Consider the following 72,089-nt stretch of genomic DNA (forward strand, 5'->3'; position numbering starts at 1 on the left):
GGGTCTAGATTTCATGTGCTCACATAGGAAAATGTCGTCGAGGAGATAAAAAATGGGACAAATGTAGACATGTTGCCTGAGTGTTTGCTGCTCTCGGCAACCACATCTGCCTCACCACTTTATGCCCCTGCTGTCCCTACGCCCATATCGCTACTGTTAATGTGAAATCACATGAAGCATTAAGCAATGCCACCTAATGTCAATATAAGTAATGGTCTAGTGTCGTCGATAAATTGAAGAAATGCCACCACCATTTTATGAAGTGCTTCCGTCTTACTTTATTTCCCACGAATTGTGTTTTTGCAGTTAAACTTAAATCTCACACCGCTAACATTGCTTCATCCCAGCGGAACTGCACAAATTTGATTGCACATTTACTAACCATGTGCTACTCTCATGATAGTAATACTAATGCTATTGTTCTGCATGTTAATCTAGTGGCAGTGTTGATGTGATGTGATGCTACTTACTTAAGGGCACTTTCATACTGTCAATCTAGTGCCAATTATAACACAATAGATGATGTTGTTAATCATACGCCACTGCAAATATCTGTCACTGTTTAAATAACCTTATTTGGTATTTGCGCAAGCAGGGATGTCTGTCTCCATATCGTTTCTATCTGCGCAATCAAAATTACGCACCTCAGTTTTAGTACAACTGTACAAAATGAGATGGCTATTCCTAGCTACCGTCCTCTAACCACCAGTGTTCCAGGTATTCCTACATTGGTAGTAACTAGGTAGAATGACCAACGCAATCTAAAAGAAGCTAATTTGTACGTTTTACTTCCTGATTGTCGTGTAGGGACGAATGAAAACAACTCCTTCCTAGTCCGGAATGCACTTTCTACCAGTTCACCCATGGACCGAGGACTAGTTGATACGGCTGCACGGCGGATTTTTGGATAGTGTGCACAGACAAGAGGCATTGTGGTCTGCTTATTTCTGTAAATAGCGGTGCTTAAATTTAGTGGAATGCACTAGAATTTCAGCCTGTCAGTACACTGCATGGTTCAATTCAGCAATCTAGCTGAGAACACAATTATAATTGGTTATTCTGGAATGAGAGAACCTAACCCTGGATGGTGTCAACAAGAAAAAACTAGAGTGAACACCAGGAAATTTAAGCCTGCCGGGAGGCCCTTTGCTCAGAGAAGCCTTGCTTGTTTTTTCCTGATTTGTAAACCTTATCACAACTTTGTCTTTTGCTGTGAACTAGTATATGTTTGTTATGTTCTATGAATCATTGAGATGTATAAAATTACTTAACTTATGCTTTTCAAGTTTTTTATGAAGCCGAGTTTAATGTGAGTGTTCCACATGAACTCTGGAGTAGCGTGTGAACGTTTGGAATTTACATTGTGGCCTCAGTTAACTGCATGAACCACTGTAACAAGATACATAGTTGTTTACATGTCAGACAGCAGATTGTTGATTGTTAGCTGGTCGATAGCCTAGTGTTGAAGCGAGCTGAGCCAATGTGTTGTGTTTTGCATAACTGCTTACAAGTGGGGTAGCACCAACAGTGTTTACAAGTACTTATGTATACGTCAGCACACAGTTCTCGAATGAGTACTCTATTTCATCAAACACACACTGCTCGTATGATAAACCGTGACAACTTATGTCCTACCATGCCATATTCATGAAAAAACTAGTGAGGACACATCTATTTCGGCAACAATTATGATGGTTCTCACATGATTCACCGGCACACAAAAGTAGCAGCAGATCCCATAGATAGATTCAAAGAAAGTACTAGACCCTGTGAACCTTCATTATTAAACACAATCCAAACTACTATTAAACACTAGTTGGGGCAACTATTTCATGCCTCGTTCTAATTTGGGATGGACACAGGACGGGCCTTGCCATAAACATAATTGAGGACGTCTGGCAGCAGCTCAATCCTGTGAACCTTCATGAAGACAACCTTGTGGCCTTGCCACTCATAAACTTGTTTGTGGAGGCATGCCACATCATCTTCCTACATAAGCTTGACAAGAACAGTATGCCTCACAAATGAAGGAGTAGCTTTGAACTCCTTGTGCTTCAGTACGCCCTGGACAACACGCCTGACCATAGTGAGGCTGGAATACAACTCGACATTGGTATAAGTGCAAACGGCTTCCAGGATCCAACAACCTGGGAGCTCTATTTTCCCAGTGCGTATATTCAGGTCATCCGCCTCATAGCGAGTGACATGTACAACCACACAATCCTTGTCTGCATCAGGCCTCTAATTGAAACAGAAACAAATTCTGAATTACTTTCCAATATAAGAAACACAAGTTATTTAAACCACTATGTATAGCATGGCATCGAAGCTAATAAAATTTTGCATTAGTCATCACTACATACTTAGATGAAAAACCACAATCGAAATCGGCAAACAATAAAATCACCTTGGGCAGCTCGCGGGGGGGGGGACACATCCTCAAAGGGGGAAAACTGCTCCTGCTGTGCCACGGGGGCTGTAACCTCAAACGGGGCGTTGACCATCTCAGCAGTGGTTGTGAGCGTATCTGGGGTCGGCTCAGTGGCTGCCTCCATCGTCTTGGAGCTCTTTGTCTCAAGGGGATCAGCCTCCCGTGTTTGCTCCAATATCGGTAGATCTTTGCCTGGTTCTCCTTGGTCCATCATGAAACTGACGAATACTAGGAGACCACTGAAGGGAAAACACAATCGCAATGACGATGAAACAAAAAAGAGAGTGAGGATCGATTACTGCTTTGCAAAAGTTCTTTTTTTCCTCTGAACGAAAATATACCAACATCACGGAACCACTTACCTTCCCTTCGTTGGGAGAGAAGAATAGTGGCAGATGCAAGTGTTGCTTGTCTTGAAGACGGTGAGGGAGAAGGGGATTCAGCAAAGAGTGAAATGATGGTTGCTTCGTCTGTCAAACTTAGACTGCGGGGAGGTGGGGTTTTGTGATACGACGGCTTATTACTGCCGTTCTATGACCGGGGTGATTCTCTGCCTACATACTGCCTTCTAATTTGGTGGATGGCATTTGGGACCGCGCGCTGCATGGCCCGCATGTTAGTGAACAGAAGTATAACGACATTCAGTAGAGGGAGACGTTCCGATGACCTAGGAGGAGCCAGAAGCGGTAGTGTATCCACTGTACTAGTAGTAATTGTTTTTCTGGGTAGCTATAGAGTGTCTCCACTCTATTAGTAGTAATTGCTTTTCTGGGTAGCCGTAGCTGTAGACCTTAACTATTTTCAATCTTCATGTCTATTTATGTAACAGGACGGGGTAAGAAAGTTATAACCAATCGGTGAATTTGTAAGCACCGGGATTTTCTCACTTCTCATGAGATTCGATTGAAGACAATAACGCTAGAACGATATGTAGCCAACCATGCAAACACTAGATTTTTCACATTCTTCCTGCTGAATGCAAGGTTACTATTGTCCATCAGGCTTAAGTTTATCAGCAGCATGGTTTTGACGGATGGGTATGTCGAAGAGCAAAAAAAGGAGTTTCAGGTGGGCAAAAGAGCTTCTGAACGTGTCGGGCTTCTATTTACAACATATTTACAACATATTTTTCAATAGGTGGGCAAAAGAGCTTCTGAAGAGTAAATTTTACGACCCAGGATGTTCATTCTATGGACCTGACTGATACGTCTCCAACGTATCTATAATTTATGAAGTATTCATGCCATGTTTACCATAGTTTTATATGATTTTGGTATGATTTGGTTAGAACTAACCCGGACTAACGTTGTTTTCAGCAGAACTACCGTGGTGTTGCTTTTTAGCAGAAATAAAAGTTCTCGGAATGTGGTGAAAATCAACAGGGATTTTTTGGGAAAATATAAAAAAATACTGGAACAAAAATCTACTAGAGGAGAGTCTCGTGGGCTCCACGAGGGTGGGGGGCACGCCCACCCCCCTGGGGCGCGCCCGTGTGCCTCGTGGACTCCCTGTGGGGCCCCTTGACTAGTCCTCGACGCCAACCTCTTCTATAAATACCCAAACCTCCAGAAAATAACCTAGATCGGAAGTTCCGCCGCCGCAAGCCTCTGTAGCCTCGAGAAATAAAACTAGTCCCTCTCTGGCACCCTGCCGGAGAGGGCCATCATCACCGGAGGCCATGGGGAAGGATCTCGGAGGGGCCATCATCACCATGAAGGCCAAGGACCAGAGGGGGAACCTCTCACCATCCAGGGGGCAAGCCATGGAGGAGGAAGCACAAGGGGGAGAAACTCTCCTCCTCTCTCTCGATGGCGCCGGAGTGCCATCGGGAGGAGAATCATCGCCGCGGTGATCGTCTTCATCAACATCACTATCCTCATGTCTTTTACGCGGTCCACTCTCCCGCACCCCGTTGTAATCCCCACTTGAACATGGTGCTTTATGCCACATATTATGATCCAATGATGTGTTGCCATCCTATGATGATTTGAGTAGATATACTTTGTCTTTGGGTTGATTGATGATCTAGATTGGTATCAGTTGTATGTTTTATTTTGGTGTTGTCCTATTGTGCCCTCCGTGTCGCGCAAGTGTGAGGGATTCCCGCTGTAGGGTGTGTTACATCTCCAACGCATCTATAACTTATGAAGTATTCATGCCATGTTTACAATAGTTTTATATGATTTTGGTATGATTTGATTAGAACTAACCCGGACTGATGTTGTTTTTAGCAGAACTATCGTGGTGTTATTTTTGTGCAGAAATAAAAGTTCTCAGAACGCGCTGAAAATCAACGGAGATTTTTTCTGTAAAATATGAAAAATACTGGAACAAAAATCTACCGGAGAGGAGTCCCGTGGGCCCCATGAGGGTTGGGGCGCGCCCACCCCCCTGGGGCGCATCCCCCTACCTCGTGGACTCCCCGAGGGGCCCCCTGACATGAAATCAACGCCAACTTCTCTTATAAATATAGAAACCTTCAGGAAATAACGTAGATCGGAAGTTCCGCGGCCGCAAGCCTCTGTAGCCACGAGAAATCAATCACTGACCGTCTTCATCAACATCACTGAGGGAGTCCTGGATTAGGGGGTGTCCGGATGGCCGTACTATAGCCTTTGGCCGGACTCCTGGACTATGAAGATACAAGATTGAAGACTTCGTCCCGTGTCCGGATGGGACTTTCCTTGGCGTGGAAGGCAAGCTTCGCGATACGGATATATAGATCTCCTACCATTGTAACCGACTCTATGTAACCCTAACCCTCTTCGGTGCCTATATAAACCGGAAGGTTTTAGTCCGTAGGACGAACAACAATCATACCATAGGCTAGCTTCTAGTGTTTAGCCTCTCTGATCTCGTGGTAGATCTACTCTTGTACTACCCATATCATCAATATCAAGCAAGCAGTAGTAGGGTTTTACCTCCATCGAGAGGGCCCGAACCTGGGTAAAAACATCGTGTCCCTTGTCTCCTGTTACCATCCGCCTAGACGCACAGTTCGGGACCCCCTACCCGAGATCCGCCGGTTTTGACACCGACATTGGTGCTTTCATTGAGAGTTCCTCTGTGTCGTCATCTTTAGGCCTGATGGCTCCTTCGATCATCAACAATGATGCGGTCCAGGGTGAGACTTTTCTCCCCGGACAGATCTTCGTATTCGGCGGCTTTGCACTGCGGGCCAATTTGCTTGGCCATCTGGCGCAGATTGAAAGCTATGCCCCTGGCCATCAGGTCAGATTTGGAAGTTTGAACTATACGGCTGACGTCCACGGAGACTTGATCTTCGACGGGTTCGAGCCACAGCCAAGCGCGTCGCACTGTCACGATGGGCATGATCTAGCTCTGCTGCCGGACAGTGCCCTGGAGGCCGCACAAGTGTCCACTCCGACCCTTAGCTCGGAGCCGAGTGCACCGATCGAGGATGGAATGCTGGACACCGCCTCGGGGGCTGCTATCTCTACGGCATTGAGCCGAACACCAACCCTGTCCTTTGAGAAGCTCGTGACTCCAAGGTGTCGGACTCCTCTCCGGACTCTGAATCTTCCGCGCCCCCGCCAATCGAATCTGATTGGGCGCCGATCATGCAGTTCACCGCCGCGGACATCTTTCGGCACTCGCCCTTTGGCGACATCCTAAATTCACTAAAGTCTCTCTCTTTATCAGGAGAGCCCTGGCCGGACTATGGTCAGGAAGGTTGGGATACGAACGAAGAAATTCGAAGCCTACCCACCACCCACTTCGTAGCCATTGTCGAAAGTTTAAACGACGTGCTCGACTTCGACTCCGAAGACATCGACGGTATGGACGACGATGTAGGAGACAAACATGAACCAGCACCTATAGGGCACTGGACAGCCACCTCATCTCACGATGTATACATGGTGGACACACCTAAAGGAAGCGACGACGAGGAACAACGGGACGTCACGAGGGATCATTCCCTCAAAAAGCAGTCAAAACAGCGACGTAAGTGCCGCTCAAAGTCCCGCCTCGACAAAGACAGCAGCCATACAGACCCAGCCATAGAGCAGGGCGAACTTGTGGACGACGAACATGCTATCGAGCAACCGTCCGAACAGGACAATCTGGATAAACAACCCGTCCCTAGCAAAGATAACAGTCCGGGCGATCTCACGCCGGACAAGTTACTTGAGTAGAAGAACCTCCACAAAAGGCTCGTCGCCACTGCGTGTAGCCTGAAAAAGCAGAAGCGGAAGCTCAAAACAGCGGAAGATGCGCTCAGAATCAGATGGAGCAAAGTACTCAACACCGCAGACAAATACGGTGATAGTCGCCGAACAAAGAGCTACCCGAAGCGAAAACTACTGCCCGAATTCGATGAGGAGGCCGTAGAGCCCCCGCAATCAAAGAACAAGGAGACCACCCGGTCGGATAGACGACCCCATGGCAAACATAGAGCGGCAAACGGCGCCGCACACAAGCCGGCCCGCGATCCGCGCACGGATTCGCATCAAAAAGATGGCCCAGTTAGATCTATCTACGGGCCAAGAAAGCAAGCTCTAGTAAGCAATGCAACACGTGAAGTATCTGAATATTACGACACACCTAAATATAGGGGTGCCGCACACCCCCTATGTTTTACCGATGAGGTTCTGGATTATGAATTTCCAGCGGGATTCAAGCCCGTAAACATAGAGGCATACGACGGAGCAACAGACCCTGGAGTCTGGATCGAGGACTACATCCTCCACATACACATGGCTAGAGGAGATGACCTCCACGCCATAAAATACTTACCCCTCAAGCTCAAAGGGCCAGCCAGGCATTGGCTCAAAAGCCTCCCCGAAAACACCATTGGAAGTTGGGAAGAGCTCGAGGATGCTTTTCGGGCAAATTTTCAAGGGACCTATGTCCGACCTCCGGATGCAGACGATTTAAGTCACATAACTCAACAACCTGGAGAGTCAGCCCGGAAATTCTGGAACAGATTCCTTACTAAAAAGAACCAAATAGTCAACTGTCCAGACGCCAAAGCCTTAGCAGCTTTCAAACACAACGTCCGAGACAAATGGCTCGCTAGACACCTCGGCCAAGAAAAGCCAAGAACAATGGCCGCATTAACAAGCCTCATGACCCGCTTCTGCGCGGGAGAGGATAGCTGGCTGGCAAGATGCAGTACCAGCGACCCAAGTACATCCGAAGTCAGGGATGGAAACGGGAAACCACGACACAGCAAGGAACAGCGCAGGACCAAGGGCAACAACCCGAATAGCATGGCAGTCAACGCCGGATTCAAAAGCTCACGGTAGAATCATCAAAAACTGCCCCCTAAGGATAACAGGGATGAGCTATCTAACTTAAACAAAATCCTGGACAAGGTATGCCAAATCCACAGTACCCCCGGGAAGCCTGCAAATCATACCCACAGAGATTGTTGGGTCTTCAAGCAGTCCGGCAAACTCAACGCCGAACACAAGGGGCTCGACACACCAAGCAAGGACGATGATGAACCCTACAAGCAGAGCACCGGAAAACAAAAGAATTTCCCAGAAGAAGTCAAAACAGTAAACTCACTTTACATGACAAAAGGGAAAAACAGAACGGCGCCCATAGAGATACGCGCCATATGGCCTATCCCAGAGGAGTCCTGCCACTGGTTGTTAAAACCAAACACCTTCGACCATCAGGATTACTCTAGAAGTATCCGGAATGCAGGATGGACTGCCTTGATATTAGATTCGATAATCGACGGACTCCAATTTACACAAGTCCTAATGACGGCGGCAGTGATCTAAACCTGCTATATCAGGACACAATCCGCAAAATGGGGATAGACCCAACCAAAGATCGCTGTAGCAACACTTCCTTTCAAGGGGTAATGCCAGGCCCATATGCCCATTGTACGGGCTCTCTACTGCTAGAAGTTGTGTTCGGCTCACCCGACAACTTCCGCCGCACAAAGTTAACCTTCCACCTCGCCCCATTTATAAGTAGCCAACAAGCACTCCTGGGACGCGAAGCTTTCGCCCGCTTTAACGCAATACCGCATTATGCATCCCTTACACTTAAAATGCCCGTTCCGCGAGGCATCATCTCCTTAAAGGGAAATATCGAGTGTTCCTCAAGCGCGGAAGATTGTGTGACTGCCTTGACAGCCACACACTAAACCGGCTTCACTAATCCAAGCACCTAAACAGGTCGTCCAGACCCCGGACACGGTTAGACGAGTCCGGCGTAAACATACAAGGGCTTATCAGCCGCATAGCCCCGCACAAGGGGCTCCGCGCATATACAGAAAGAGACAATAAAGCTCAATTTTATACATTTTTGAATTGTACTTTTGTTTATTTAATATAACGTACATTTTCGCATGATCTTTTTCAACTAAGTTCCTCTCTTTTACAGATGAACACCGTGCTACACCCGTCCAGGATACGGCACAACAGAGACACAGGCGCAGACATGCAGTAGGGACCCGTTGCAAGGATTCTTTTCAGATTAAGACCCTGCGTAAACCTTTTTTACTGTCCCTTGTTGATACACATCTCCTGGTTTCTTGCTATAACCAAGGAGGAGGCTGGCATTTTGGCATGGGCCACATCAGAATTTTGCGCGTACCTGGACACCAGGGGCTTATTACCAAGGGCGTTGTTCGGCCCGTTTTCATGAAGACCAAATACCTTAGGGAGTGTTCGGCGTCTCGAGTTAGGCCTTATATGCATCAGCTCTGAATCATGTCTTTGGTCAAATGTTGGGTTTGCCTGGCTCCTGTGTTTTGCTGCCTTACGTTCCGCTCTATCGGCTAACGCGGCACCAGGAGAACTACTGCGATTGTGCCCCAGTTCGTCCAGGCGAGCACCTCAGTAGGGAAAGCCGAAAACTGACTGTCATGATATAGCGTGAGACTGGTCAACCACTCGATGACCCGCCGGAATCTTTAGGATTCCTCCGCATAGATGAAGGGTCGTTTCCCGGTCAGGCACATACGCGCCCCGAATTCGGGTGAGCGCGGTGCCCCTAGGGGCTATATAGTAGCCCCACTGTCAAACTCCTATGTCTAAGTGAAAGTGATAAAGCATTATAGTCCGGTTGCCTAGTTTGCTGCGCTACCACCTCCTTTATAGGACCAAGACGTTGGATCAAGTGTGAACACGCGCCTTTTGCAAACACCCCCGCATTATATGCGTGGGGGCTGAAGCCGAAGACTGCCATCTTTCAGGTTATATACACATATACATTAACGGCCGCACAGGAGGTGTTTAAATTCTTGAAGGCACAAGTATAAAAAGCTTTTATATTTCATCGAAACATTGTTTCATAATAATACATGTTATTCGAACATAATATCCTTCGAGCACTGCGTCTCTATTAAACGAGCGCCCTGCAGAACCTCCTGAAAAAAGTGCTCGACAGGTACTCGGCTTCCGTCCGAATCTTGGGATGCAACATCGGTGGCCTTCATCTCCGCCCAGTATGTCTTGACACGGGCAAGAGCCATCCGCGCACCCTCTATGCATGCCGACCTTCTCATTGCATTGATATGCGGCACCGCACCAAGGAAATGTTGCACCAAGCCAAAATAACTCTTTGGCTCAGGCCTCTTCGGCCACAAAAGACTCACGACGTCCTTCATGGCAAGTCCGGATAACCTATTCAGCTCCGCCCATTCGGCCAAGCGATCGGTTAATGGAAGTGGGCGCTCTGGATTATGGAACTGCGACCAAAAAACCTTTGCCATTTTGTGATCATCTTGATCTCGGAAGTGTTCGGACGCGTCCGCGGCACTTGCCGCCAAGTCCAGATAAGCATCCTCTGCACTCCACAGCCGGTCCAATTGAGCATATTTAGGATCCATGAATTTCCTCCACAGCAGAAAGGGCTTTCCAGCCGCGATATCTCCAGCCTGACGCAGCTCCTCCTTCATAGCTCTCATCGTAGAGTGAGCATCCTTGGCTTCGGTAGTGGCCTTCTTCAGGTCCTCTTGCACCACTCGATCTTCTTTTTCAAGAAGCTTGCAGCGGTCGGCAGCATTCTTTAACTTCACGCCCATCTCGGCCATTTCCTTCTTGCTTTGGCAGTGAGCAGCCTGTTCGGCTTTTAGCTCTTCGGCCGCCTTTAAGGCAGCCGCATCACTCTTTCTGGCCTGCTCCTTGGCTCGGGCGAGTTCCGCCCGAAGGTTCTCCATGGCAGCGGCACCATCTGCATCAAGCATACATGTTGTAAGGCACGGTCATCAAGCTCCCTTACCAGGTGTCCACGGAGAAATTGCATACCTTGTGACTCGTCAAGTCGCTTATTGACAAGCGCGATGTCGGCATCCGCCACATCAAGTTGCCGCTTTAGTTCGGCAAACCCATCAATCCGGCCAGCCACTGGACCCTTCGCCACCTACATAGGAAGGGCGACATATTATACCTAGGATTATGATCCTCGGCGCGCTGTCATTTTTTGACAACACAACGAGCCTTAGGGGCTACTATCTACACAGGGCGCATTCTTTATGCGGAACTATCAGAAGGTACATCATTTTGCGTACCTCAAAGCCTGTCAGTAAACTTCTGACGGCTTCATGTAATCCACTCCCAGCGGATGAAATCCTTTCAATCGCCCTACCCATTAACGCACGGTGATCTTCTGAGATAGATGCTCGCCCGAGCAGATCCTTCAGCTCCTCCGACCGGACACCAGGTGGTGCCAGACTCGTCCGATGGTCTCTGTCGAAGGCCGGACGCGGAGGGCTTTGAGGGGACATACGATTGCCTTCCGGCCCCGCCGGACTCGGAGAAACCCTCCGCGACGACACCTCAGGGTCGCCCGCCTCGCACGACGGTACGGCAGGGGGAGGCGTTCCACTCTCTATCATCTCCGGACGAAGATCCCCCAAAGATGAGCTCTGCTGAGAAGGGATGAGATCCAAACTACAAGGTAAAACTTCAGTTATCTTCATTAGAAATAGGGCAGGGATATCCTTTATTTTAATAAAAACTCCCCTTTTTACTTACGGCTCGGTGGAGGGCAGATCCCCTTGGGGGCACAATGCAGCCGAGGCGTCCCTCGGCGCAGGATCCTCTGACGAAGATTTCTTCCCCCGCTTTGAGACCATGGTCTCCAGGTCTTCAGAGGCGGTCCTTTCTTCCCTTGGACGGAGGGATTCTCGATCCCTCCTTTCCTAACAACCTCCTTCACGGAGGCGGTGGCTTCCTCGTTCCCTCCTTCACCTTCTTCCGAAGGCGCAACCTCCAGCATCCTGGTTAACACGGGATCCGGTGTGGTCTCAGGGAGGGGGGCCGGACACCTGATTAGCTTTGCTTTCGCTATCCACTCCTGTTCAAGGGACAGCTCTTTTGAGGGCAAATTCATGATAAATATGGGATAGCGTGTCTTGGTTCAGGGCTACTTACTTGAGTATCCGGGCAATTGCAGCTCAGACCTGCGTCCTCGGTCAAGTCCGGACACATCGCTTGTGATCCGAAGAAAATCTTGTACATCTCCACGGGCGTCGCGCCCATAAAATGTTGGAGAGCTCGTGGTCCCTCCGGGTTAAATTCCCATAGGCGAAGGGGGCGACATTTGCAGGGCAGGATGCAACGAATCAGCATGACCTGCGCCACTACAACCAGAGTAATCTCCCTCTCTTGGAGATCTTGAATGCGGCCCTGCAGCAAGGGCACGTCCTTGGACGGCCCCCAGTCAAGTCCTTTATTGACCCATGACGCCAGCCACGGTGGAGGACCTGAGAAAAAGGCAGGTGGTGCCACCCATTTGGTGCCCCTGGGAGCTGTGATATAAAACCACTCTTGTTGCCACAGGCTAAGCTCCTCTTGAAAAGAGCCCTCGGGCCACGAAGCATCAGCTTTCTTGCTTATAACAGCCCCTCCACACTCTGCTTGCTGCCCCTTGATCATCTTTGGCTCCACTTTGAAGGTCTTGAGCCACAATCCGAAGTGAGGGGTAATGCGGAGGAAGGCTTCGCATACAACAATAACGATGAGATGTGGAGGATGGACTGCGGATCCAAGTTGTGAAATTCCAACCCATAATAAAACATGAGCCCCCTCACGAAGGGGTCCGTTGGGAAGCTTAGCCCCCGAAGAAAGTGAGACGTGAACACCATGCTTTCACCAGGCTTGGGAATGGGAATAACCTGCCCTTGGGTAGGCAGCCTATGCGAAATTTCGCCGGTTAGATACCTGGCATCTCTTAGCCTTAGCACGTCTTCTTCCGTAACGGAGGAAGGCATCCACCGGCCTTGCAGGTCGGGGCCGGCCACTATCCTTGTGTTCAAAATCTTCTATGAAGTATTCGGAGGAGGAACCCGCCTTGCAATGCCGAAGATAATATGCGCGCCGGACTCGTCGTCATTGAAGCCTAGTTCAGGGGCTACTGAGGGAGTCCTGGATTAGGGGGTGTCCGGATGGCCGGACTATAGCCTTTGGCCAGACTACTGGACTATGAAGATACAAGATTGAAGACTTCGTCCCGTGTCCGGATGGGACTTTCCTTGGCGTGGAAGGCAAGCTTGGCGATACGGATATGTAGATCTCCTACCATTGTAACCGACTCTGTGTAACCCTAACCCTCTTCGGTGTCTATATAAACCGTTTTAGTCCGTAGGACGAACAACAATCATACCATTGGCTAGCTTCTAGGGTTTAGCCTCTCTGATCTCGTGGTAGATCTACTCTTGTACTACCCATATCATCAATATCAATCCAGCGGGAGTAGGGTTTTACCGCCATCGAGAGGGCCCGAACCTGGGTAAAAACATCGTGTCCCTTGTCTCCTGTTACCATCCGCCTAGACGCACAGTTCGGGACCCCCTACCCGAGATCCGCCGGTTTTGACACTGACAATCACCATCATCATCACCATCCTCATCTCTTTTACGCGGTCCACTCTCCCGCACCCCGCTGTAATCCCTACTTGAACATGGTGCTTTATGCCACATATTATGATCCAATGATGTGTTGCCGTCCTATCACTACTAGGGAAAACCCTAGTAGTAGCGCGGGTTTTGAGGCTAGCAGCAGCGCGGTGGCCGCGCTACTAATAAGGCGCTACAGCTAACTCATAGTAGTAGCGTGGCCCTAACCCACGCTACTACTGTTGACAATATCAGCAGCGCTTTTTAGGAACGCGCTACTATTAACTAGCTGTAGCGATTTCGCCATCCCTCGCTACTGCTATATCTTTCATCATTTTCCCATTACCCCTTTCCCTTTCGGTTTCCCTTTCAGATACTAGATACTCGGTACTGCTAGTAGATATCAAATTCATAAACCATTACTAGGTAGTACTCCCTTCGTTCCAAATTACTCGTCGTGGTTTTAGTTCAAACCACGACGAGTAATTTGGAATGAAGGGAGTACTAGATAACAATTTCATGCATAGTCAACATGCATCCTCAAGCAGTACAAGGTCATATCAACGGCCATCATCATATGTAGTTCTAGATGATATCGACGATGATCATCATATGTAGTTCTAGATGATATAGCCACACACACATATGTAGTTCTAGATGATATAGCCACACACACACATATGTAGTTCTAGATGATATCGAAGACAATCATCATCCTCAAGCCTGGGAGGTTGGTGTTCCTGATAGTAATTAGGATGGCCTATCCAACACAAAGATTCTTGCCATCGAGGAATTTCTTCCACCCAACCGAGTTTAAGTGTGTGCGACCGTCCGTGTCCACGCGGTAAGTATAGGTTGTGATGGAGCCCCTTGCAGTAAGGCGTAGTCCAGCTGAGCCTTCTTCATCAGGCTCGATACCATAACTCACAGATATGCTCTTTGCCAATTTCTGAATAAGAAAAACATATCAATTAATAAATAGCCTCGCAAATAAGTACATATGGATTATCTACACTATTAATAGTTTCCTTAGGTTCTACACTAATAAGCATGTGATCGAACTCTACACTAAAACATATCATCGACTAGATTCCACACAACATACCATATCATTAGACTGTACACTAAGTAATTCATTGGATAATTTGCATTTGTAAGTATAACATACCATATCATGTCGATCAACCATGGTATTTGTCAAGTGGGTCACGAATGGCACCCCGACAAAGTCAGCACGTGGCGGAATTATGTCCCACAGGTTGGACACCTCCTCCTCACTCAGCCTTGTTCTTTGAGCTACGATGGCTTCATGAAGTGGGTCCTCATGATCTTCATCGAGTGGGTCCTCATTATCTTCATCATCTTCATCATCTTCGTCATCTTCATCATCTTCCACCAGGTTGAGATAAATGACAGCTAGCTTGGGTCTTTCTGCTCGGAAGGAGAAGCTGATCAACTCACCACCAGTAAGACGCATGTGAGCGACGAAATGGGCCCATCCATCTCCTCCAATCTGCGACATATTGCGTCCTTTCTCGACCTCCATAGTGTATGGCCCCCCAGGAGCCTCAAATGTCACAGTGTCTCCTGTCAGCTTGTTGAATTTCAACCTCACATTGCATGGGACGATGGGGGTGGACCAGCGCGCGGCGCAGATGGAGGATTGAGTGGCTGTGTGAGTGGATCGGATAGAGGAGATGGGGGAGATGAATGGCTTAGCAGTAGCGCGGTTTAGGAAAAGACGCTACTACTAAGCTATCTAGCAGCAGCGCCTTTCACAATAAAGCGCTACTGCTACGTGTTAGCATGTAAAAATAGACTTTGTTCAATATATCAAAAATACATTGATCATCAACGACCTTTTTGTGTACAATCTGATTTGTCAATATGAGTCCTCACCGGTTTAGGAACAGGTGAAGACTCATATTGCAGCCACAAATTCTACACATAGAGTTCAATGAAGATCAAGTGCTTGTCAAAGTTTGAGAAGTAACATATTTAAGGTGGTAGAAACTCTCTTTACGGAGCGAGGTGGGACTAAATTTTTGTAGGAAACTTAGCAGTAGCCCTTATCTGAGAAATGCGCTGCTACTATGCTACGTAGCAGTAGCGCGCGTCGCTATAACGCGTTGCTGCTATAACTAGCGTCGCGGCGGCCTCGTGGGAATTATAGCAGCAGCGCGTCTTTGAGAAGGCGCGCTACTGCTATATTTGTTTCAACAACAAGTTTCGGCTTGGCGCGCTACTGCTAGTTAGCAGCAGCGACTTATTTTGAAGCGCGTTGCTAATAAGATTCTGTGTATAGGCTTTTCCCTAGTAGTGTATGATGTTTTGAGTAGATATCTTTTGTCTTTGGGTTGATTGATGATATAGATTGGTACGAGTTGTATGTTTTATTTTGCTGTTGTTCTATTGTGCCCTCCGTGTCGCGCAAGCGTGAGGGATTCCCACTGTAGGGTGTTGTAATACATTCATGATTCACTTATAGTGGGTTGCTTGAGTGATAGAAGCATAAACCCGAGTAAGGGGGTTGTGGCGTATGGGATAAAGGGGACTTGATGCTTTAATGCTATGGTTGGGTTTTACCTTAATGATCTTTAGTAGTTGTGGATGCTTTCTTGAGTTCCAATCATAAGTGCATATGATCCAAGAAGAGAAAGTATGTTAGCTTATGCCTCTCCCTCATATGAAATTGCAATGACGACTACCGGTCTTGTTAACAATTGCCTAGGATAATTACGCACATCGATCCATCATTATTCCACACTCGCTATTTATAATATTTAGTGATATATTCTAACTTTAAGATAACAGCACCTACTTTTATATTTTAGCTCTCCGATATCATGCAAAGTTATCCTCTTCATATCCACAATGTAGTTTTATTTCTCGTATCTAGTTGGAAGCAAACGTTCGGTGTACGTAGAGTCGTATCAGTGTCAGATAGGACTTGAGAGAATATTGGTCTTACCTTTAGCTCCTTGTGGGTTCGACACTCCATACTTATCACTTCCACCTTTGGAAATTGCTACGATGATTCCCTGCACTTGGGGATTATCAAGCTCTTTTCTGGCGCCATTGCCGGGGAGCAATAGCGTGAGCTTGATATTCTCGTGTGTGCTTGTTTGCTTTCTTCACTAAGTAGATTTTGTTTTTCCTTTTTTCTGTTTAGTTGTGGGTTAAACATACAAAAAAATAAGGAATGGAAATACCAAAAAAAAAGTTACTTGCCTCTCATGCCTAAAAAGTTTTTCAAAAAGAGAAGTGATTGGAAAGCTATGCATTGAAGAAGTCAGGGTCGACCTTGAGCACTTGTGTTCATGCTCATGAAAAGAATGTAGAATTTTTCATGGAAGTTTCTCTGTAAATAATTATCCCCTTGTATATATCCATTGTATTATAAAAATAATGTGCCAAGCTTTGGTTTTAGGATGATTAGATTGCTCGTTCACTATGTGCAGAACAAAAACAGAAACTTTGGCTGTAGTGTGTGATTATACATTTTTTACTGGAAGGTGAAATAGGTATGAAACTTTTTTAAAATTACTTCTGTACAAATGTTTCAAATTTTCATATTTAATTCATAATTTTTCGAGTTACAGAAGTTTACTAAACTTCCAGATTACTATAGACTGTCCTGTTTTTGACAGATTGTGTTTTTCACATGTTGTTTGCTTATTTTGATGAATCTATGGCTAGTATCGGGGGGGGGGGGGTATGAACCATAGAGAAGTTGGAATACAGTAGGTTTAACACCAATATAAATAAATAATGAGTTCATTATAGTACCTTAAAGTGGTAGTTTGCTTTATTACACTAACGGATCTCACAAAGTTTTTGTTAAAGTTTTGTGTGGATGAAGTGTTCGAAGATCGAGGACCTATCAATATGAGAAGAATAAAGAGAGGCAAGAGTTCAAGCTTGGGTATGCCCAAGGCACCCCAAGTAAATATTTCAAAGGATATTCAAGCATCTAAGCTTGGGGATGCCCCGGTTGGCATCCCATCTTTCTTCTTCGACAAATATCGGTATACCTTGGTTTTTGTTTTGTTCACCTGATTTGTGTCCTTTGTGTTTTTGTTTTTTTCTTTAAGAACCATGCTAGTATGAGTTAGCCCTTCATTGATTTATAGAACACTTCATGTGCTTCACTTATATCTTTTAAGTATGATCTTATAGAATTGCTCTTTGAGCTTCACTTAAATATTTTGAGTATGGTTTTATAGAATGCTTTGTGTGCTTCACATACATATTTTGTGTCTGGATATTGGTTAGTCTATATTAATTGCAGAATGCTCCACGAACTTCACTTATACCTTTTGGAGTATGAATAATACTATCATCTAAAGTAGGTTTGGAAGAGTGTCAACTTTAGGAATTAGTGATCCCACTATTCCGACTGAGAAGAGTTTTGCTTATGTGGAGAGTAGTAAAATTTCTATGCTTATAGATCATGAAAATAATGCTTTATGGGATGGTTATATTGTTTAATTCATTCATGATGCTACTGAAAATTATTATGAGGGAGGAATATATGCTTGTAGCAGTTGCGATAATATCAAGTTTCCTCTCTATGTGCTTAAAGTTTTGAAGTTATACTTGTTTTGCCTTCCTATGCTAGTTGATACTTTTTCTTATAAATTATGTGTTCAAAAAATCCCTAGGCATAGGAAGTGGGTTAGATTCAATTGTGCTAGTCATATTCTTCATGATACTCTCTTTATGTTTCAATTCTTTTCTTTTATGTAAGCATCATTGAAATCATAATGCCTAGCTAAAAGGTATTAAAGAAAAGCGCTTGTTGAGACAACCCAATATTTACCATTACTGTTTTTGTGTGTTTACATGATTAATCTACTGTGGTAATCATGTTTTATAGCTTTTTGTTTCAATAAAGTGCCAAGTAAGACCTTTGGGAAGACATGGGTGAAGTCTTTGCAATCTTGCTGTAAAAAACAGAAACTTTGCGCTCACGAGAATCGATGCCATGTTTTACTGGAGAGTGATTTTAGGTTGATTATTTTTCAGATGATTAATATACAAATTATTCACGTCCACCAAATTATTTCATAATTTTTGGAGTAGCAGAAGTATGGTTGCTATTCAGATCATTACAGACTGTTCTGTTTCTGACAGATTCTGTTTTCATTGCATAGTTTGCTTGTTTTCTAGTTTCTATGACTTATATTTCTCAATATAAATTGTAGAAATGATAAGTTACAGTAGGCATTGTGTGATAACAATTATGATACTTGTCTTTTACAGTACCAAAGTGAATGGTTTACTCTTTATCATACTAATCTATATCACAAAGTTCCGTTAAGTTTTATGTGATTGAAATTTTCAAGCTTTGCGTGAGATATGATATGAGGAGAATAAGGAGTGGAAAGAACCTAATCTTGGGGATGCCCAAGGCACCCCAAGGTAATATTCAAGGATGCTGATATGTCTCCAACATATCTATAATTTATGAAATATTCATGCCATGTTTACAATAGTTTTATATGATTTTGGTATGATTTGATTAGAACTAACCCGGACTGACGCTGTTTTTAGTCGAACTACCATGGTGTTGCTTTTGTGCAGAAATAAAAGTTCTCAGAACGCGCTGAAAATCAACGGAGATTTTTTCTGAAAAATATGAAAAATACTGGAACAAAAATCTACCAGAGGGGAGTCCCGTGGGTCCCACGAGGGTGGGGGGGTGCCCACCCCCCTAGGGCGCGCCCACCTGCCTCGTGGACTCCCGGAGGGCCCCCCTGACGTGAAACCAACGCCAACTCCTCCTATAAATACAGAAACCTTCGGGAAATAACCTAGATCGAAAGTTCCGCCGCCGCAAGCCTCTGTAGCCACGAGAAATCAATCTAGGCCCTCTCTGGCACCCTGCCAGAGGGAGCCATCATCATCGGAGGCCATGGAGGAGGACCTTGAGGGGCCATCATCGCCATGAAGGCCAAGAACCAGAGGGAGAACCTCTCCCCATCCAGGGAAGAGGCCATGGAGGAGGAATCACAAGGGGGAGGAACTCTCCTCCTCTCTCTCGGTGGTGCCGGAGTGCGATTGGGAGGGGAATCATCGCCGTGGTGATCGTCTTCATCAACATCACCATCATCATCACCATCCTTATCTCTTTTACGCGGTCCACTCTGTTGTAATCCCTACTTGAACATGGTGTTTTATGCCACATATTATGATCCAATGATGTGTTGCCATCCAATGATGTTTTGAGTAGATATCTTTTGTCTTTGGGTTGATTGATGATCTAGATTGGTACGAGTTGTATGTTTTATTTTGGTGTTGTCCTATTGTGCCCTCCATGTCACGCAAGCATGAGGGATTCGCGTTGTAGGGTGTTGCAATACGTTCATGATTCGTTTATAGTGGGTTGAGTGACAGAAGCATAAACCCGAGTAAGTGGGTTGTGCCGTATGGGATAAAGGGGACTTGATGCTTCAATGCTATGGTTGGGTTTTACCTTAATGATCTTTAGTAGTTGCGGATGCTTGCTTGAGTTCCAATTATAAGTGCATATGATCCAAGAAGAGAAAGTATGTTAGCTTATGCCTCTCCCTCATATGAAATTGCAATGACGACTACCGATCTTGTTAACAATTGCATAGGATAATTCCGTACACCGATCCATCATTATTCCACACTCACTATTTATAATATTTAGTAATATATTCTAACTTTATGATAATAGCACCTACTTTTATATTTTAGCTCTCCGATATCATGCAAAGTTATCCTCTTCATACCCACAACGTAGTTTTATTCCTCGTATCTAGTTGGAAGCAAACGTTCAGTGTACGTAGAGTCGTATCAGTGGCAGATAGGACTTGAGAGAATATAGATCTTACCTTTATCTCCTTGTGGGTTCGACACTCCATACTTATCACTTCCACCTTTGGAAATTGCTATGATGATTCCTTGCACTTGGGGTTTATCAGGGTGTTGCAATACGTTCATGATTCTCTTATAGTGGGTTGCTTGAGTGACAAAAGCATAAACCCGAGTAAGGGGGTTGTGGCATATGGGATAATGGGGACTTGATATGTTAAAGCTATCGTTGGGTTTTACCTTAATGATCTTTAGTAGTTGCGGATGCTTGCTAGAGTTCCAATCATAAGTGAATATGATCCAAGAAGAGGAAGTATGTTAGCTTATGCCTCTCCCTCATATGAAATTGCAATGACGACCACCGGTCTGGTTAACAATTGCCAAGGATAATTCCGCACACCAACCCATCATTATTCCACACTCGCTATTTATAATATATAGTAATATATTCTAAATTTATGATAACAGCACCTACTTTTATATATTAGCTCTTCGATACCATACAAAGTTATCCTCTTCATACCCACAACGTAGTTTCATTTCTCGTTTCTAGTTGGAAGCAAATGTTCGGTGTACGTAGAGTCGTACCAGTGTTAGATAGGACTTGAGAGAATATTGATCTTGCCTTTAGCTCCTTGTGGGTTCGACACTCCATGCTTATCACTTCAACCTTTGGACATTTCTATGATGATTCCCTGCACTTGGGGATTATCAAGCTCTTTTCTAGCACCGTTGTCGGGGAGCAATAGCGTGGGGTTGATATTCTCGTGTGTGCTTGTTTGCTTTCTTCACTAAGTAATTTTTGTTTTGCCTTTTTGATTTGCTTAGTTGTGGGTGAAACATGAAGGAAATATGCCCTAGAGGCAATAATAAAGTTGTTATTTATATTTCCTTATATCATAATAAATGTTTATTATTCATGCTAGAATTGTATTAAACGGAAACTTGGTACATGTGTGAATACATAGACAAACATAATGTCACTAGTATGCCTCTACTTGACTAGCTCGTTGAATCAAAGATGGTTGTGTTTCCTAACCGTAGACATGAGTTGTCATTTGATTAACGGGATCACATCATTAGAGAATGATGTGATTGACTTGACCCATTCCGTTAGCTTAGCACTTGATCGTTTAGTTTGTTGCTATTGCTTTCTTCATGACTTATACATGTTCCTACGACTATGAGATTATGCAACTCCTGAATACCGGAGGAACACTTTGTGTGATACCAAACGTCACAACGTAACTGGGTGATTATAAAGGTGCTCTACAGGTGTCTCCGATGGTACTTGTTGAGTTGGCATAGATCGAGATTAGGATTTGTCACTCCGATTGTCGGAGAGGTATCTCTGGGCCCTCTCGGTAATGCACATTACTATAAGCCTTGCAAGCAATGTGACTAATGAGTTAGTTGCGGGAAGATGCATTACGGAACGAGTAAAGAGACTTGCCGGTAACGAGATTGAACTAGGTATTGAGATACCGACGATCGAATCTCGGGCAAGTAACATACCGATGACAAAGGAACAACATATGTTGTTATGCGGTTTGACCGGTAAAAATCTTCGTAGAATATGTAGGAACCAATATGAGCATCCAGGTTACGCTATTGGTTACTGACCGGAGACGTGTCACGGTCATGTCTACATAGTTCTCGAACCCGTAGGGTCCGCACGCTTAACGTTCGGTGACGATTTATATTATGAGTTATGTGATTTGATGACTGAAGTTTGTTCAGAGTCCCGGATGAGATCAGGGACATGACGAGGAGTCTCGAAATGATCGAGATGAAAAGATCAATATATTGGAAGGCTATATTCGGACATCGGAAAGGTTCCGAGTGATTTGGGTATTTTTCGGAGTACCGGAGAGTTACGGGAATTCACCGGGAGAAGTATTGGGCCTTATTGGGCCATACAAAAATAGAGGAGGCAGGCCAAAGGGAAGGAGGCGCCCCCCCCCCCCCATGGGTCCGAATTGGACTAGGGGAAAGGGGGCGGCGCCCCCCTGCCCTTTCCTACTCCCTCTCTCTTTCCCTCTTTCTTCTCTCCTACTCCCAAAAGGAAAAGGGGAATCCTACTAGCACTTGGGAGTCCTAGTAAGGCCGGCCTCCTCCTCCTCCCGCCTTTATATACGTGGGCAGGGGACACTCCAAAGGCACAATAGATACACAAGTTGATTATTGATCTTTAGCCATGTGCGGTGCCCCCCTCCACCATAATCCACCTTGGTCATATCGTAGTGGTGCTTAGGTGAAGCCCTGTGTCGGTAGCTTCATCAACACCGTCATCACGCCGTCGTGCTGACGGAACTCTCCCTCGAAGCTCTACTGGATCGTGAGTTCGTGGGACGTCACCGAGCTGAACGTGTGCAGATCACGGAGGTGTCGTACGTTCGGTACTAGGATCGGTCGATCATGAAGACGTACGATTACATCAACCGCATTGTCATAACGCTTCCACTTATGGTCTACGAGGGTACATGGATGACACTCTCCCCTCTCATTACTATGCATCACCATGATCTTGCATGTGCGTAGGAATTTTTTTTAAATTACTACGTTCCTAGTGGCATCCGAGCCAGGTTTATGCGTAGATGTTATATGCACGCGTAGAACACAAGTGAGTTGTGGGTGATACTAGTGATACTGCTTACCAGCATGTCATACTTTGATTCGGCGGTATTGTTGGATGAAGCGGCCCAGACCGACATTACACGTACTCTTACGCAAGACTGGTTCTACCGACGTGCTTCGCACACATGTGGCTGGCGGGTGTCAGTTTCTCCAACTTTAGTTGAATCGAGTGTCGCTACGCCCGGTCCTTGTTGAAGGTTAAAATAGCACATACTTGACGAAAAATCATTGTGGTTTTGATGCGTAGGTAAGAACGGTTCTTGCTAAGCCCATAGCAGCCACGTAAAACTTGCAACAACAAAGTAGAGGACGTCTAACTTGTTTTTGCAGGGCATGTTGTGATGTGATATGGTCAAGACATGATGAGATATAAGTTGTTGTATGAGATGATCATGTTTTATTGAAGTTATCGGCAACTGACAGAAGCCTTATGATTGTCTCTTTATTGCATAAGATGCAAGCGCTAAATAATTGCTTTACTTTATCGCTATGCGATAGCAATAGTTGCAAGAGCAATAGTTGGCGAGACGACCATGTGACGATACATTGATATAGATCAAGATGATGGAGATCATGGTGTCATGCCGGTGACAATGGAGATCATGACGATGCTTTGGAGATGGAGATCAAAGGCACAAGATGATGATGGCCATATCATGTCACATATTTTGATTGCATGTGATGTTTATCTTTTATACATCTTATTTTACTTAGTTCGGCGGTAGCTTTATAAGATGATCTCTCACTAAATTTCAAGGTACAAGTGTTCTCCCTGAGTATATGCACCGTTGCCAAAGTTCGTCGTGCCGAGACACCACGTGATGATCGGGTGTGATAAGCTCTACGTTCACATACAACGGGTGCAAGCCAGTTTTGCACGCACAGAAATACTCGGGTTAAACTTGACGAGCCTAGCATATGCAGATATGGCCTCGGAACACTGAGACCGAAAGGTCGAGCATGAATCATATAGTAGATATTATCAACATAGTGATGTTCACCATTGAAAACTACTCCATTCCACGTGATGATCGGACATGGTTTAGTTGATTTGGATCATGTGATCACTTAGATGATTAGAGGGATGTCTATCTAAGTGGGAGTTCTTAAGTAATATGATTAATTGAACTTTAATTTATCATGAACTTAGTCCTGATAGTATTTTTCAAATAATGTTGTAGATCAATAGCTCGTGTTTCCCTATGTTTTATATGTGTTCCTAGAGAAAAACTAAGTTGAAAGATGATAGTAGAAATGATGAGGACTGGGTCCGTGATCTGAGGTTTGTCCTCATTGCTGCACAGAAGAATTATGTCCTTGATGCACCGCTAGGTGACAGACCTATTGCAGGAGCATATGCAGACGTTATGAACATTTGGCTAGCTCAATATGATGACTACTTGATAGTTTAGTGCACCATGCTTAACGGCATAGAATCGGGAGTTCAAAGACGTTTTGAACGTCATGGACCATATGAGATGTTCCAGGAGTTGAAGTTAATAATTCAAGCAAATACCCGAGTTGAGAGATATGAAATCTCCAACAAGTTCTATAGCTAAAAGATGGAGGAGAATAGCTCAAGCAGTGAGCATGTGCTCAGATTGTCTAGGTACTACAATCGCTTGAATCAAGTGGAAGTTAATCTTCCAGATAAGATAGTGATTGACAGAGTTCTCAAGTCACCATCACCAAGTTAGTAAGACATCGTGATGAACTATAGTATGCAAGGGATGACGAAAATGATTCCCGAGCTTTTCATGATGATGAAATCAATGAAGGTAGACATCAAGAAATAGCATCAAGTGTTGATGATTAACAAGACCACTAGTTTCAAGAAAAGGGCAAAGGGAAAGAAAGGGAACTTCATGTAGAATGGCAAGCAAGTTGTCACTTCCGTGAAGAAGCCCAAAGCTAGACTAAAGCCTGAAACTGAGTGCTTCTACTACAAAGGAAATGGTCACTGGAAGCGAAAATGCCCTGAATATTTGGTGGATAAGAAGGATGGCAAAGTGAACAAGGGTATATTTGATATACAGGTTATTGATGTGTACCTTACTTGTGTTTATAGTAGCCCCTGGGTATTTGATATTGTTCGGTTGCTAAAAAATTAGTCACTCGAAACAGGAGTTACAGAATAAACAGAGACTAGTTGAGGATGAAGTGATGATGTGTGTTAGATGTGGTTCCAAGATTGATATGATCATCATTGCAGACTATCTATACTTTTGGGATTAGTGTTAAACCTAAATAAATGTTATTTGGCGTTTGCATTGAGCATGAATATGATTTGATTGTGTTTATTGCAATACGGTTATTCATTTAAAGTCAGAGAATAATTGTTGTTCTATTTACATCAATAAAACCTTCGATGGTCATACACCCAATGAAAATAGTTTGTTGGATCTCGATCGTAGTGATACACATATTCATGATATTGATGCCAAAAGATGCAAAGTTGATAATGATAGTGCAACTTATTTGTGGCACTATCGTTTAGGTCATATTGGTGCAAAGCGCATGAAGAAACTCCATTCCGATGGACTTTTTGGAATCACTTGATTATGAATCATTTGATGCTTGCGAACCGTGCCTTATGGGCAAGATGACTAAAACTCCGTTCTCTGGAACAATGGAACGAGCTAGTGACTTATTGGAAATAATACATACCGATGTATGTGGTCCAATGAGTGTTGATGCTCGTGGCGGGTATCGTTATTTCCTGACCTTCACAGATGATTTAAGCAGATGTGGGTATATCTACTTAATGAAACACAAGTCTGAAACATTTGAAAAGTTCAAAGAATTTCAGAGTGAAGTGGAGAATCATCGTAACAAGAAAATAAAAGTTTCTATGATTTGATCGTGGAGGATAATATTTGAGTTACAAGTTTGGCCTTCATTTAAAACAATGTGGAATAGTTTCACAGCTCACGCCACCTAGAACACCATAGCTTAATGGTGTGTCCGAACGTCGTAACCGCACTTTATTGGATATGGTGTGATCTATGATGTCTCTTACCAATTTACCACTATCGTTTTGGGGTTATGCATTAGAGATAGCTGCATTCACTTTAAATAGGGCACCATCAAAATCTGTTGAGACGACGCCTTATGAACTGTGGTTTGGCAGGAAACCAAAGTTGTCGTTTCTTAAAGTTTGGGGCTACGATGCTTATGTGAAAAAGCTTCAATGTAATAAGCTCAAACCCAAATCGGAGAAGTGCGTCTTCATAGGATACCCAAAATAAACTGTTGGGTACACCTTCTATCACATATCCAAAGGCAAGATATTCATTGCTAAGAATGGATCCTTTCTAGAGAAGGAGTTTCTCTCGAAATAAGTGAGTGGGAGGAAAGTAGAACTTGATGAGGTAATTGTACCTTCTCCCGAATTGGAAAGTAGTTCATCACAAGAATCAGTTCCAGTGATTCCTACACCAATTAGTGAGGAAGCTAATGATGATGATCATGAAACTTCAGATCAAGTTATTACCGAACCTTGTAGGTCTTCCAGAGTACAATCCACACCAGAGTGGTACGGTAATCCTATTCTGGAAGTCATGTTACTAGACCATGATGAACCTACAAACTATGAGGAAGCGATGATGAGCCCAGATTCCGCAAAATGGCTTGAAGCCATGAAATCTGAGATGGGATCCATGTATGAGAACAAAGTGTGGACTTTGGTTGACTTGCCCGATGATCGGCTAGCCATAGAATATAAATGGATCTTCAAGAGGAAGACGGATGCTGATAGTAGTGTTATTATCTACAAAGCTCGAATTGTCGCAAAAAGTTTTCGACAAGTTCAAGGTGTTGAACACGATGAGATTTTCTCACTCGTATCGATGCTTAAGTCTGTCTGAATCATGTTAGCAATTGCCACATTTTATGAAATCTGGCAAGTGGATGGCAAAACTGCATTCCTTAATGGATTTATTAAGAAGAGTTGTATATGATGTAACCAGAAGATTTTGTTGATCCAAAGGGTGCTAACAAAGTGTGCAAGCTCCAGCGATCCATTTATGGACTGGTGCAAGCCTATCGGAGTTGGAATATACACTTTGATAAGTTGATCAAAGAATATAGTTTTATACAGACTTGTGGTGAAGCCCGTATTTACAAGAAAGTGAGTGGGAGGACTACAACCTTTCTGATAAGTATATGTGAATGACATATTGTTGATCAGAAATGATGTAGAATTTTTTGGAAAGCATAAAGGAGTTTTTGAAAGGAGTTTTCAAAGAAACACCACGGTGAAGTTGCTTATATATTAGGCATCAAGATCTATAGAGATAGATCGAGACGCTTAATTGGACTTTCACAAAGCACGTACCTTGATAAAGTTTTAAAAAAGTTCAAAATGGATCAAGCAAAGAAAGGGTTCTTGCCTGTGTTACAAGGTGTGAAGTTGAGTCAGACTCAATGCCCGACCACTGCAGAAGATAGAGAGAAAATGAAAAATGTTCCCTATGCTTCAGCCATAGGCTCTATCATGTATGCAATGTTGTGTACCACACCTGATGTGTGCCTTGATATTATTTTAGCAGGGAAGTACAATTTTGATCTAGGAGTAGATCACTGGACAGCTGTCGAGAATATCCTTAGTGAGGACTAAGGAAATGTTTCTCGATTATGGAGGTGATAAAAGAGTTCGTCATAAAGAGTTACATTGGTGCAAGCTTTTACACCGATCCAGATGACTCTAAGTCTCAATCTAGATACATATTGAAAGTGGGAGCAATTAGCTAGAGTAGCTCCGCGCAGAGCATTGTAGACATAGAATATTTGCAAAATACACACAGCTCTGAATGTGACAGACCCGTTGACTAAACTTCTCTCATGAGCAAAACATGATCATACCTTAGTACTCTTTGGGTGTTAATCGCATAGCGATGTGAACTAGTTATTGACTCTAGTAAACCCTTCGGGTGTTGGTCACATGACGATCTGAACTATGGGTGTTAATCACATACAGATGTGAATATTGGTGTTAAATCACATGGTGATGTGAACTAGATTATTGACTCTAGTGCAAGTGGGAGACTGAAGGAAATATGCCCTAGAGGCAATAATAAAGTTGTTATTTATATTTCCTTATATCATGATAAATGTTTATTATTCATGCTAGAATTGTATTAAACGGAAACTTAGTACATGTGTGAATACATAGACAAACATAATGTCATTAGTATGCCTCTACTTGACTAGCTCGTTGAATCAAAGATGGTTGTGTTTCCTAACCATAGACATGAGTTTTCATTTGATTAACGGGATCACATCATTAGAGAATGATGTGATTGACTTGACCCATTCTGTTAGCTTAGCACTTGATCGTTTAGTTTGTTGCTATTGCTTTCTTCATGACTTATACATGTTCCTATGGCTATGGATTATGAAACTCCCGAATATCGGAGGAACACTTAGTGTGCTACCAAATGTCACAACCTAACTGGGTGATTATAAAGGTGCTCTACAGTAGTCTCCGATGGTACTTGTTGAGTTGGCATAGATCGAGATTAGGATTTGTCACTCCGATTGTCGGAGGGGTATCTCTGGGCCCTCTCGGTAATGCACATTACTATAAGCCTTGCAAGCAATGTGACTAATGAGCTAGTTGCAGGATGATGCATTACGAAATGAGTAAAGAGACTTGCCGGTAACGAGATTGAACTAGGTATTGAGATACCGACGATCGAATCTCGGGGAAGTAACATACCGATGACAAAGGGAACAATGTATGTTGTTATGCAGTTTGACCGATAAAGATCTTCGTAGAATATGTAGGAGCCAATATGAGCATCCAGGTTCTGGTATTGGTTATTGACCGGAGACGTGTCTCGATCATGTCTACATAGTTCTCGAACGCGTAGGGTCCGCACGCTTAACGTTCGGTGACGATTTATATTATGAGATATGTGTCTGATGACCGAAGTTTGTTTGGAGTCCTGGATGAGATCGGGGACATGACGAGGATTCTCGAAATGATCGAGCCATAAAGATCGAAATATTGGAAAGCTATATTCGGACATCGGAAAGGTTCCGAGTGATTCAGGTATTTTTCGGAGTACCAAAGAGTTAAGGGAATTCACCGGGAGAAGTATTGGGCCTTATTGGGCCATACGGGAATAGAGGAGGCAGGCCAAAGGGGAGGAGGGCCCCCCCATGGGTCCGAATTGGACTAGGGGAAAGGGGGCACCCCCCCCCCTTGCCCTTTCCTACTCCCTCTCTCTTTCCCTCTTTCTTCTCTCCTACTCCGGAAAGGAAAAGAGGAATCCTACTAGCACTTTGGAGTCCTAGTAGGACTCCCCACACATGGCGCGCCCCCTCTAGGGCCGGCCTCCTCCTCCTTCCTCCTTTATGTACGTGGGCAGGGGACACCCAAAGGCACAACCGATACGCAAGGTGATCATTGATCTTTAGCCGTGTGCGGTTCCCCCCTCCACCATAATCCACCTCGGTCATATCATAGAGGTGCATAGGTGAAGCCCTGCATCGGTAGCTTCATCAACACCGTCATCACGCCGTCATGCTGACAGAACTCTCCCTCGAAGCTCTACAGGACCATGAGTTCGTGGGACGTCACTGAGCTGAACGTGTGCAGATCGCGGAGGTGCCGTATGTTCGGTACTAGGATCGGTCGATCGTGAAGACGTACGACTAAATCAACCGCGTTGTCATAATGCTTCTGCTTACGGTCTACGAGGGTACGTGGACGACACTCTCCCCTCTCGTTGCTATGCATTACCATGATCTTGCGTGTGCGTAGGAATTTTTTTTGAAATTACTACGTTCCCCAACAAAACATACAAAAAATTCAAAAAAATGCGAATACGAAAAGATGCACTTGCCTCATATGCCTAAAAAGTTTTTCAAGAAGAGAAGTGATTGGAAAGTTATTTATTGGAGAAGTGAGGGTCGACCTTGAGCACTTGTGTTCATGCTCATGGAAACAATGTAGAATTTTTCATGGAAGTTTCTCTGTAAATAATTATCCCCTTTTATATATCCTTTCTATTATAAAAATAATGTGCCAAGCTTTGGTTTTAGGATGATTAGATTGCTTGTTTACTATGTGCAGTACAAAAACAGAAACTTTGGCTGTAGCGCATGAATTTACATTTTTTTGCTAGAAAATGAAATGGGTATGAAACTTTTTGCACATTACTTCTGTAAAAAAAATCATATTTTATTTAGAATTTTTGGAGTTACATAAGTCTACTAAATTTCGAGATTACTACAGACTGTCCTGTTTTTGACAGTTATGTTTTCTATGTGTTGTTTGCTTATTTTGATGAATCCATGGGTAGTATCGGGGGGTATGAACCATGGTGAAGTTGGAATACAGTATATAAAGTTCTAATATTAAATTGTAATGAGTTTGCAACAGTACCTAAAGGTAGTAATTTGCTTTATTATACTAAGGGATCTCAAAAAGTTTTTTGTTAAGTTTTGTGTGGATGAAGTGTTCGAAGAACGCGGAGTTACCAATGTGAGAAGAATAAAGAGAGGCAAGACTTCAATCTTGGGGATGGCAAGGCACCCCAAGTAAATACTTCAAGGATACTCAAGCATCTAAGCTTGGGTATGCCCTGGTTGGCATCCCATCTTTCTTCTTCAACAATTATCTGTATACCTCGGTTTTTGTTTTGTTCACATGATTTGTGTCCCTTGTGTTTTTCTTTTTCTTCACAAACCATGCAAGTATGAGATAGCCCTTCATTGATTTATAGAATGCTTCATGTGCTTCACTTATATCTTTTGAGTAAGGTTTTATAGAATGCTTCATGTGCTTCGCTTATATATTTTGAGCCTGGATATTGGTTAGTCTATATTAATTGTAGAATGCTCCATGATCTTCACTTATATCTTTTGTAGTATGAATAATACTATCATCTAAAGTGGGTTTGTAAGAGTGTCAACTTTAGGAATTCGTGATCCCACTATTTTGGAGTGTGTTGAATCTTCGTGTGATATTTATGAAAGTGGATTTGGAAGAGTGTCAACTTTAGTTAGTAATGATTCCACTATTTTTGAAGAGGTTTCAATTGATTATGAGAACAAAGTTGCTATCTATGATGATTAATGTGATGACATGTATGCTATAAAGAATAATGTTAACCATGAAACTTGTCATCATGATTTTAATTTTCATCTGGATTATGATTCACATGACGGTTATTTTGTTGAGTTTGCTCCCACTATTCCGAATGAGAAGATTTTTTTCTTATGTGGAGAGTAGTAAAATTTCTATGCTTGTAGATCATGAAAAGAATGCTTTATGTGATGGTTGTATTGTTAAACTCAATCATGATGCTACTGAAAATTATTATGAGGGAGGAACATATGCTTGTACGAGTTGCAATAATATCAAGTTTCCTCTCTATGTGCTTAAAGTTTCGAAGTTATACTTGTTTTGCCTTCCTATGCTAGTTGATTCTTGTTCCCTTAAATTGTGTTCTCACAAAATACCTAGGCATAGGAAGTGGGTTAGATTTAAATGTGCTAGTCATATTCTTCATGATGGTCTCATTATGTTTCAATTCTTATCTTTTATGTGAGCATCATTGAAATCATCATGCCTAGCTAAAAGGCATTAAAGAAAAGCACTTGTTGGGAGACAACCCAATATTTACCCTTACTGTTTTTGTGTGTTTACATGATTAAGATACTGTAGTAATCATGTTTTGTAGCTTTTGTTTCAATAAAGTGCCAAGTAAGACCTTTGGGAAGACTTGGGTGAAAGTTAATGTGATCTTGCTGTAAAAAACAGAAACTTTGCGCTCACGAGATTAGCTGTAATTTTTTACAGAAGAGTGACTTTGAGTTGATTCTTCTTGCATAAGATTAATAGACAAATTCCTCACATGCACCACTTTATTTTATAATATTTGGAGTAGCATAAGTATGGTCTCTATTCAGATCATTACAGACTGTTCTGTTTCTGGTAGATTCTGTTTTCATTGCATAGTTTGCTTGTTTTTTCTAGTTTCTATGGCTTATATTTCTCAATATAAATTATAGAAATGATATGGTAAAGTAGGCATTGTGTGAGCAATTTTGAACCTTGTCTTTTACAGTACCAAAGTGAATGGTTTACTCTTTATCATACTAACCCATCTCACGAAGTTCCGTTAAGTTCTGTGTGATTGAAGTTTTCAAGCTTTGGGTGAGATATCAATATGAGGAGAATAAGGAGTGTAAAGACCCTAAGCTTGGGGATGCCCAAGGCACCCCAAGGTAATATTCAAGGAAGACTCAAGCTCCTAAGCTTGGGGATGCCCCGGAAGGCATTCCCTCTTTTGTCTTCAAAATTCTCGGTATACCTTACTCGGAGCTATATTTTTATTCGTCACATGATATGTGTTTTGCTTGGAGCGTATTTTCAATATTAATTGCTGTTTGAATAAAATCATTGGATCTGAAATCTTGAATAAAAAGAATCCTCCCATGGCTAGTTAATTAGATGACTACTCAGTGTTCTTCACTTATATCTTTCTGGAGTAGTTTGTCATTTACTCACGTGCTTCATGTATATCCTATGAGTAAATGGTTGAATGAATTGAATATCATAAATCTAAATTTATATATGTTTCATATGCCTATAAAATGGGGAGTAATGACTTCACACATAATAAGTATAGGTAGTGAACTTATTGAAAGTCAGCAAACGCAGCATTGGTCACTTGAACAATTCATGAAAGAATATTAAAGGAAGAGAGATTTCACATATAAATATACTATCTTGGACATCTTTTGTAATTCTGAGACCACGAGGGTGGGGACGCGCCCCTGGGGCACGCCCCTGTGCCTCGTGGACTCCTCGTGGGGCCCCTTGACTTGTCCTCGATGCCAACCTCTTTTATAAATACCCAAACCTCCACAAAATAACCTAGATCAGAAGTCCCGCTACCGCAAGCCTCTGTAGCCTCGAGAAATCAATCTAGGCCCTCTCTGGCACCCTGCCGGAGGGGGCCATCATCATCGGAGGCCATCGGGAAGGATCTTGGAGGGGCCATCATCGCCATGAAGGCCAAGGACCAGAGGGGGAACCTCTCCCCATCCAGGGGGGAGGGCATGGAGGAGGAAGCATAAGCGGGAGAACCTCTCCTCCTCTCTCTCGATGGCGCCGGAGTGCGATTGGGAGGGGAATCATCGTCGTGGTGATCGTCTTCATCAACATCACCATCATCATCACCATCCTCATCTCTTTTACGCGGTCCACTCTCCCGCACCCCATTGTAATCCCTACTTGAACATGGTGATTTATGCCACATATTATGATCCAATGATGTGTTGCCATCCTATGATGTTTTGAGTAGATATACTTTGTCTTTGGGTTGATTGATGATCTAGATTGGTATGAGTTGTATGTTTTATTTTGGTATTGTCCTATTGTGCCCTCCGTGTCGCGCAAGCGTGAGGGATTCCCGTTGTAGGGTGTTGCAATACGTTCATGATTCGCTTATAGTGTGTTGCTTGAGTGACAGAAGCATAAACCCGAGTAAGGGGGTTGTGGCGTATGGGATAAAGGGGACTTGATATGTTAAAGCTATGGTTGGGTTTTACCTTAATGATCTTTAGTAGTTGAGGATGCTTGATAGAGTTCCTATCATAAGTGCATATGATCCAAGAAGAGAAAGTATGTTAGCTTATGCATCTCCCTCATATGAAATTGCAATGACGACCACCGATCTTGTTAACAATTTCCTAGGATAATTCCGCACACCGACCCATCATTATTTCACACTCGCTATTTATAATATTTAGTAATATATTCTAATTTACTATAACAGCACCTACTTTTATATTTTAGCTCTTCGATATCATACAATATTATCCTCTTCATACCCACAACGTAGTTTTATTTCTCGTTTCTAGTTGGAAGCTAATGTTCGGTGTATGTAGAGTCGTATCAGTTCCAGATAGGACATGAGAGAATATTGATCTTTCCTTTAGCTCCTTGTGGGTTTGACACTCCATGCTTATCACTTCCACGTTTGGAAATTGCTACGATGATTCCCTGCACTAGGGGATTATCACTGACCGATCCATTTGACTATGACTTCCGAAAATAGTGCTGGAGTTAGATGTTGTTTCCCTTTTCAACCTGGGTTTTGTCTAAACCTGATGAACAATTAACCCTCGTGCTTTTGTATAGTTTGTAAGCTGGATTTAGATGTTCTTGCCCTTTTCAACTTGGCTGCGACTGTCATATTTTCTTTGAAACAAGGAAAATGGCTTGCCATTCATTTAATTTAGAGTGAAATATTGTAACAAATCCCGACCAAGGGAAATAACATCACTCTCACCGGCTGCTTGAGCTCACTGTGCATTACAGAAGCCAAGTGATTAGCCCCCACCAGCACCCACAAACTTATTTCGAATTAGCACATCAAATGGGCTGTAAATTTTCATAGGAAAGGCTGCATGACCAAGACAGATTTGGATTCTGACATTTGGACCCACGAGGAAATAGCCTATCCAAGGTGGTGTCAACTTACTAGCCAGTAAACAAATGATTCTGCCTACCAGCCGTTGGATTGACATCCAACATCTGTCGTGTAACTTCTATCTCTTGTCTTCTTCCTCTAGCCGCCCAAACCAAACCACCCCGTCGGCTCCGCCTGCTCCCGCCTCCCATGGCTGGCTGCGCCTCCGCCTGCCTACCATACCCTCCAACGTTGGCTAGTCCCTCCCTCTATTCCCCCACATGTCCTGTTATTCTCCTGCGACGTCAGCCCCAACACGCACCTTCACCTGAACCAGTCAACCCTCGTAGTCCCCTCCGCTTGCGACTGGACCGGCGCATCTTCCACGGCTCCTGTTCGTTCCATCCGAGGCCTAGCCATCGTCCTCCACCTTGGTTGGCTCGCCGTGTGCGGTGCGCCGCCCTCTTGCATTGTCAACATCATCAACAACTGAGAGGAACAAGGAGATGACTGTATGTGGAGAGGATGACAGTAGGGACCCACCAACGTCATGGAAGTAAGCAAGCAAGTTCCTCCTAATGGTTGGACATCTGGGGCTCACGCCATTGTCAACGTAGTCAATAAACGAGAGAATTACACTACGAGCGGCTGACACCAGGGACCCAACAGGTCGTGCAGTTTTTTTTTTTTTGAGGAACAAGCAGTTGTTATTTATACTAGTTTTAGCGACGGATCAGGGTAGCAACGGGGCTATGCGGGGTTGTGGCCCATCTAGACAGGGTTTTATTTATGTTTACCACATCATGAGCCCAGATGTGTTTTTTTTTCTTGCTGAAAATGGCTAGCCCAGTTCTATTTTTTTAAAAGAAATACCCAAAGGAGGCCTACTTGCTTTTATCAGCCATGCTGGGCTGCAAATCTTTCAAGACAAGGAGACTTTCATTCGGTTTGCCCAGAAATGGGTTGTACATTTTTAAAACACATCAAACCGGGAATTAGTTTCAATTTTTTTTCATTACAAGATTTTAAATTCCATTGATTTTTATGCGTGGACAATTATTTGGATTTTATATTTATATAAATTATTTTTTCAAAATAGTTTGAATGTGAATTGATATTTCGGGATTAAAAACTGTTGACCGCACCGAAATATACAAAATTTTGTATAATTTTTAACCGTGACCACAATATGGGGTGTAATGCTAACAAAAGAAGATGGGCTCCAAAAAATTCTTCAAAATTAGCAAATCGGCTGTAAATTATTAGAAATAATGGCAGATGGGTTGTATGTTGTTTTCCACAGATTTGAGGCTCACTTGTGCGCCTACTATAGGTTGACCCGTATGCTTTCTTAAAAAAAGGTTGACGCACACGCAACGCCGTGTCAACTTAGTCAATACACGAGAGCAGTGACTGTTGGATGTCCATCCAACGGCTATCGTGCTTCTTCAATCTCTGCTCTTCCTGCTCCAGCCGCTCAAACAAGTGCCGGCGGGACTGCCTGCTCCCTCCTCCCATGACCGGCTATGCTGTCGCGTAGGCCTCACCGCCCCATCGTACTCCCATCGCTGGCCTAGCCATCCCTCTACTCACCACACCTGCTATTATTCTCCGGCGACGGCAGACGAACCAGTAAACCCTCGTACTCCCCTCCGCTTGGGAAATAACTGCCGAGTCTTCCCGGGCTCCGTGTCGTTCCCTTCCTAGGCTTCGCCGTCGTCCACCGCCCTGGTGCTCTCGGCACAGCCTGGTCAACGTGGTCAATGAATGACATCCATTGGAAATGGACTGTACATGGAGAGGCTGACAGCTGGGTCCACAGCCGCATGCAAGGAAATGCCTCCTTATTACGTGCAAAATAATGATTCCTCCACCTGACAGCTAGGGCCCACCGGAAGGGCCTCTGTATTTCGTGAAAAAAAATGTTCCCCCCACTGACAGGTCGAACCCACCAGCTATATCTTCGCACGCAAGGAAGTGCCTCCTTATTACACACAAAAAATAAATACTCACCCTGCTAGCTGGGACCCACCATAGTGGGAGGCTGACTTGTGGTCCTACTAAGTTGACGGGGACGGAGGGCTTTGTCAAGTTAGTCAATATGAATGATTCTAGCTCTAGTGACCGTACGATGTCCATCCAACGGTCGTAGTGCTTCTTCAACCTCTGGTCTTCTTGCTCCAGCCGCCCAAACCAGCGTCGGTCGTGCCACGTGCTCCTGCCTCCCGTGGCCGGCTATGATGCCGCGGAGGCCTCACCGCCCCCTACTACTCCCACTGCTGGCCAGGCCATCCCTCTACTCACCCACACCCCCTGTTATTCTGCGGCGACGACAGCCTCACACCGCAGCCGGACCAGTGAACCCTCGTACTCCTCTCCGCGTGGGCATCCACTGCCGCGTCTTCCCCGGCTCCGTGTCGTCCCCTTCCTAGGCCTCGCCATCATCCACCGCCCTGGTGCTCTCGGCGCGGCATGGTCAACATGGTCAAGGAACGATTTCCATCGGAAGAGTACTGTACGTGGAGAGGCTGACAGCTGGGTCCACGGCAACCGTAAGGAAGTGCCTCCTTATTACTTGCAAAATAATTATTCCTCCACCAGACAGCAGGGACCCACCGGATGGGCCACCGTATTTCGCTAAAAAATGTTTCCCGCTGACTGCTGGGACCCACCAACTACATCTTCACACGCAAGGAAGTGCGTCCGGGCAAAAAAAAGATTCGCCCCCCTGACTGGTGGGACCCACCAGCTACATCTTTGCACGCAAGAAAGTGTCTGACAGTCAGGACCCACGTGGTCGAAGCGTACATAGCGTTGTCATTCTGGTCGCGAACGTGTACGTAGTCGATGTAGAGGCACGCACGTGTCGTAGTAGAGGCGCGCACGTGTCGTAGTAGAGGCATGCACGTAGCATGTATGTGTACGTACAACGGCCAGGGTGCAAGAAAGAAAATACGGCCACATACGTACATACGGGCGGGGTCTCGAACGCCTACTCGCACATATGTACGGCCATGACTCGTGTACATGGCTGGGTCGGAACGGAGAAACTGCATCGTCATCGTGTTCATGGGGAGCCAACCGGCTGGGTCAGAATGGAATGCGTCGTCGTGTTCATCGGGAGGGCTTGGACGGAATAGCCGATGGAAATGAGGCCTGGCGTACCCCAAAACGGAGGAAACAGCCTTGTTTTCGATCGGCCACGGTCAAAACGGGATCCTGTTCATCAGGAGGGGTCTGACGTACCACAAAACGGAGGAAACAGACTTCTGTTGGACCTCCTATGGTCGAAACAGGGTCCTGTTGATCGGAAGGGGTGTGGCGTACCGCAAAACAAAGGAAACGGACTTGTGTTGGAGTACTACGGTCGAAAATGGGGTCCTGTTCATCGGGAGGGGTGTGGCATAACGCAAAATGGGACTCCACGGGATACTGTTCATCTCCACTGTCGACCTCCTCTAGCCTCCACGGGCTACTGTCCATCCACCGTCGACCTCCTCCAGCCTCCACCTGCGACTGTTCATCCACGGGCTCCTGTTCATCTAGCCTCCACCGCGCGCTCCTCCACCGACTACTGTTCAACCAGCCCTCTCCATGGGGTCCTGTTCAACCACCCTTTGAGGGAGTCCTGGATTAGGGGGTATCCGGACAGCCGGACTATATACTTTGGCCGGACTGTTGGACCGTGAAGATACAAGACTCAAGACTTCGTCACGTGTCCGGATGGGACTCTCCTTTGCATGGAAGACAAGCTTGGCGATCTGGATATTATATTTCCTTCTTTGTAACCAACTCCATGTAAACCCTAGCCCTCTCCGATGTCTATATAAACCGGAGAGTTTAGTCCTTAGAGACACAATCATAATTACATCATAGGCTAGCTTCTAGGGTTTAGCCTCTATGATCTCGTGGTAGATCAACTCTTGTAATACCCATATCATCAATATCAATCAAGTAGGAAGTAGGGTTTTACCTCCATCGAGAGGGCCCGAACCTGGGTAAAACACCATGTCCCTTGCCTCCTGTTACCGTCAGCCTTAGACGGACAGATCGGGACCCCCTACCCGAGATCCGCCGGTTTTGACACCGACATTGGTGCTTTCACTGAGAGTTCCTCTATATCGTTGCTGCAAGGCTTCATTCGCTTGGCCATCAGGAGCAGATCGCAGCTACGCCCCTGGCCACCAGGTCAGGTTCGGAAACCTGAACTACATGGCTGATATCCACGGAGACTTGATCTTCAATGGGTTGGGGCCTGCGCCAGGAGCGCCGGACAGTCACGATGAGCACGGCTTAGACCTGTTGTCGGATAATGCTTGGGATATCGCCCCTGCAGGAGCCCCGGACCTAAATCTGGAGCAGATTGCATCGCCCGAGGACGGGTGGATGGACCCTGCCCCGGAGGCCACACACTCATTGGCGGTAGAGCCGAACACAGGCTTGACCCCCAAGGAGGCCTGTGACACCGGACCCCGGGACTCATATCCGGGTGTAGGTTCCAGTCCGCGCACTCCCGAGCCCGCCGAATCTGGTTGGGCTCCGGTAATGGAGTTCACCGTTGTGGATATTTTCCAAAACTCGCCCTTTGGCAACGTACTGAACTCGTTAAAGTCTCTCTCTTTGTTAGGAGACTCTTGGCCGAACTATGTCCGGCTCGAGTGGGAAGCAGGCGACGAAGGAACTCGTTGGCCACCCACCAACCACATCATTGCCACGATCGATGATTTAACCAACGTGCTTGACTTCGAATCCGAAGACATCGACGGTATGGACGATGATGTAGGAGAAGAACAGGAACCACCGCCCACGGGGCGGTGGACAGCCACCTCCTCATATGATATATATATATATAACCAATGGCGATGAGGCAATGGAGGATAACCCCTCAGGGAAGAAAGCAAAGCATGGACGTCGTCGGCACCGCTCCGAGCCCCGCCACAGCAATACTGGCACAGGAAACGAAAACAATCCGGATGGTGCCGAAGATGAATACAACCCCGATCAGCCTGCCTTCGAGCAGGCCGAACAGGAAGACGTGCAGGTCAGCCCAAACGAACAGGCGACGGACGGATACTCGGAGGAGGACAACTACATGCCCCCCTCCGAAGACGAGATTAGCCTCGGCGATAACGAGTTCGGCGTGCCAGAGGACCCCGTGGAGTAGGAGCGCTTCAAGCGCCGGCTTATTGCCACCGCAAGGAGCCTAAAAAAAAGCAGCAGCAGCTCCAAGCTGATCAAGACCTGCTCACTGACAGATGGACTGAAGTCCTGGCAGCTGAGGAATACAGACTCGAGCGCCACATGGCTGACCGGCCACCTCGCGGCTGGGATAAAACGACATATCAGCCCGAATACTAGCCCGCACCCCCACGCCAACACACTACGGCCCGGGGCAATGGGCAGGACCTGCAAGATATACTGGAAAACAAGGCAGGACAGCCAAGATCGATCTACGGATCGCGGGGGTGCTCCCCAACATGTAACGATGACCGTTACGCCGGATACACCATCAGCAAGTCCAGTCGGGCCGAATACAGCCAACCGGACTCAGTCGAACTGTGTAGCCACATAGCCCGGCATAGAGGCACCGCACACCCCCTCTGCTTCACTGACGAAGTGATGGATCATGAATTCCCAGAAGGATTTAAACCCGTAAGCATCGAATCATACGATAGCACAACAGACCCCGCAGTATGGATCGAAGATTTCATTCTCCACATTCACATGGCCCACGGTGACGATCTACACGCCATCAAGTACCTTCCCCTCAAGCTCAAAGGACCAGCAAGGCACTGGATAAACAGCCTACCGGCAAATTCCATTGGCAGTTGGGAAAACCTGGAGGACGCGTTCCTCGACAACTTCCAGGGCACGTACGTGCGACCACCGGATGCCGATGACTTGAGCCACATTACCCAACAGCCCGGAGAGTCATCCAGGAAATTCTAGACTCAGTTCTTAACTAAAAAGAACCAAATAGTCGACTGTCCGGACGCCGAAGCCCTGGCGGCCTTCAAGCATAATATCCGCGATGAGTGGCTCGCCCGACACCTCGGCCAAGAAAAACCAAAGTCCATGGCGGCCCTCACGACACTTATGACCCGATTTTGCGCGGGCGAGGACAGCTGGCTGGCTTGCAGTAGCACCACGCCAATAAATTCAGGCACCTCAGATGTCCACGACAATAATGGCAAGCCACGGCGCAATAGACACAAGCGATGGAGCAATGGTGACAACACCGAAGACACGGCAATCAATGCCGGATTCAGTGGCTTGAAATCCGGTCAGCGGAAAAAGCCGTTCAAAAGAAAAAATCAGGGACTGTCCAGTCTGGACCGCATACTTGAACGCTCGTGCCAAATTCATGGCACCCCGGATAAGCCAGCAAACCACACTAACAGAGACTGGTGGGTGTTCAAACAGGCAGGTAAAATAAACACCGAAAACAAGGACAAGGGGCTGCACAGCAACGATGATGACGAGCCCCAGCGTCCGAACACAGGAGGATAGAAGAAATTTCCTCCCCAAGTGAAAACGGTCAACATGATCTACGCCGCCCATATTCCCAAATGGGAATGGAAGCGAGCACTAAGGGACGTCTATGCGATGGAGCCAGTCGCCCCAAAATTCAACCCATGGTCAGCCTGTCCGATCACCTTCGATCGTAGGGATCACCCTACTAGCATCCGTCACGGCGGTTCAGCCGCATTGGTCCTAGACCCAATCATCGACGGATTCCACCTCATGCGAGTCCTTATGGATGGCGGCAGCAGCCTGAACCTGCTTTATCAGGACATAGTGCGCAAAATGGGCATCGACCCTTCAAGGATCAAGCCCACCAAAACCACCTTAAAAGGTGTAATTCCAGGAGTAGAGGCCCGTTGCACGGGCTCCATAACACTGGAAGTGGTCTTCGGATCTCCGGATAACTTCCGAAGCGAGGAGTTAATCTTCGATATCGTCCCTTTCCGCAGTGGTTATCACGCACTGCTTGGACGAACCGCATTCGCTCGATTCAATGCGGTACCACACTATGCATACCTCAAGCTCAAGATGCCAGGACCGCGTGGGGTCATAACAGTCAACGGAAACATGGACCACTCTCTCCGTACAGAAGAGCATACTGCAGCCCTCGTAGTAGAAGTACAATGCGGCCTCCTCCAGCAAACCACCAATCCGGCGACAACAACCCCGAACACCGTCGAGCGAGTCCGGAGTACCCCGCAACAAGATCGCCAGGCACGCCAAGAGCGCGACTAGCAGTCCGGCCTCTGCTCTAGCACCATCAAGGCAGCATTCGTGCCGCGCGTACACAATTACGCACTAAAAATACCGTGGGCATAGGCGGAGGCACAATAAGGGACTCAGTCAAATAGTGCGGCTAAGCCGCAACATACTTTAATAACCCCCCCCTTTTTTTACCTTTCAGGATACTGCTTTTGGGCAGCCTCTTCAGAAGAGCCAGATTGTCGGACTCGCACAGGAGAAAAAAACAAGGAGGCAAAAGGCTTTGCGCACAAAGGGAATACCCAGGTGGAATCTGTTCACGATCGTTATACCTGTTTTATATACCTACATGCAGCCCACCATTGGATGGGACACGTCAAATAGTCCTATTTACTTCCGCTTAACGCATTCATTGTAAACATACGCTTAGACGTATTATTTATCAATGGGAGATAATATATAGTGTCAGCTTATTATTCCTATTTGCGCATTTTTTCTATAAATGTTTCCGTACACCTTGGTACGTTTAGTTTTCCAGGGGCTCCTTATGGCGCCCCATAACACGGCAAGACAAGTCCGGACACTTTCAGCAGTGCGACACCCCGAACTTATAGCACTATATGCATCAGCTCTGAATCATGTCTTGGGTCAATAGTTGGGTTTGCCCGGCTCCCTTGTTTTGGTACCTTACGTTCTGTTATATCGGCTAAGGTAGCGCAGGGAGAACTACTGCGATTGTGTCCCGGTTCTTCCGGACGAGCACCTCAGTAGAGAAAGCCAAAAACTGACAGGCATGATGCGGCGAGAGCTGGTCGCTGTTTGAGAGGTCTTAAAATCCTTAAAGATTTTTTCTGCTTTAGGCGAGGAATCGGCTTCGTCCGATTTAGGCGTATATAGCGCCCCCATTCGTCTTTCCGAATTCTAGGGGCTTCGCCGAAATTTAAAATTGTAGACTTCTATGGCTAAGTGAATCTTATAAAGCCGCATAGTCCGATTGCCTTGTTCGCTGCGCCAAACACCTCCTTCAGGGACCAAAAATTTGGATAAAGAGTGTCTGGGTTTTTCCAGGAACACCCCGGTACTAGTTATGTGGGGGCGAAAGCCGACGACTGGCCTACTTTTAGAATTTTATAAACAGCCGTACATAAGGTAATATTTTAAATCAAAAAATGCTATATAGCGCAAGTAACTTCGTCTTTATATTACAACAACGACAGAAGTACATTTACTCAAGGATCGTGTCCTTGGTACATTCATCGGCCACGAAACGAGCGCCTTTCATAACGCCATCATAATATTTTTTGGGACAGCGATGCGCCTTGCCCTCTGGCGGCCCGTCCTTCACCAGCTTCTCCGCATCCAGCTTGCCCCAATGCACCTTCGCATGGGCAAAGGCCCGGTGGGCACCCTCAATGCAAATGGATCGCTTGATCACCTCAAGCCGCGGACAGGCGCTTACCATCCGCTTTATCAGGCCGAAGTAGCTGGAAGGCAAGGTTCTCACTAGTCCACATCCGGACAATGAAATCTTTCATAGCCACTTCGGCCTCCCTGTGGAGTTCAACAATTGCTTCAATTGGTCACTCAGAGGCATCGGGTGTTTGGCTCCAGCATATTGGGACCAGAACAACTTCTTCGTCGAGCTCCCTTCCTCGGCATGGTAGGACTCCGCGGCATCTGATACGCTGCGTGGCAGATCTGCGAATGCCCCTGGAGAGCTCCGAATTCGGGTAAGTAAGAGAAACGCCTCCTCCACATGCTTGCTTTGCATAAAGAATGTCTTACCCGCCGCTATCTTCCTGGACGCCTGGATTTCCTGCTTGGCCTTTTCGGCCTCGGCCTTGGCGTCTTTCACACTCACAAGGGCCTTCGCAAGCTCAGACTCCTTCGTCTTAAGGTCACGCTTCGAGGACTCGAACTTCTTGCCGAGCTCCTGGAGCTCTTGCTGTACCTCGCCCACCCTAGCATTCTGCTTTTCGTGCTCAATGTGCTCCATGGTCGCCTTGTCTTCGGCCTCGGACAGCGCTTTCTTCAGGGACGCCACTTCGGTTGTGGCCCCTATTACAAAGTCACGATGCTTTGTCGTCAGAATCACCAATTCTGTCTATTCTTTATGGTATGCGAACGGGGTATCACTCACCTTTGTTCTCTTCGAGCTACCTCTTTGTGAGGCCGAGCTCTCCCTGTGCCTGCTCCAGGTCCCGTTTAAGTCTGGCGATCTCGGCCGTGCGGGCAGTAGCGGCAAGCAGCACCGCCTGCTTATTCACATGCACACCTATTATTAGACTCCTGCGGATTATATTCAACCCTCCGTTTGGCTTTTCATTCCGAACACCAAACAGAGTATTATTAGGGGCTACTATGTCACGCCCAATATGCGACCCTATCCAAGAGGAACTTGAAGGTACCACCAAGGATAGACCCGCATATTGAAACGCTTTTGCAAGGTGGATATCATTACATCAACATTACATAAATAGATGGGGATACATACATAAGGCATACAATGCCACACGAATACAACATCATCTTACATAAGAGCACCATCCTACTACGGATGAAACACAAACAGAAACTCAAACGACATCCACCCTGCTAGCCCAGGCTGCCGACCTGGAACCTATCCCCTGGTCGAAGAAGAAGCAGAAGAAGAACTCCAAAACAAGCAAACATCACTCTTGCGTCATGATCATCGCATAACCTGTACCTGCAACTGTTGTTGTAGTAATCTGTGAGCCACGAGGACTCAGCAATCCCATTACCATGGGTATCAAGACTAGCAAAGCTTAATGGGAAAGGAAGGGGTAAAGTGGTGAGGTTGCAGCAGCGACTAAGCATATATGGTGGCTAACATACGCAAATAAGAGCGAGAAGAGAGCAAATGGAACGGTCGTGAAGCTAGCAATGATCAAGAGGTGATCCTGAACTCCTACTTACGTCAAACATAACCCAAAACCGTGTTCACTTCCCGGACTCCACCGAAAAGAGACCATCACGGCTACACACACGGTTGATGCGTTTTAATTCGGATCTGGTGTCAAGTTATCTACAACCGGACATTAACAAATTCCCATCTGCCACATAACCGCGGGCACGGCTTTCGAAAGTTCAAACCCTGCAGGGGTGTCCCAACTTAGCCCATGATAAGCTCTCGCGATCAACGAAGGATATTCCTTCTCCCAGGAAGACCCGATCAGTCTCGGAATCCCGGTTTACAAGACATTTCGACAATGGTAAAACAAGACCAGCAAGACCGCCCGCTGTGCCGATAAATCCCGATAGGAGCTGCACATATCTCGTTCTCAAGGCACACCGGATGAGCAAGACGTCGGGTTGGCATAGACCCTGGTTGCCCAGGGGGCGCCGGACATCGCTCGGTTTGGACCAGCACTTGGAGAAGCACTGGCCCGGGGGGGCTAAAATAAAGATGACCCTCGAGAGAGCGACTCCCAAGGGAAAAGTAGGTGGTGGCGAGGCAAATGGTAAAACCAAGGTTGGTGAGGGAGTCCTGGACTAGGGGGTGTCCGGATAGCCGAACTATCACCGTCAGCCCGACTCCAAGACTATGAAGATACAAGATTGAAGACTTCGTCCCGTGTCCGGATGGGACTTTCCTTGGCGTGGAAGGCAAGCTTGGCGATACAGATATGTGGATCTCCTACCATTGTAACCGACTCTGTGTAACCCTAGCCCTCTCCGGTGTCTATATAAACCGGAGGGTTTTAGTCCATAGGACACATAACAATCATACCATAGGCTAGCTTCTAGGGTTTAGCCTCCTTGATCTCGTGGTAGATCTACTCTTGTACTACCCATATCATCAATATCAATCAAGCAGGAGTAGTGTTTTACCTCCATCGAGAGAGCCCGAACCTGGGTAAAAGCATCATGTCCCTTGTCTCCTGTTACCATCCGCCTAGACGCACAGTTCGGGACCCCCTACCTGAGATCCGCCGGTTTTGACACCGACATTGGTGCTTTCATTGAGAGTTCCTCTGTGTCATCACCTATAGGCCCGATGGCTCCTTCGATCATCAACAACAACGTGGTCCAGGGTGAGATTTTTCTCCCCGGACAGATCTTCGTATTCGGCGGCTTTGCACTGCGGGCCAATTCACTTGGCCATCTGGAGCAGATCGAAAGCTATGCCCCTGGCTATCAGGTCAGATTTGGAAGTTTGAACTATACGGCCGACATCCGCGGAGACTTGATCTTCGACGGATTTGAGCCACAGCCAGGCGTGCCGCACTGTCTCGATGGGCACGATTTAGCTCTGCTGCCGGACAGTGCCCTGGAGGCCGCACAAGAGTCCGCTCTGACCCTTGGTTCGGAGCAGACGACGCCAATCGAGGATGGGTGGTTGGACACCACCTCGAGGGTTGCTACCTCTATGGCGATGGAGCCGAATACCGACCCTGTCCCTCATGAAGCTCGTGACTCCAAGGTACCCGACTCCTATCCGGACTCCAAACCTTCCACGCCCCTGCCAATCGAATCCAATTGGGCGCCGATCATGGAGTTCACCGCTACGGACATCTTTCAGCACTCGCCTTTTGGCGACATCCTGAATTCGCTAAAGTGTCTCTCTTTGACAGGAGAGCCTTGGCCGGATTATGGCCAGGACGGTTGGGATGCGGACGACGAAGAAATTCAAAGCCCACCCACCATCCACTTCATAGCCACTGTCGATGACTTAACCGACATGCTAGACTTCGACTCCGAAGACATCGACGGTATGGACGACGATGTCGGAGACGACCAAGAACCAGCGCCTACTGGGCACTGGAAAGCCACCTCGTCATACGACATATACATGGTGGACATCCCAAAGGATGGGAATGGCGATGGAACAGCGGAGGACGACCCCTCCAAAAAGCAGCCTAAGCGCCGGCGTCAGTGGCGCCGCTCCAAATCCCGCCACAGCAAGAATGGAGATTCCGGCACCGGAGATAATAACACCCCGGATAGTGTCGAAGACAACCCCCTCTAGCAAGATTCAGCACAGGAGGATGGAGAAGCCAGCCCTCACGAGAGAGCGGCAAACGAAGAGGTAGAGGACGATAATTACATGCCTCCCTCCGGAGACGAGGCAAGCCTCGAGGACGACGAATTTGTCGTGCCTGAGGATCCCGTCGAGCAAGAGCGTTTCAAACGCAGACTTATGGCCACGGCAAGCAGCCTCAAGAAAAAGCAGCAACAGCTTAGAGCTGATCAAGATTTGCTAACCGACAGATGGACTGAAGTCCTCGCAGCCGAAGAGTACGAACTCGAACGCCCCTCCAAAAGCTTCCCCAAACGCAAGCTGCTGCCCCGATTAGAGGAGGAAGCATATAAACCTACATCACCAGCGCACAATACGGCCGACCGGCCTCCTCGTGGCCGCGACAGAGAGGCCTCTAGGCCCTCCACTAAAGTCGCACCCCGGCATCGCTCGAAAAGTACAAATCCACGGGAGAATGCGCCGGACTTGCGAGAAATATTGGAGGATAAGGCAAGACAATCAAGATCGATCTACGGATCGCGTGGGCGCCCCACAATATGCGACGACAACCGTCGCGCCAGATACAGCAATTCCGGCCGGGCCGCACATAGTAGACAAAGCTCGCTTGAGCTACGTCGTGATATAGCCCAATACAGAGGCGCCGCACACCCACTATGCTTCACAGATGAAGTAATGGATCATCAAATCCCAGAAGGGTTCAAACCCATGAACATTGAATCCTACGATGGCACAACAGACCCCGCGGTCTGGATCGAAGACTATCTCCTTCATATCCACATGGCCTGCGGTGATGATCTTCACGCCATCAAATACTTCCCACTCAAGCTTAAACGACCAGCTCGGCATTGGCTCAACAGCTTGCCAGCAGAATCAATTGGGTGTTGGGAGGACCTGGAAACCGCATTCCTTGATAACTTCCAGGGCACATATGTGCGACCACCAGACGCCGATGACCTAAGACACATAAATCAGCAGCCAGACGAATCGGCCAGACAATTCTGGACTCGGTTCTTAACCAAGAAAAATCAAATCGTCGATTGTCTGGATGCAGAGGCCCTTGCAGCCTTTAAACACAACATCCGCGACGAATGGCTGGCCCGGCACCTAGGACAGGAAAAGCCGAAATCAATGGCAGCCCTCACATCACTCATGACCCGCTTCTGTGCGGGAGAAGACAGCTGGCTAGCCCGCAGTAACAACCTAACCAAAAACTCTGGTAGTTCGGATACCAAAGACAGCAGTGGCAGGTCGCATCGCAATAAGCACAAACGCCGCATTAACGGCGATAATACTGAAGATACGGCAGTCAGCACCGGATTCAGAGGCTCTAAACCCGGTCAGCGTAAAAAGCCATTCAAAAGAACTACTCCAGGCCCGTCCAATTTGGACCGGATACTCGATCGCTCGTGCCAGATACACGGCACCCTCGAAAAGCTAGCTAATCACACCAACAGAGATTGTTGGGTGTTCAAACAGGCAGGCAAGTTAATCACCAAAGGCAATGACAAGGGGCTACATAGCGACGATGAGGAGGAGACACGGCCGCCGAACAATAGAGGACAGAAGGGATTCCCCCCACAGGTGCGGACGGTGAACATGATATACGCAACCCACATACCCAAAAGGGAGCGGAAGCGTGCGCTCAGGGACGTATACGCGATGGAGCCAGTCGCCCCAAAGTTCAATCTGTGGTCCTCTTGCCCAATCACTTTTGATCGAAGGGACCACCCCACCAGTATCCGCCACGGCGGATTCGACGCATTGGTTTTAGACCTAATCGTTGACGGATTTCACCTCACTAGAGTCCTAATGGACGGCGGCAGCAGCCTGAACCTGCTTTATCAGGATATAGTGCACAAGATGGGCATAGACCCCTCAAGGATTAAACCCACAAAAACGACCTTCAAAGGCATCATACCAGGTGTAGAGGCCAATTGTACCGGCTCAGTCACACTTGAAGTGGTCTTCGGATCCCCGGATAACTTCCGAAGCAAGGAGTTAATCTTCGACATAGTCCCGTTCCGCAGCGGCTATCATGCACTGCTTGGACGAACCGCATTTGCAAAGTTAAATGCGGTACCGCACTACGCATACCTCAAGCTCAAGATGCCAGGCCCTCGAGGAGTTATCACGGTCAACGGAAACACTGAACGATCTCTTTGTACGGAGGAGCATACAGCAGCTCTCGTGGCGGAAGTACAGAGCAGCCTCTTAAGGAAATTCTTGAGTCCGGCCGTTAAGCGACTGGACACCGTCAAGCGCGCTCGGAGTAACCTACAACAAGACCACCTGGCACGTTCCGAGCATGCTTAGCAATGCGGCCCCAACCCCAGCCCTCGCGACATCGCGAGAACAGTGCCACGCGTACATCATTACGCCCTGGAGATACCATGGCATAGGGGGAGGGGCACGACCACGGCAGGCCCAGAGTGCGGATCAACCACACCAGGGGCTCCCAAATTGGTCATTAATTTTTTTTTCCTCTCTTATTCTCAGGACTCCATTTTTAGAAGCCCTGTCCGGCAGTGGATCTGCTGAACTAACGATGCAACAGCCAGGGAAGCAGAACAGCTACGACGAGTATCCATGTGGTCTCCATTACGAGCATTATGCCTGTTTTACATACCATTGTGCAGCTTACCCCTGGAGGGGGACATGTTAAACAGTCCCACCCCTTGCTTATCGCACTATTTGTATCGTCCTGCACTCGTTGCAATATTTTTGAATAAACAATGCATCTTTTTATCATGGCATTCCCTTTTTATACATATGTTCACTTATGACATGTCGCATCCGTACGCTTTGGTATGGCTAAATACACCAGGGGCTTAAGTTCCCCAAATTATGGTGTGATAAGTCCGAACACTTTCACAAGTGCGGCACCCCGAACTTATAGCATTATATGCATCGGCTCCGAATCATGTCTTGGGTCAATAGTTGGGTTTGCCCGGCTCCCATGTTTTGGTACCTTACGTTCTATTATATCGGCTAAGGTAGCACTGGGAGAACCACTGTGATTGTGCCCTAGTTGAGCTGGGTGAGCACCTCAGTGGAGAAAGCTAAAACTGACCGTCATGATGGGGCGAGAGCCGGTCGCTGTTCGAGAGGTTTTTTTGAGTCCCTAAAGACTTATGCCGCCTAGAGCGAGGAACCGGCTTTGTCCGGCCCAGGCGTGGATAGCGCCCCAAATTCGGCCTTCCGAACACTAGGGGCTTCGCTGAAATTTAAAATTATAGAATTCTATGGCTAAGTGAGAGTGTTAAAGCATTATAAGTCCGGTTGCCTAGTTTGTTGTGTTGAGCGCCTCCCTAGAAGGACCCAAAAATGGGAACAAGAGCGCTCAAGTTTATCCCGAACACCCAGCACTCGTGGCATGGGGGCCGAAGCCAACGACTTGCCATCTCTCAGATTTGATAAACGGCCGCACAGAAGGTAATATTTTAAATTAACAAAAGTTGCTTAGCGCATATGAACAAAGTTTTCAGCGCACAGGATAACAAAACGCGAGCCTAATCAAAGATTACATCTTTGGAGCACTCACCCGCAATAATGCGGGCACCCTTCAGGACACCCTTGTAATACATCTCGGGTGTGCGATACTCCTTGCCCGGCAGTGGCGCGTCCGTCACAAGCTTCTCGGCGTCCATCCTGCCCCAGTGCACCTTAGCGCGGGCAAGGGCCCGACGGGCACCTTCAATACAGGCGGAGTGCTTGATGACGTCAACCCATGGACAGGCGTCCACCAGCCACCGCACCAGACCGAAGTAGCTCCCAGGCATGGCTTCCTTGGGCCATAGCCGAACTATAAGGCCCTTCATGGCCTGTTCGGCCGCCTTGTGGAGCTCGACCAGCTGCTTCAGCTGGTCGCTCAGGGGCACCGGATGTCCGGCCTCATCATACTGAGACCAGAACACCCTCTCCGTCGAGCTCCCCTCCTTGGCTCTGTAGAATGTGGCAACATCAGACACGCTGCAGGGCAAATCTGCGAACGCTCCTAGAGAGCTCTGAATTCGGGTAAGTAACAGGTAATTCACTTTTACATGCTTGCTTTGCATGAAGAATGCCTTACCCGCCGCTATATTCTTCACCGCCTCGATTTCCTGGAGGGCCTTTTGGGCTTCGGCCTTAGCGGCTTTGGCACTCTCAAGAGCGGACGCAAGCTCGGACTCTCGAGTCTTCGAGTCACGCTCCAAATCCTCGTGTTTTTCTACGAGAGCCTGGAGCTCTTGCTGAACCTCCGCCACCCGCGCCTCCTGCTTCTCTCGCTCTGTGCGTTCCGTAGCTGCATTGCGCTCGGCCGTGGACACCGCCTCCTTCAGGGTTGCCACCTCGTTTGTGGCCCCTGCAATACCCACATTATTCCTGTCATTTTTGCAACCAAATCCTTTTTTATAAGGTACAACTTTAATAAGGTGTTACTTACCTTCCTTGTCCTCGAGCTGCTTCTTGGCACGGCCGAGCTCGCTCTCGGACCGCTCGAGGCTCTTCTTTAAGGCATTAACCTCCGCAGTAAGTGCGGCAGAGGTCAGCAGCGCAGCCTGCATTCCCATATTGACATATTTGTGTTAGACTCCTGCGTATATCTTTTTAGATCCTCAGCTCGGCTTTTCTTTCCGAACACTGAACTAAGCATCAGGGGCTACTGTCTATGTGGTACTACTTTACATATCTTAAAAAATCCTTACCTCAAAGCCTGTTAGAAGGCTGCTGCAGGCTTCGGTCAGCCCGCTCTTGGCGGACTGAACTTTCTGAATCACCGCACTCATGACGGTGCGGTGTTCCTCGTCGATGGAAGCGCCGTTGAGCGCTTCCAGCAAATTATCCGGTGCCTCCTGTTGGACGGAGGTCACTGGCGTCGCCGTCTCGCCCTTCTTACGAAGGGGCCGCTCACCGAACTCCGGAACCACCAAAGGTTCCGGCACGGAGTCCGGCCCAAGGTCCGGGAGGTTGCCCTGCGGCACCTCCGGGGTCTCCTCCTCCTGGCCGGTCCCCTTCTGGGACCCCATCTCGGCGTCGTCAGCGTCATGAGGGGAGGAGGCAGTCGGAAGTGAAGCGCTATTCACATCCGACGAACCTAGGGACCCGCTCGACAAAGCGGGGAGATCGTCCTTGGGCGGGCTGTATGGTCGTGTTCGGCATTAGTGGACACTATGCGGCGAAAGGAAAAACATAAGTTATTTTGGGATCCGGACGCTTACGATCTTGCCAGGGGCTTGGCCCTCGAAGGCCACTCCTCCTCGCTGTCGCCGGTGTTGGTGGAACAGTCCGGAGGAAGGGTCCTTCCCTTCTTGGACCCTTCGTCCTCCCCCGCTGGGGAAGCCTTCCTTTTCTTCTCTCCCCCCGCTGGGGGAGAGGCCTCTTTCTTCTCCTCCTCATCCTCGTGGGAGGAGTCCGCCTCGGAGTCATCGGATGATGAGTCCGATAACACCTGGCGCCGGGAACTCCTCCGAGTTCCCGTGGCCTTCTTCTTGGCCTTCTTCTCCGGCACCACGTAAGGCGCCAGGACCAGCAGCCCTGTTAAACGGGCATCCGCTGGGTCTTCTGGAAGGGGCGCCGGATAGTTAACCTGTCCGAACGTCTTCTGCCAGGCCTGTCAAAGGTATTGGGAGTTTAGATCCCATATAGAGTCAAACTATGGAAGAGCAAGTGTCCCGTAAAGGATAGTATAGCTTACCTCTCCAGCCGGACACTGCGAGCTGAACCCGCGATCTTCGGTAGCGGATGCGGGCGCCTTGGCGCCCTTGAACAGCACCCTCCAGGCCTCTTCGTACGTAGTGTCGAAGAGCCTACTCAAAGTCTGGTGCTGTGCCGGATCGAACTCCCATAGGTTGAAATCCCACTGTTGGCACGGGAGAATCCGGCGGATGAGCATGACCTGGACCACGTTGACAAGCTTGAGCTTCTAGTTCACCAGGGTTTGGAGACAGGATTGGAGTCCGGTCAGCTCCTCCGAATCGCCCCACAACAAGCCCTTCTCTTTCCAGGAGGTGAGCCGCGTGGGGATGCCAGATCTGAATTCGGGGGCCGCTGCCCATTCAGGGTCACGCGGCTCGATGATGTAGAACCACCCCGATTGCCACCCTTTGATGGTTTCCATGAAGGCGCCCTCGAGCTAGGTAACGTTGGGCATCTTGCCCACCATGGCACCTCCGCACTCCGCTTGGCTGCCTCCCACTACCTTCGGCTTAACATTGAAGGTCTTTAGCCATAAGCCGAAGTGGGGTTGGATGCAGAGGAAGGCCTCGCACACGATGATGAACGCCGAGATATTGAGGAGAAAATTCGGGGCCAGATCATGGAAATCCAGGCCGTAGTAGAACATGAGCCCCCGGACAAAGGGGTGAAGTGGGAAGCCCAGTCCGCGGAGGAAATGGGGAAGGAATACCACCCTCTCATGGGGCCCGGGGGTGGGCACGAGCTGCCCCTCGTCGGGGAGCCGGTGCGCGATATCGCTGGACAAATATCCGGCCTTGTATAATGGAGCAACAATTTAGAATAGCTCCAAGTAGAACAGTTATTTGGAATAGCTCCAAATAGAACGTGGTAGCTGCATCTAGGAGATGACATAGAGATTTGTAAAGCACACACGGATCTGAAAGGTTCAGACCCGTTGACTATAACCTCTCTCACAAGCAACATGATCAAACCCAAGACTCTTTGGATGTTGGTCACATGGTGATGTGACCTGTCAGTGTTAATCACATGGTGATGTGAACTAGATTATTGACTCTAGTGCAAGTGGGAGACTGTTGGAAATATGCCCTAGAGGCAATAATAAATTGATTATTATTATATTTCCTTGTTCATGATAATTGTTTATTATCCATGCTATAATTGTATTGATAGGAAACTCAGATACATGTGTGGATACATAGACAACACCATGTCCCTAGTAAGCCTCTAGTTGACTAGCTCGTTGATCAATAGATGGTTACGGTTTCCTGACCATGGACATTGGATGTCGCTGATAACGGGATCACATCATTAGGAGAATGATGTGATCGACAAGACCCAATCCTAAGCCTAGCACAAGATCATGTAGTTCGTATGCTAAAGCTTTTCTAATGTCAAGTATCATTTCCTTAGACCATGAGATTGTGCAACTCCCGGATACCGTAGGAGTGCTTTGGGTGTACCAAACGTCACAACGTAACTGGGTGGCTATAAAGGTACACTACGGGTATCTCTGAAAGTGTCTGTTGGGTTGGCACGAATCGAGATTGGGATTTTGTCACTCCGTGTAAACGGAGAGGTATCTCTGGGCCCACTCGGTAGGACATCATCATAATGTGCACAATGTGACCAAGGGGTTGATCACGGGATGATGTGTTACGGAACGAGTAAAGAGACTTGCCGGTAACGAGATTGAACAAGGTATCGGTATACCGACGATCGAATCTCGGGCAAGTACCATACCGCTAGACAAAGGGAATTGTATACGGGATCGATTGAGTCCTTGACATCGTGGTTCATCCGATGAGATCATCGTGGAACATGTGGGAGCCAACATGGGTATCCAGATCCCGCTGTTGGTTATTGACCGGAGAACATCTCAGTCATGTCTGCATGTCTCCCGAACCCGTAGGGTCTACACACTTAAGATTCGATGACGCTAGGGTTATAAAGGAAGCTTGTATGTGGTTACTGAATGTTGTTCGGAGTCGCGGATGAGATCCCGGACGTCACGAGGAGTTCCGGAATGGTCCGGAGGTAAAGATTTATATATAGGAAGTCCTGTTTCGGCCATCGGGACAAGTTTCGGGGTCATCGGTATTGTACCGGGACCACCGGAAGGGTCCCGGGGGCCCACCGGGTGGGGCCACCTGCCCCGGGGGGGCACATGGGCGGTAGGGGGTGCGCCTTGGCCTACATGGGCCAAGGGCACCAGCCCCTAGAGGCCCATGCGCCAAGATAAAGAAAAAAAGGGAGAGTCCTAAAGGGGGAAGGCACCTCCGAGGTGCCTTGGGGAGGATGGACTCCTCCCCCCTCCTTAGCCGCACCCTTCCTTGGAGGAGGGGGCAAGGCTGCGCCTCCCCCCTCTCCCCTTCCCCTATATATAGTGGAGGGAGGGAGGGCATCCATACCTGAGCCCTTGGCGCCTCCCTCCCTCCCGTGACACCTCCTCCTCTCCCGTAGGTGCTTGGCGAAGCCCTGCAAGATTGCCACGCTCCTCCATCACCACCACGCCGTTGTGCTGCTGCTGGATGGAGTCTTCCTCAACCTCTCCCTCTCTCCTTGCTGGATCAAGGCGTGGGAGACATCGTCGAGCTGTACGTGTGTTGAACGCGGAGGTGCCGTCCGTTCGGCACTAGGATCATCTGTGATCTGAATCACGACGAGTACGACTCCATCAACCCCGTTCACTTGAACGCTTCCGCTTAGCGATCTACAAGGGTATGTAGATGCACTCCCCTTTCTACTCGTTGGTGGTCTCTCCATAGATAGATCTTGGTGTTACGTAGGAAAATTTTGAATTTCTGCTACGTTCCCCAACAGTGGCATCATGAGCTAGGTCTATTGCGTAGATTCTTTGCATGAGTAGAACACAAAGTAGTTGTGGGCGTCGATATTGTTCAATATGCTTGCCGTTACTAGTCTTATCTTGATTCGGCGGCATCGTGGGATGAAGCGGCCCGGACCAACCTTACACGTACGCTTACGTGAGACCGGTTCCACCGACAAACATGCACTAGTTGCATAAGGTGGCTGGCGGGTGTCTGTCTCTCCCACTTTAGTCGGATCGGATTCGATGAAAAGGGTCCTTATGAAGGGTAAATAGCAATTGGCATATCACGTTGTGGTTCATGCGTAGGTAAGAAACGTTCTTGCTAGAAACCCATAGCAGCCACGTAAAACATGCAAACAACAATTAGAGGACGTCTAACTTGTTTTTGCAGGGTATGCTATGTGATGTGATATGGCCAAAGGATGTGATGAATGATATATGTGATGTATGAGATTGATCATGTTCTTGTAATAGGAATCACGACTTGCATGTCGATGAGTATGACAACCGGCGGGAGCCATAGGAGTTGTCTTTATTTATTTGTGACCTGCGTGTCAACTTAAACGTCATGTAATTACTTTACTTTATTGCTAACCGTTAGCCATAGTAGTAGAAGTAATAGTTGGCGAGGCAACTTCATGAAGACACGATGATGGAGATCATGATGATGGAGATCATGGTGTCATGCCGGTGACGATGATGATCATGGAGCCCCGAAGATGGAGATCAAAAGGAGCAAAGTGATGATGGCCATATCATGTCACTATTTGATTGCATGTGATGTTTATCATGTTTATACATCTTATTTGCTTAGAACGACGGTAGTAAATAAGATGATCCCTTACAACAATTTCAAGAAGTGTTCTCCCCTAACTGTGCACCGTTGCGACAGTTCGTGTTTCGAAGCACCACGTGATGATCGGGTGTTAGATTCTAACGTTCACATACAACGGGTGTAAGACAGATTTACACACGCGAAACACTTAGGGTTAACTTGACGAGCCTAGCATGTACAGACATGGCCTCGGAACACGGAGACCGAAAGGTCGAACATGAGTCGTATAGAAGGTACGATCAACATGAAGATGTTCACCGATGATGACTAGTCCGTCTCACGTGATGATCGGACACGGCCTAGTTTGACTCGGATCATGTAATCACTTAGATGACTAGAGGGATGTCTATCTGAGTGGGAGTTCATAAGATGAACTTAATTATCCTGAACATAGTCAAAAGCCTTTTGCAAATTATGTCGTAGCTCACGCTATAGTTCTACTGTTTAGATATGTTCCTAGAGAAAAATTAGTTGAAAGTTGATAGTAGCAATTATGCGGACTAGGTCCGTAAACTGAGGATTGTCCTCATTGCTTCATAGAAGCCTTATGTCCTTAATGCACCGCTCAGTGTGCTGAACCTCGAACGTTGTCTGTGGTTGTTGCGAACATCTGACATACACGTTTTGATAACTACATGATAGTTCAGTTAAACGGTTTAGAGTTGAGGCACCAAAGACATTTTTGAAACGTCGCGAAACATATGAGATGTTTTGAGGGCTGAAATTGGGATTTCAGGCTCGTGCCCATGTCAAGAGGTATAAGACCTCCGATGACTTTCTTAACCTGGAAACTAAGGAGAAAAGCTCAATTGTTGAGCTTGTGCTCAGATTGTCTGAGTACAACAATCATTTGAATCGAGTGGGAGTTGATCTTCCAGATAAGACAGTGATGGTTCTCCAAAGTCATTGCCACCAAGCTGTTAGAGCTTCGTGATGAACTATAACATATCAGGGATAGATATGATGATCCTTGAGGTATTCGCGATGTTTGACACCGCGAAAGTAGAAATCAAGAAGGAGCATCAATTGTTGATGGTTGGTGAAACCACTAGTTTCAAGAAGGGCAAGGGCAAGAAGGGATACTTCATGAAACGGCAAATCAGCTGCTGCTCTAGTGAAGAAACCCAAGGTAAAACCCAAACCCGAGACTAAGTGCTTCTGTAATAAGGGGAACAACCACTAGAGCAGAATTACCCTAGATACTTGGTAGATAAGAAGGCTGGCAAGGTCGTTGGAAGTATATTGGATATACATTGTGTTAATGTGTACTTTGCTAGTACTCCTAGTAGCACCAGGGTATTAGATACCGGTTCAGTTGCTAAGTGTTAGTAACTCGAAATAAAAGCTACGGAATGAAACGGAGACTAGCTAAAGGTGAGCTGACGATATGTGTTGGAAGTTTTTCCAAGCTTGACGTGATCTAACATCGCACGCTCCCTCTACCATCAAGATTAGTATTAAACCGGAATAAGTGCTCTTGCACCTAAAGGAATTGTTTATTGAATCTTGATCGTAGTGATACACATGTTCATGCCAAAAGATAGTAATGATAGTACCACCTACTTGTGGCACTGCCACGTAAGTCATATCGGTATAAAACGCATGAAGAAGCTCCATATTGATGGATCTTTGGGCTCACTCGTTTTGAAAAGTTTGAGACATGCGAACCATGTCTATTGGTGTATATGCATGAAGAAACTCCATGCAAATGGACCGTTTTGACTCACTTGATTTTGAATCACTTGGGACATGCAAATCATACCACATGGGCAAGATGACTAAAAAGCCTCGTTTTCAGTAAGATGGAACAAGATAGCAACTTGTTGGAAGTAACACATTTTGATGTGTGCAGTCCAATGAGTGCTGAGGCATGCAGTGAATATCATTATGTTCTTGCTTCACAGATGATTCGAGTAGATGTTGAGTATATTTACTTGATGAATCACGAGTCTGAATTATTGAAAGGTTCAAGTAATTTCAGTGTGAAGTTGAAAGATCGTCGTGACAAGAGGATAAAATATCTATGATATGATCATAGAGATGAATATCTGAATCACGAGTTTGGCACATAATTAAGACATTGTGGAAATTGTTTCACAACTGATACAGCCTGGAACACCATAGTGTGATGGTGTGTCCAAACGTCATAGTTGCACCCTATTGGATATGGTGCGTACCATGATGTCTCTTATCGAACTGCCACGATAGTTTATGGGTTAGGCATTAAAGACAACCACATTCACTTTAAATAGGGCACCATAAAAGTTTGGGGCTGCGACGCTTATGTGAAAAAGTTTCAGGCTGATAAGCTCGAACCCAAAGCGGATAAATGCATCTTCATAGGACACCCAAAACAGTTGGCTATACCTCCTGTCTCAGATTCGAAAGAAATAAGGGATTGTTTCTAGAATCGGGTCCTTTCTCGAGGAAAAGTTTCTCTCGAAAGAGTTGAGTGGGAGGATGGTGGAGACTTGATGGGGTTATTGAACCGTCTCTTCAACTAGTGTGTGGCAGGGCACAGGAAGTTGTTCCTGTGGCACCTACACCAATTGAAGTGGAAGCTTATGATATTGATCATGAAACTTCGGATCAAGTCACTACCAAACCTCGTGGGATGACAAGGATACGTACTACTTCAGAGTGGTACAGTAGTCCTGTCTTGAAGTCATGTTGCTAGACAACAATGAACCTACGAGCTATGGAGAAGCGATGGTGGGCCCGGATTCTGATAAATGGCTCAAGGCCATAAAACCCGAGAGAGGATCCATGTATGAAAACAAAGTGTAGACTTTGGAAGAACTACTTGATGGTCGTAAGGCTGTTAGGTACATATGGATTTTGAAAGGAAGACACACAATGATGGTAAGTGTCACCATTGAGAAAGCTCGACTTGTCGTTAAGATGTTTTTCGACAAGTTCAAGGAGTTGACTACAATGAGACTTTCTCACTCGTAGCGATGCTAAGAGTCTGTTGGAATTATATTAGCAATTACTGCATTATTTATGAAATCTTGCAGATAGGATGTCAAAACATTGTTTCCTCGACGATTCTTGAGGAAAGGTTGTATGTGATACAACCGGAAGGTTTTGTCTATCCTGAAATATGCTAATAAGTATGCAAAGCTCCAGCAATCCTTCTGAGGACTGGAGTGAGCATCTCGGAGTTGGAATGTATGCTTTGATGATGATCAAAGATTTTGGGTGTATACAAAGTTTATGAGTAACTTGTATTTCCAAAGAAGTGAGTGGGAGCACTATAGAATTTCTGATGAGTATATGTTGTTGACATATTAATGATCAGAAATGACGTAGAATTTCTGGAAAGCATATAGGGTTATTTGGAAAGTGTTTTCAATACAAAACCTGGATTAAGCTACTTGAACATTGAGCATCAAGATCTATAAGGATAGATCAAAACGCTTAATAGTACTTTCAAATGAGCACATGCCTTGACGTGATCTTGAAGGTGTTCAAGATGGATCAGTCAAAGAAGGAGTTCTTGCCTGAGTTGTAAGGTATGAAGTTAAGACTTTAAGCTCGACCATGGCAGAATAGAGAGAAAGGAATGAAGGTCGTCCCCTATGCTTAAGACATAGGCTCTACAGTATGCTATGCTGTGTACCGCACCTGAAGTGTGCTTTACCATGAGTCAGTCAAGGGGTACAAGAGTGATCCAAGAATGGATCACAGGACAGCGGTCAAAGTTATCCTTAGTAACTAGTGGACTAAGGAATTTTCTCAATTATGGAGGTGGTAAAAGAGTTCGTCGTAAAGGGTTACGACGATGCAAGCTTAACACCTATTCGGATAGCTCTGAGTAGAGATACCGGATACGTATAATGGAGCAACAATTTAGAATAGCTCCAAGTAGAACAGTTATTTGGAATAGCTCCAAATAGAACGTGGTAGCTGCATCTAGGAGATGACATAGAGATTTGTAAAGCACACACGGATCTGAAAGGTTCAGACCCGTTGACTATAACCTCTCTCACAAGCAACATGATCAAACCCAAGACTCTTTGGATGTTGGTCACATGGTGATGTGACCTGTCAGTGTTAATCACATGGTGATGTGAACTAGATTATTGACTCTAGTGCAAGTGGGAGACTGTTGGAAATATGCCCTAGAGGCAATAATAAATTGATTATTATTATATTTCCTTGTTCATGATAATTGTTTATTATCCATGCTAGAATTGTATTGATAGGAAACTCAGATACATGTGTGGATACATAGACAACACCATGTCCCTAGTAAGCCTCTAGTTGACTAGCTCGTTGATCAATAGATGGTTACGGTTTCCTGACCATGGACATTGGATGTCGTTGATAACGGGATCACATCATTAGGAGAATGATGTGATGGACAAGACCCAATCCTAAGCCTAGCACAAGATCATGTAGTTCGTATGCTAAAGCTTTTCTAATGTCAAGTATCATTTCCTTAGACCATGAGATTGTGCAACTCCCGGATACCGTAGGAGTGCTTTGGGTGTGCCAAACGTCACAACGTAACTGGGTGGCTATAAAGGTACACTACGGGTATCTCTGAAAGTGTCTGTTGGGTTGGCACGAATCGAGATTGGGATTTTGTCACTCCGTGTAAACGGAGAGGTATCTCTGGGCCCACTCGGTAGGACATCATCATAATGTGCACAATGTGACCAAGGGGTTGATCACGGGATGATGTGTTACGGAACGAGTAAAGAGACTTGCCGGTAACGAGATTGAACAAGGTATCGGTATACCGACGATCGAATCTCGGGCAAGTACCATACCGCTAGACAAAGGGAATTGTATACGGGATTGATTGAGTCCTTGACATCGTGGTTCATCCGAAGAGATCATCGTGGAACATGTGGGAGCCAACATGGGTATCCAGATCCCGCTGTTGGTTATTGACCGGAGAACATCTCGGTCATGACTACATGTCTCCCGAACCCGTAGGGTCTACACACTTAAGGTTCGATGATGCTAGGGTTATAAAGGAAGCTTGTATGTGGTTACCGAATGTTGTTCGGAGTCCCGGATGAGATCCCGGACGTCACGAGGAGTTCCGGAATGGTCCGGAGGTAAAGATTTATATATAGGAAGTCCTGTTTCGGCCATCGGGACAAGTTTCGGGGTCATCGGTATTGTACCGGGACCACCGGAAGGGTCCCGGGGGCCCACTGGGTGGGGCCACCTGCCCCGGGGGGCCACATGGGCTGTAGGGGGTGCGCCTTGGCCTACATGGGCCAAGGGCACCAGCCCCTAGAGGCCCATGCGCCAAGATAAAGAAAAAAAGGGAGAGTCCTAAAGGGGGAAGGCACCTCCGAGGTGCCTTGGGGAGGATGGACTCCTCCCCCCTCCTTAGCCGCACCCTTCCGCCTCCCCCCTCTCCCCTGCCCCTATATATAGTGGAGGGGAGGGAGGGCATCCATACCTGAGCCCTTGGCGCCTCCCTCCCTCCCGTGACACCTCCTCCTCTCCCGTAGGTGCTTGGCGAAGCCCTGCAAGATTGCCACGCTCCTCCATCACCACCACGCCGTTGTGCTGCTGCTGGATGGAGTCTTCCTCAACCTCTCCCTCTCTCCTTGCTAGATCAAGGCGTGGGAGACATCGTCGAGCTGTACGTGTGTTGAACGCGGAGGTGCCGTCCGTTCGGCACTAGGATCATCTGTGATCTGAATCACGACGAGTACGACTCCATCAACCCCGTTCACTTGAACGCGTCCGCTTAGCGATCTACAAGGGTATGTAGATGCACTCCCCTTTCTACTTGTTGCTGGTCTCTCCATAGATAGATCTTGGTGTTACATAGGAAAATTTTGAATTTCTGCTACGTTCCCCAACAGATCTGTGCTTTGACAAGACGTGCCAAGGAAACTGCTTCGCTAAACGCGCTGAGGTGGAACAATAAAAACGATTCGAATAAAGGCATGGCCGTGGCGTGACGTCATACCACGAAGTGCGTCAGCAGATTGAACCTGTGTAAATATTATTCTCTCTACGGTGGTATGTGGAATTTATTTTGCAGAGCCGGACACTATCTTGGTGTTCAAAATCTTCTATGAATTATTCGGAGGAGGAACCCGCCTTGCAATGCCGAAGACAATATGCGCGCCGGACTCGTCGTCATTGAAGCCTGGTTCAGGGGCTATTGAGGGAGTCCTGGACTAGGGGGTGTCCGGATAGCCGAACTATCACCGTTGGCCGGACTCCAAGACTATGAAGATACAAGATTCAAGACTTCGTCCCGTGTCCAGATGGGACTTTCCTTGGCATGGAAGGCAAGCTTGGCGATACGGATATGTGGATCTCCTACCATTGTAACCGACTTTGTGTAACCCTAGCCCTCTCCGGTGTCTATATAAACCGGAGGGTTTTAGTCCATAGGACAGATAACAATCATACCATAGGCTAGCTTCTAGGGTTTAGCCTCCTTTATCTCGTGGTAGATCTACTCTTGTACTACCCATATCATCAATATCAATCAAGCAGGAGTAGGGTTTTACCTCCATCGAGAGGGCCCGAACCTGGTTAAAAACATCGTGTCCCTTGTCTCCTGTTACCATCCGCCTAGACGCACAGTTCGGGACCCCTTACCCGAGATCCGCCGGTTTTGACACCGACAGTTGGGCCTTGCTGGAGGAGTTTTATTCAAAGCGAACTGTCAAGGGGGTCCCATAAATCACCCAACCGCGTTAGGGACGCAAAATCTGGGAACATAACACCGGTATGACGAAAACTAGGGCGGCAAGAGTGGAACAAAACACCAGGCATAAGGCCGAGCCTTCCACCCTTTACCAAATATATAGATGCATTAATAATATAAGAGATATTGTGATATCCCAACAACATCCTGGCCACCATGGAGCAATCTTCAACTTCACCTGCAACTAACAACGCTATAAGAGGGGCTGAGCAAAAGCGATAACATAGCCAAACAACGGTTTGCTAGGAAGGGTGAAAAGGTTAGAGGTTCATGGCAATTGGGAGGCTTGAAGAGCAAAAGATAGGTAGCGCAGCAAAGCGATAGAATGAAGGAACTAGCATAGCAATGATAGTAGTGAGATCCAGGGTAGCGGTCATCTTCCCTGAAATCCCGCTAGGAAGAAGAACGAGTCCATGAAGGAGATGAAGCCACAAAGACGAACCAAGCGTAGATGAACGAATCCTCACGATCGCAACGAAACGGGAACTATCAAGAAGAAGCACACAACATGGTAAACACACCACACATGACAAGGCATGATGCTCAACCAAGTATGATGCATGACAAGCTACATGAAGCTACTCATGGCAAGAGATGATGCATACAAGAGCAACACATCAAAACAAGTTTAAATGAGGCCGGGAACAACATATAACAATTCCGGTAAGTCCTCATATGCAACTTTTAAAATTGTTTCAGATCTGAATAAACCTTATGTTAAAATTGTTAAACAGCAAGTTAAGATGCACCAAGAGAATCTACACGAAATTCTAGTCAAGTTACATATAAAGTTCATTTAGTTCGGAGCTACGGCCTAGAAGATATGAGCAAAACAAGTTAAACATGGCATTGATGCTAAATGCATCCAAACATCAAGAAAACACCTCAAAATAAGGATGCAACATGATAATATGAAACTACATGCAATTCTAAGCAAGTTTCATATAGAGCACACTCAAAACGGAGCAACGGTTCAACACATACACTCTATACAAGTTACAACAACAATCTGCCCAAAACAGCAACTAGGCATCAAGCAAGCATCAAAACATCATGCTACAGCACCTCAACATAATAACAAAAGGCATGGTCATGATGTACAGGTAATTCATGACAAAACATGAACACTGAGCTATCTCCAGAAATCACTAGAACATGCTCAAAATGACATGGCAAGATTGCAAATAATAACAGTTTCAGGCATTAGCAGAAATAACATCAGGTTGCAATGTTTAGAGCTATCAAATAACATGTTACAGGAGCTTAACGCAGTAAACAAAGGCATGGCATGAATCTACTAATTGCATATAACAAAAGTCCCTTACTGACTATCAGCCAAAAGGGCACAGAAAATATGATGGCACCCATGTAAACATGGCAAATAATATGACAGATTCAAACATGGCAGGAACAACAATAAGTAGACATGTTGGTGAGCTTGTACCACTCACCATAGAGCAATACATGGCATCACAAGGAAACCAACATAAATAATACATGTTTATGAAGCTAAGCATGGCAATACCAAGTTCATAAGTTGCATGAATCACTAGCAAAGCACATGGCAAAACTGAACTTAATGTTAATCAGGCTGACAGCAACATTATTTAGCAAATTTAGAGCAAGATTACAACAAGCTACAGCAGGCTATAAATTCAACCAGGGGCATGAATGGATAGAGCATGACATGTATAACAAATCATCCTTAGTGAACATCTCCAGATTATGCATAGAATGACTTGTAGAAGCAGGTTTACATAGCAACATGATATAGCAGATTCAGACTAGCAAAACAGCAACAGCAAGTACCCTACTTCATGAGCTCGATGCACTCAGTACAACAATCAAAAAAATACATGGATGGCACCAATGTGAAGATGGCATGACATAGATCAAAACACATGCAGAGCTCATGCCCATAGGATGCACACATCAAATGCAACGAAAATGACAAATCACCAAGTTATAACAGTTTCAGCAGGTTAACATCACATAGCACTCTTGCAATGATGATTCGGGCATCAAGATGACCTCAAACAAACATGGCACAATGGAGTGAAACGAAGAGCATCTCACAACGAACAATTCGACATATCATACGCACGAAACGGAGCAGTATGCATGGAGTTATGATGCAATGAACAGGTCAACAAAATGATAAAAAATCCAGGGACTTGGACGAAATTTCGGGGTCAACCTTGTCGAACCTCAGATCTGCACGGACTTTGAGGCAAGGCGGCGGCTCGCCGGAGTTATGGCCGGGGAAGACGAGGGAGGGTCGGAGAGGACTCGGGGCAGGCGGATCCGCGGCGAGGGATGCCGGATCCGGCCGCTGGACGACGCCGGCGGGGAGCTGCGGGGGCGGAGGCGCGGTCAGTGGCGACCTGCTGCTCGCCGGCGGGGCCGGGGATGAAGGCGGCGAGCGGCGATGAGACGCCGGTGGGGAGGCGGCGACGGAGGGGCTCCAGGGTCGGGCGCGGGACCGAAGGCGGGGCTCGGGACGAGAGCCGGCGAAGAGCATCGGGCGGCGCAGAGCTACTGGCGGCGGGGCGCGGGCTCGGCGAGGCGGGACAGCGACGGGCTCCTGGGCGGCGGTGCGGGGAGGCGCCGGCGAGGCGGCAGCCGGTGCGCGCGGGCGCGGAGGGAGCGGGCGAGGCGGCGCCGGGCGGCGGAGCGGGCCGGGCAGGCCGGCGGCGGCGCGCGGTGGCCGGGGCCACGTGGCAGCTTCCGGTTCGCTGAGGGCGGTGGCGCGGACAGAGCGGACATGTCCGGTCCGGTCCGGACATGTCCGGCAGCGAAGAGGGAGCGGGGCTAGGGTTTTGGGGGGATTCATCCGCGAAAATGGAAAGGGAGGGACGTTTATATTGGTAGAGGGGGCTAGGAGAGTCCAAATGGAGAGCGGTTTTCGGCCACGCGATCGGGATCGAACAGTGGAGAGCATGGAGGGGGTTAGGATGGGTTATTTGGCCACTTTGGAGGGGTGTTGGGCTGCACACAAAAGAGGCCTTTACGGTTCCCCGGTTAACCGTTGGAGTATCAAACGGACTCCAAATGGCACGAAACTTGACAGGCGGTCTACCGGTGCTATACCAAGGCCGCTTAGCAAACCTCGGTCCATTCCGAGAATGTTTAATACACGCACACGAAAAGAGGCAAAAGGGGACGCCGGATGACATAGGAGTGTCGGATTGCAAAATGGACAACGGGGAAAATGCTCGGATGCATGAGATGAACACGTATGCAGAATGAAATGCATATGATCACATGGCAATATGCAACACACAAGCAAATGACATGGCAACTACCGCGAATAACTGGCAGACACCTGGCGCATCGAATCCGGGGCGTTACATACTACCTATCGGGTGATACTTTCACACATTTTTGATTACTTACCTCAAAGCCTGTCAGGAGGCTGGTGCAGGCTTCGGTTAGTCCGCCCTTGGCAGACAGAACCTTCTGAATCACCACACTCATAAGAGTATGGTGCTCTTCATCCATGGAAGCAAGTGCTTCCAGCAGACTATCCGACGCCTCTAGCATAACGGAAGTCATGGGCACGGACGGCTCACCCTCCTTAGCGAGGGGCCGCCTGCCCGAATCCGGAACCATTGGAGGTTCCGGTATAGTGTCCGGCTGAGAGCCCGGCTTGCCGCGGCTCTCGTCGGCACAATCCGCGGGGACCTTACGCCCCGCATACCCGGCGTCTGGGATTTCGCCTCGGGGCATTTCCAGAGTCACCTCCCCCTGCTCGGGGAACCTTTGGGACAACACCTCCGTGTCGTCCGCAGGTCGAGGGGTAGTGGCCGTCGGGAGCGAGTTCATCGACGAATTACTCAAGGACCCACCCGAAGAGGATACCTCGGGATGGACCCTAGCCGGACTGCATATACGTGTTCGGCGTTATAACAGACTATGAAGCAAAGTCCTACTAAAGTACAATAGAGTGTGGATACTTACGATCTTACTAGGGGCTTCCCCCTAGGCAGCCACTCCTCCTTGCTATAGGCGGCAGTGGTAGAGTAATCCGGAAGGGACGCCTTTCCCTTCTTGGGCGTCCTAGCCTCCCCCTCCGGGGCGGCTTTCCTATTATTCTCCTCCCCAGTGTGGGGAGACAGAGTTTCTTCGTGTTTCCCCCCGCCTCCGCGGGAGGAATCTGCCTCATCATCTTCAGACGATGAGGGTATGACGGCCTTGCGCCGGGGACCCTTCCCGGTCCCCTAGGCCGCCTTCCTAGGCCCCTTGTCCTCTCCGGATGGGGCGGCCCTTTCCTCTTCCTCCTCCCCTTCAGGGGAGGAGTGTGCCTCGTTGTCTTCGGACGAGGCATCCGGTATGACCTTACGCCGGAGACCCTTCTTGGTCCCCGGGGCCTTCTTTTTAGCCTTCTTTTCCGGCGCCTTGTAGGGCGCCGGGACTAGCATCTCCGTCAGGAGAGCATCTGCTGGACCTTCTGGCAGTGGAGCCGGACAGTCAATCCGCTCCGCCGTCTCCACATACTCCTGATCAAATGCACACAATGACTTAAGATTCCCCCATGAGTATATTGGGAAAAACTGCATCCGGTGGTAGTCAGAAAGCTCATCGGACGGGGGAGCCACATGGCGTGAAGTCCGCGGTCCTCGGATGTGGGAGGAGGTATTTCGGAGGCCTTGAATAGCGCCTTCCATGCGCCCTTGTGTGTCATGCCGTAGAGATTTTGAAGCGTCTGGTGTTCCGCCAGGACGAACTCCCACAGATTAAAAGCCTGTCTTTGGCACAGAAGAATTCGACGGACTAGCATGACCTGGACCACGTTGACTAGCTTGATTTTCTTGTCCTTCCTATTCTTGATACAGTTTTGAAGTCCGGTCAGCTCCGAAGGCTCGCCCCAGGCAAGGCCCTTCTTTTCCCAGGAGGTGAGCCGCATGGGAATTCTGGATCAGAATTCAGGGGCCGCCGCCCAGCTGGCATCGCGCGGCTCGGTGATGTAGAACCACCCGGAATGCCACCCTTTCACGGTCTCCATGAAGGAGCCATCAAGCCAGGTGACGTTGGGCATCTTGCCCACCATGGTGCCTTCGCACTCCGCTTGCTGGCCGCTCACGATCTTCGGCTTCACGCAGAAGATTTGTAGCCACAAGCCGAAGTGAGGCTTGATGCGGAGGAAAGCCTCGCACACGACGATAAATGCCGAGATGTTGAGGACGAAATTTGGGGCTAGATCATGGAAATCTAGCCCGTAGTAGAACATGAGCCCGCGGACGAAGGGATGAAGTGGAAACCCCAGTCCACGGACGAAGTGGGCGAGAAACACAACCCTCTCGTGGGGTTCCGGAGTTGGAATAATCTGCCCTTCGTCCGGTAGCCGGTGCGCGATGTCTGCGGCCAAGTATCCGGCCGCCCGGAGCTTCGTAATATGATCCTCCTTCACGGTGGAGGCCACCCACTTGCCTCCTGCTCTGGACATGTTTGGTTGTGCGGAGAAAGCGTGAACTAGGTGTTGGGGAACGTAGTAATTTCAAAAAAATTCCTACGCACACACAAGATCATGGTGATGCATAGCAACGAGAGGGGAGAGTGTGTCCACGTACCCTCGTAGACCGAAAGCGGAAGCATCAGCACAACGCGGTTGATGTAGTCGTACGTCTTCATGGCCCGACCGATCAAGCACCGAAACTAGGGCACCTCCGAGTTTTAGCACACGTTCAGCTCGATGACGTCCCCCGTACTCCGATCCAGCAGAGTGTCGAGGGAGAGTTCCGTCAGCACGACGGTGTGGTGACGATGATGATGTTCTACCGATGCAGGACTTCGCCTAAGCACCGCTACAATATTATCGAGGAGGACTTTGGTGGAGGGGGCACCGCACACGGCTAAGAGATCAATGATCAATTGTTGTGTCTATTGGGCGCCCCCCTCCTCCGTATATAATGGGGGGAGGAGGAGAGGGTCGGCCAAGGGGAGGAGGCGCGCCCAAGGGGGGCAATCCTACTCCAAGTAGGATTCCCCCCTCTTTCCTAGTCCAAGTAGGAGAGGGGAAGGAAGGGAAGGAGAAGGAGAAGGAAGGAGAAGGAGGAAAAGGAGGAAAGAGGGGCCGGCCCCCTAGTCCAATTCGGTTTGGGCTAGGGGGGCCACGCGCCCTGCCTCCTCTCTTCCACCACTTGGCCCATGAGGCACATTGCTTCTTCCTGTATTCCCGTAACTCCCTGGTACCCCCGAAAATACCCGAATCACTCGATACCTTTCCGATGTCCGAATATAGTCATCCAATATATCGATCTTTACGTCTCGATCATTTCGAGACTCCTCGTCATGTCCCAGATCTCATCTGGGACTCTGAACTCCTTTGGTACATCACAACACATAAACTCATAATATAACCGTCATCGAACTTTAAGCGTGCGGACCCTACGGGTTCGAGAATAATGTAGACATGACCGAGACACATCTCCGGTCAATAACCAATAGCGGAACCTGGATGCTCATATTGGTTCCTACATATTCTACGAAGATTTTTGTCGATCAAACCGCATAACAACATACGTTGTTCCCTTTGTCATCGATATGTTACTTGCCCGAGATTCGATCATCGGTATCTCAATACCTACTTCAATCTCGTTACCGGCAAGTCTCTTTACTCGTTACGTAATGCGTCATCTCGTAACTAACTCATTAGCTACATTGCTTGCAAGGCTTATAGTGATGTGCATTACCAAGAGGGCCCAGAGATACCTCTCAGACAATCGGAGTGACAAATCCTAATCTCGAAATACATCAACTCAACAAGTACCTTCGGAGACACCTATAGAGCACCTTTATAATCACCCAGTTACGTTGTGACGTTTGGTAGCACACAAAGTGTTCCTCCGATAAGCGGGAGTTACATAATCTCATAGTCATTGGAACATGTATAAGTCATGAAGAAAGCAATAGCAACATACTAAACAATCAAGTGCTAAGCTAACGGAATGGGTCAAGTTAATCACATCATTCTCCTAATGGTGTGATCTTGTTAATCAAATGACAACTCATGTCTTTGGTTAGGAAAACTTAACCATCTTTGATTTACGAGCTAGTCAAGTAGAGGCATACTAGTGACACTATGTTTGTCTTTGTATTCACACATGTATTATGTTTCCGGTTAATACAACTCTAGCATGAATAATAAACATTTATCATGATTTAAGGAAATAAATAATAACTTTATTATTGCCTCTAGGGCATATTTCCTTCAGTCTCCCACTTGCACTAGAGTCAATAATCTAGTTCGCATCACCGTGTGAATTAATACGAATAGCTCACATCACCATGTGATTAACACCCATAGTTCACATCGTCATGTGACCAACACCCAAAGGGTTTACTAGAGTCAATAATATAGCTCACATCGCTATGTGATTAACACCCAAAGAGTACTAAGGTGTGATCATGTTTTTGCTTGTGAGAGAAGTTTAGTCAACGGGTCTGCCACATTCAGATCCATATGTATTTTGCAAATTTCTATGTCAACAATGCTCTGCACGGAGCTACTCTAGCTAATTGCTCCCACTTTCAATATGTATCCAGATTGAGATCTGGATCAGTGTCAAAATTTGCATCGATGTAACCCTTTACGACAAACCTTTTTGTCACCTCCATAATCGAGAAACATATCCTTATTCCACCAAGGATAATTTTGACCGATGTCCAGTGATCTACTCCTAGATCACTATTGTACTCCCTTGCAAAAATCAGTGAAGGGTATACAATAGATCTGGTACATAGCATGGCATACTTTATAGAACCTATGGCCAAGGCATAGGGAGTGACTTTCATTCTCTTTCTATCTTTTGCCGTGGTCGGGTTTTGAGTCTTACTCAATTTCACACCTTGTAACGCAGGCAAGAACTCTTTCTTTGACTGTTCCATTTTGAACTACTTCAAAATCTTGTCAAGGTATGTACTCATTGAAAAATCTTATCAAGCGTCTTGATCTATCTCTATAGATCTTGATGCTCAATATGTAAGTAGCTTCACCAAGGTCTTTCTTTGAATAACTCCTTTCAAACACTCCTTTATGCTTTGCAGAATAATTCTACATTATTTCCGATCAACAATATGTCATTCACATATACTAATAAGAAATGATGTAGTGCTCACACTCACTTTCTTGTAAATACAGGCTTCACCACAAGTCTGTATAAAACTATATCCTTTGATCAACTTATCAAAGCGTATATTCCAACTCCGAGATGCTTGCACCAGTCCATAGATGGATTGCTGGAGCTTGCATATTTTGTTAGCACCTTTAGGATTGACAAAACCTTCTGGTTGCATCATATACAACTCTTCTTTAATAAATCCATTAAGGAATGCGGTTTTGTTTATCCATTTGCCAGATTTCATAAAATGCGGCAATTGCTAACATGATTCGGACAGACTTAAGCATAGATACGAGTGTGAAACTCTCATCGTAGTCAACACCTTGAACTTGTCAAAAACCTTTTGCGACAATTCTAGCTTTGTAGATAGTAACACTACTATCAGCGTCCGTCTTTCTCTTGGAGATCCATTTAATCTCAATGGCTCACCGATCATTGGGCAAGTCAATCAAAGTCCATACTTTGTTCTCATACATGGATCTCATCTCAGATTTCATGGCCTCAAGCCATTTCGCGGAATCTGGGCTCACCATCGCTTCTTCATAGTTCATAGGTTCGTCATGGTCTAGTAACATAACTTCCAGAACAGGATTACCGTACCACTCTGGTGTGGATCTTACACTGGTTGACCTACGAGGTTCAGTAACAACTTGATCTGAAGTTTCATGATCATCATCATTAACTTCCTCACTAATTGGTGTAGTAGTCACATGAACAGATTTCTGTGATGAACTACTTTCCAATAAGGGAGCAGGTACAGTTACCTCATCAAGTTCTACTTTCCTCCCACTCACTTCTTTCGAGAGAAACTCCTTCTCTAGAAAGGATTCATTCTAAGCAACGAATATCTTGCCTTCGGATCTGTGATAGAAGGTGTACCCAACTGTCTCCTTTGGGTATTCTATGAAGACACATTTCTCTAATTTGGGTTTGAGCTTATCAGGATGAAACTTTTTTCTTATAAGCATCGCAACCCCAAACTTTAAGAACGACAACTTTGGTTTCTTGCCAAACCACAGTTCATAAGGCGTCGTCTCAAAGGATTTTGATGGTGCCCTATTTAAAGTGAATGCAGCTGTCTTTAATGCATAACCCCAAAATGATAATGGTAAATCGGTAAGAGACATCATAGATCGCACCATATCTAATAAAGTGTGGTTATGATGTTCGGACACACCATGACGTTGTGGTGTTCCAGGTGGCATGAGTTTGTGAAACTATTCCACATTGTTTTAATTGAAGACCAAACTCATAACTCAAATATTCGTCTCCGCGATCAGATCGCAAAAACTTTATTTTCTTGTTACGATGATTTTCCACTTCACTCTAAAATTCTTTGAGCTTTTCAAATATTTCAGACTTATGTTTCATCAAGTAGATATACTCATATCTGCTCAAACCATCTATGAAGGTCAAAAAATAATGATACCCGCCACGAGCATCAACACTCATTGGACCGCATACATCAGTATGTATTATTTCCAACAAGTCAGTAGCTCGTCCCATTGTTCCGAAGAGCGGAGTATTAGTCATC

Source organism: Triticum aestivum, chromosome 6B, assembly GCF_018294505.1.
Source record: "Triticum aestivum cultivar Chinese Spring chromosome 6B, IWGSC CS RefSeq v2.1, whole genome shotgun sequence".
NCBI lineage: Eukaryota > Viridiplantae > Streptophyta > Magnoliopsida > Poales > Poaceae > Triticum > Triticum aestivum.